This window comes from Stegodyphus dumicola, chromosome 7 (assembly GCF_044657685.1).
Source record: "Stegodyphus dumicola isolate Sdum_Otavi_A_Nest chromosome 7, ASM4465768v1".
NCBI classification, from domain to species: Eukaryota; Metazoa; Arthropoda; class Arachnida; order Araneae; family Eresidae; genus Stegodyphus; species Stegodyphus dumicola.
The window spans coordinates 160,578,415-160,650,503 of NC_140774.1; the positions used below are offsets into that span (position 1 = coordinate 160,578,415).

A 72,089-nucleotide genomic window follows, 5' to 3' on the forward strand; every position below is an offset into this window, starting at 1 on the left:
TTATTCACGACACTCTGAGGAACTTTGAAATCTCAGGGCTAAACCCCTAACGGTCGGAGGATTAAAGAATAGTTTATGCCCGTTAATATTCTTGTTCCATTACTGAGGAGAGAAAAAAAAAAAAAAAAAACCTTTGTCTTGCCGGGGAAAAAAAACTGTAATTGAAGATAAAGTGTAAACCAGAAGATGTTAGATATACCCAGGGTAATTAAAGGTTACAATAATGCAATGAAAGTTATTTATATACTTTTTTAAAATAAAATACTGGCTTTCAAAGAAAAATTTACTATAGTGGGAAATGCAAGAAAGACTGACTATGCTGCCTTACTGAAATGCTAAATAAAGTCAGAAATTTTTACCTTTACCTATCGGTTAAATCCTTGAAAACCCGCTGCTTCAGAAATATGAAAAAATTGCTAGGTTCATAAGCAAACAGGAGGGGAAAAATGATATCTACGATTTTTACGACCTTTTTGAAGGAATTTGATAAAACGATGGCAAAAAGGAACAGAAATGCCCTACGGTTCATGCAGTGATTCATTTATGTAATCTTCCATCGTTGACACATGTATATGTTAAAAGGAAGACGGTGAGAATTTATAGTAACTTAAGACTGTGTAGTTACACACGTAGGATACTACGTGTGTAGTTACACACGTAGGATATTTAATTCAATAGATAATACGGACAATGCAAATATGAAATAAGCTTGAAATTAACGTTCACTAAATGTTTTTCTTCTGCTAGTGTAATGTTCGAAACGTTGCAGCAAGTCTTCCAGACGATTTGGGAATATGTATTGAAATGCAACCGTCATTTTGCTTGCTGTTGCACTGTTCTGTTGGAAACAAACTGTAGCCATCTTCTGGCCTGCCGACATTTCTAGACATTTTCATTACTTTTCCCTCAGTATCTTCTGAGCGTTTGTCCATGACCGCTATTCGCAACTGCACCGGTCAGAGGTTGGCTTTGCCTGACTCTTCACAGATGTGTGCCATAGATAAGTACGGTGCTTTCTGCTAGAGTTGCTAGTTCAAACTCGTAGGTGCAATATGCGCCATCCTGTAGATATATAATGAAATATGTTAATTCAAATTTTTAAGTGGTAAGAAGTATTTCTTGCTATGGAGATACATGATCTTAAAAAAAAAAAAAAAATTGGAATTTTCAATTAATTGAAATATATTTACTTATTGTTGATTAAAAAATGTCATATTCTGTGAAGAAGAGACATCTCAATATTTCTGTCAAACATTTCTTAATAACATTAATTTGTAGCGAGGGAAGAAATTAAAATTTGTGAGGCGAGTACAGTCATCTTCATTTATTCTTATGAATGAGACAATACGAGAGCTATTTGAAAGTTAAGTTCTTTCGTGAATATCGTTTAAAATTTCGCCGTGTTTGTAAGAATCAGTATATGTATAGGTTCCAAGCTTCTTTGCGTACAATCTGATACCATTGCATTCATGGCTTCCGTCTGTATGCTTCGTAATGTGCGGTTGCAATGTTTAAGAAAATCGTGTGTCCCGCTAACTGTGAAATTCAATCGATCAACCGATTCTTAACAGCAGAAAACATACTGAGTATATTCATTGACAGGTATTTGAAATGTGCGATGATAGGGCTTTGAGTGACAGAATAACGCAAAAATGAGTGAGATAGTTGAAGAAAAGAGCCCCCCCCCCAAAAAAAAAAATGTCCACGACGAATCGCTCTTTTGTCGGCCATACGTAAGAACTGATGATTTGGTGGAGTCATTTAATACCTAAATTCACCCAAATAAAAGATTTGAACAAATGGCACGCAGAAATGATGAAAAGAAGTTACAAAAACTGTGAATTCCTAGCTATCATCACCAGCGGTAGAGTTCTGTAGGAAATGTATGCAAAGTCTCGTTGTTCGTTATAACAAATGTTTATATAGACAAGAAGTAAGGTAAGAAAATAAATATTTTTTGCGAAAATTTTATTTGTTTCGTTTTTACTGTAAAACAGAATATTATTTAAAACATAGTCCTCGTATAATATATGAAATTAAAATGTAGAAAAACTAAATTAATTTCTTTACTCGTAATTTTCCTTTGCTAAACTACAATTTCATTTACCGTTTTTTTGTCTAAAAAGACCTTGAAATTACTTAAACATTAGTTTCCCTTCATTCGTAAAGGCTAACTTTCTTCTTTACTAGAAAACCGTATTCAATATCTTCGTTGGGGAAAATGAAAGCAAATAATATTATACTTCCATTCGGAGGAAATTAATTTTTCCTTTTTATTTAAAATTAAAGTTTTTATTTCTCAGTTATTTAATTCTCTAGACTACTAATTAAATAATTTTAAAAATAATACATTGTCGTTTATCGCAACTGAATTTTTTCTTCTTTTTTTAAAGGTAAATTTCTGACTTCTCAGTTATAAATTCTCGAGAATATTAGTTACATGAATAAAAAAAAAAAAAAAAAAAAAAAAAAAAAAGTTCGCCATTTGGCGCTTTTAAAACATACAGAATTAAAAGCGTATGTGTTTAAAGTGTACTTTTTTTTTTAAATCAAAGTTTATTTTATGTTAAGTATATATCTCTTTTAACAATAGTCTAACCTAGAAGACAAGATATACCATCTTATTTTCCTTGTTCTATTTACCTTGAAAACATGAATCAGTATTCTGTTTCATGATCGGACCCACTTTCCCTCACGGCGTGACCTTAATATCGTTGATGCAAACGACTTCAAATGTTCTTTTCGCTCCTTTGTCCACCCCTGGACTAAATAAAAGCATACAGTAACTGACAGTGTTGTTTTTGAATTTATTATAGGACAAAAGTTTTTTGAGAAAGATCTCAAACGAAGCAGTTTTAGATTTAGTTAGGTAACATAATTTTCTGTAGCCAATATCATTTAACTTTTAGTTTTTTTGATGCGATATGCTCTTTCCATCGCTATTATTATAGTGTAGCCAAGTCAACGATTCTTTAACATACTGTTAGGTGCAAGGGCGTATATTCTGAATTTTCATAAAAAGCAGGCTGCAGAACACCAAATTTTAGACAAAATTATGTTAATGAATGAAAATTAGAATTACATATACTGTGTTATATTGAATTTCTGTGCGAGTCTGAAATTTCATTCCTTTTGGTATGAAAGAGATGATTTTTCTTTATTAACAGCCTTTGAATAATACGTTACCATGTTTAGTTAACAACCTGCATTAATGTAAATGTATATATATATCTTTTTTTTTTAAAGTTTCGTGTATGAGTGCCAGCTTGAAATACAGGGAAACAAAACTATTACAAATATCTATATTTATTAAAGAATATATAAAACATAAAGCTTGCACATATTTAAAAACACTCTATATTGCTATGTACAACTAGAAATCGAAAATATAAAACATAATGTGAACAATAGCAACAAGGTATCGAAAATAAAAATATTATCTAATTCTTGGTTAAAATTTTTGTTGCTGCATATAAAAAATTTATTGCATTGAAAAATTAATATAGCATAGAATATCATTCATAAAAAATTAGCATATCGTTCTAGTTGGGAAATGAATGAGAATGTAAGGTTAGAGAGAGTTTTAAAAAATCACAAATGAGGTATTTTTTTCCCTTCCCTTTTTTTATTTTAAGAATTGAGGTAGTCTAAGTAAAGCATTTTGCGATAATGTCATTTCCAAAATATAAAAATTAATTACATATTTAATTTGAATAATACACTTTTAATAATATGTTTCACAGTACCCGAAAATACTATAAAAGTAATATATAATAAACATAACCAGAAATGAGAATTTTTTAATTAATAAAATGTTCTGTATAAATGAAGAAACTCTGTTTAATTTTTATGAATTCTATTCTAATTCTATTTGTTCGATTACTTTAATTTTAGTTTTCAGCTAGTGTACAATTTCTTATTTCGATCATGATTTTCTGTTACATTCGTATTAGAAAAAAAACGGATTATGTCCGTGTTATTTGTTTCAATTGAGATTTATTTCGATAAGGATAGACTTTGTTTTCAATTGAATATTTAAAAATTTGTAAAATTGAAATATCACTTGTTTTGCTTTAAATTAAAAATTTCGATAAAAATTTGGTACGGAGGCGATTATTTTCACCAAATCGAAATAAATCTTAAAAGGCTTGTTTTCTTTTAAAAATTAAAGAAGTTTACAAAAAGTTATGATTTTCCGTTTTGTTCTAATAAGGCAGAGAAGGTCACAGAAGCATATATTCTAACAAATAAATTGAAAAACAATGCGCCAAAGGCAAACTATACATAAAATTCCCATTGTAGGATCTATCTTATTTTATGCAATGTATATATTGCCAGCATTTTTCTCACGAGGTTTAAATAAAAGTTGCACAACTAATATCTCTTGAACTTTGAGCAACATTTTCAGTTTAAAAAAATCAAGTAGGACTGGAACCTTCATCATGTGCTGGCATCTGCAAAAGATATATGCGACAAATCGTTTATGTGAGCCTTCTGCAGAAGCAGTTCCAATTAGTAATTCTTGCTTTTTATTAAAGATCATTGAAAAAAACATTCCCAGCAAAACCGAGCATGAAATGTTTTTACCCAAACTATTTGGCTTAAATTAAATGACAAAAACGAGAAATATAGATTTAAAGATCAAGAACTCGTATAAAAATTGACTCTCAGTGAATACAAAATATTAAATTTTTTGACATTTACACAAATGTAAATGTAAATCACTATTTCTAAAACTATATTTCTCTAAAGAAAAGAAATATTTTAGAAAATTCTCTTTTGAAACTTTATTGTTAGTAGTTACCATTAGAACTATTGGTTCATTTACACTGAATCAAAGGGTTTATCAGCCATTCAAAGCAATCGTGTCTATAAATGGCCTTATACAGCTCAGAAATTCGCAATAGCTAGTCAAAGATATATACTTTCGATTACAAATGCATTTCAAATGGCATAAATATTCATATTTTGGCATTTCGAAGTTTAAAATAATTCATTTTGTAAAAATTACGAAATCTGACTTTTTTATGAACCTGGTCCTTATCGCTACGTTTACTAATTTATACATGTTCTAAAAAATAATACAGACCGCTTGTCTCCCGTAAGACAACATTTGACCGAGATATTTAATTTTAGGTTTTCTGCTCATACTTTGGGAAAGCTAAAATGCCACACACGAATTGAAGAGCGAAATATATAAATACATATGTAGCTAAAAATGAAATATCAGATTAGTAAACAGTTTCTGATATTAATAAATTAAGTGGCAAACATTAATACATAGACTGCCCTGAAATGTTTTGATCAAAACATTTATACATATAAAGAGATCACAGACTCTTATAAAATTTGAATTTTGGAACCTAGTAGCAAGCCTCAAGCCAACTCGTAACATTTTTACGACTATTAGATTAATAATACTTAAGTAATAAAATTACATGTGAATATTATTACCGCATTTTTAGCACTTAAAACATTGTGTGACAAGTCTTTTTGGCGCAGAAAATGTAAAAAAAAAATATGTATATATAAGTGAAAGAATATTATGCCCTAGCAAATTCTAAAGATATAACATTGAATGACATTATATAAAAAAAGTATAAACCTGGGTTCATAGTAATTACCCTTTAACCCATCCTTCAAGGAAAGCGATAAGTTTGTCTTTGTGGCTTGGAAAAAAATCTATTAACATCAGCAACGTTTTCCTAAACAAATATTTCACGTTTAGTTAAACGCAGATTTATATTATTTCTTTCTCCAATTTGTTACGCCCCATCAGTTTTCAAAAAGCATGATCTCAAGTTTTCAAGTTAGATACTTCGGTCAAATTTTGTCTTATCACAAACTTATCTAAACCTCTTTTATTTTTAAGAATGAATATAAAATCTTACTAAATATAACCAGTGTCCAGTGAGCCGTCTGAAAGGGCATATCTCGTAATTTTTGCAAATTAGATTACTTTAAATATAAGAATTCCGAAACAGGAACATTTACGTCATTTAAGGTAATTTTATAATTTGAAATATATGTTTACAACAAAATGTTGTCCAAAAAAGACGCGAAAAAACTTTACAGGCACAATATGTATTTATCTACACAGTGAGCTTGAAACATCGTATATATTCTCTTTAGACAAGGAAACGCCATTAAAACTCGATTTAGAGAAGGAAATCAATGAAGCACTTAAAACATTTCATAAATGTTGCCAAGAAATTTTGTAAAATATGCCATCACCGTCAAGATTTTGTACATTTCCTTACAAGCCAAACATTTTAACAAATTTTATTCTTTCTGCACTAGTAAGACCCCAGCTGCCATTTGGATATATAGTGGAACCTCAGATTACGAACTTCTAACCTTATATATATATATATAAACCGCCTCGGATGGCGAGCGTTGTTCAGAGCTCTTAACACTCTAATCAGTAACCTACTGATTTTCAAAGAGTTTCGATTTTACCATTTTAATAATTTACATTGCTTACCTACCATTAACAAAGCCTGGCAACAAGGGACGTACAGGACCACGAATTCTGCCTGGACGAATTTATAACAAAATTGGGTTGATTCTGAGAAACTTTGATATTTAATACTATTTTTTACGGATGATATTATGTGTCAAGCACAACCGTACTGTAAGAATTTAACAATAAAGACGTGATGAAACTACTATAAGATCATAACAGTAAGCGGAACACGAAAGAGCTACAAAAACTTCAGAAGCAGCAATAAAAGGCGATTTTGGGAGAAAGAAAGAAAGAAAAATGACGCCATTTCTCTGATCCACGAAGTTTTTGAAAAATGGGAAGATGAAAAGCTTGCACATAAAAATTTCATCCTTAATAAAGCAGTAGCAAGCTACATCGTAATCAGTTTCAATGAAAATGCTATGTTTCACTTTAAAACCTAATCAACAGCATATCCTATTTAGCAAATTTTGAAAGAAACAGAGGCCCAGTGAATCTTAAGCAAAGTAGAGTGGCACTAAGGGGAAAGGAAAAGGTAAAAGAAGATGCTCTCTAAAGATTGTTACGGAAAGATGTTGTGATATTGCTATGGAATATCTGTGATATTGCTATGGAAGAAATTTCACATCGATACAATATTTTACTCGTCATTTTCCATTTATGCCTTCCACACTCATTTTCACAGATACAGTAAAATTAAATTAAGTTTTCGCCTATTTTATCTGTCTAATATTATGATTATCATTTTTAATATGTACTTTTTTATCTTTTTTCATTTTATATTTGACTTCTATCGCTTTTGGGTTACGAACTTGTACACCAGTACTTAGTTTGTTAACACAAGTACTTAGTTAGTTTACAAGTGTGAAGTTTAAGTAAACAGTCATCTGTGGTCCAGGAATAAATTAATTCATTTTACATTAATTCCTAAGAAGAAACTTCTTACAAACATTTCGGTTGATGAACGCCCTTCAGGAATGAATTAAATTCGTGAACCGAGGTTTCGGCTGCTTAAAAATTTAATGCTTCATTTATAAAGCAATTTAATGCTCACTTTTTAATTTAATGCTTTAATTTATAAAGCAGATAAACTGAAGTGTCATAAACATGTCCCATAAACTAAGAACTGAATTTAAACTGTTCGGCTGAATGCGTTTACTAAACATAATTTTTTATTTTATAAAATTCTTTGTGTTTGCCTCGAAATGCATTGAAAAAACCTAAAAATTTGATTAATTGCATAAATTGTTTACATACTTTCAATATGTATCCAAAGATGTCCTTACAACAACAATAAAGATTCCTTTTAAATTCCATAATTTTCTATCGACTTTTAATTAATTTAGATATTCAGATTTCTGAGTTTGACATAAGCATTTTAGTTTTTTGGCTTACCAAAAATATATGAATAATAATATCTTTGATTTAAATAATCCCCCTATTACTTAAATTGCGAAGCGAAGCTACAGCTATAAAATAAATGTAATACTAATATATAACCATAACAGAACCCAAATCGACCATGTAAAAACATGTTTCAGTTCTCTCATATGCGAGAATTATTTTGACAAGATCGAAAGTATTTTTGGATCAAAGCAAACTCATGTCTGAATAAAACTGAACACCTTTCTTGAGGAAACTAGTTATGAATAAAACTTTTATGGCACTTTGAATTAATTGCATACAAGTTTACAAGTTACAGTAAAGGATTTATTTTACGGTTGGAAAAAATTAACTAAATAATCAGTACGTTGGCCTTTAATTATTTTATGAATTCTTTAGAAGCAACGTTAGTTTTTAACAATTTGGACTTTACTATGCGCATTGGCATTAAAATTACAAACATGCTTTGATATAAATAAGGAATAAACTTTTCAGCCAGAATTTCCTGCAAAACTGGTATGAAGATTATCATTTAAGATTATTGTGCAGCAAAATGATTTCATGTGCATTCATAAAACTTAAATATTTCGTTTTAAGAAAACAGGCATGTTTTTTAAAAATGGTGTTCTCAGATCTGTATAAAATCAATAAATAAATATGGTTAAGAAATTAATAATTCAATAACGAAATTTTTCATCTTGAGTGTAAATTCTTATTTAAAATTTAATTTTAGGGAGTAAATTTTTTTTTCTCATCATTGGAAAACACATTGTAGAGTTTTTAAATTCTTCAACATGCACTGTCTGCCCAAAAATTTCCAAAACTGAATTAATGAGAACTTAAGATGAACATTTTAATACTTCAGTATTCTATATAATCTCCCTCCGCCATTTAAGTACAATTTACAGAATGTTCATACAATCATATGAAACTGCCAGGAAAGTCCTTGTTTGAAATGCTATACAACCTGCGTATCACTGTGGCTTGATTATCGGTGACGTCATAATAGCGGGGATCTTCATATGAAGTTTCATTTTCGGGTATAAAAGAAAAAGTTACTGGGCGACAAATCCGGTGACTATGGAGGATGGTTAAGAACTGGCGCATGTTTTTTCGCTAAAATCTGCACTATAATACCAGCCGTGTGAGTGGGCACATTGTCGTGCATCAAGAAGAAATCTCTCTCCTTCCATCATTCCGGACGAAATCCTCTTGCACAATCAATCCTCTTACACCTAAATCCTTTTGCACAACTGATATATGACATCCGGAAATCGCATTCCCTGATTTATTCCAGTTAAAATTTCTAGTTGTGATTATAGGCCAGGAAGAAAATCTGGCTCGGGACTTTTTGAACGGACGGTGTATATGCATAAACAATGTTGAAGAAAACAAACCGTGAACAACGTTTGGTCAAATAATATCAATTGATCCTTTCTTACATTCAGTTCAGTAATAATTCTACAATATTTTTTACACAAATTTTTATCAAATAAATTCAATTGACTCTACAAAAAGTTCTTATTAAAAACATAATGAGAGTTCCTTTGCAAAAGTAACTTAACAACAAAAATTTTAACTTTGCCATTTAAACTTCTACTTTATAAGTAAATTTTGCAAAGTAATAGGTTAAAGAAACGATAGTTTCTTTCCGTATTTTCAGATGGCTTAGATATCGCCGCTTTGAAGTAATTGTCTTCCAACTAAATTTTGAAACTAAAACTTCTCAAGACATTTCTACTACATAACTAAAACAAGAAAATAGCATACATAAAAAAAAATTCCACAAGAAGTTTCAATATATGACATTTATAAATGAATGTCTTTCTATATATAAATATCTTTTTCTTGAAATATATTATACAAGATACCAGATCAATCATTCAACTTCTGCTGAACGTACTGAGAAGTGTTCTTTGAATATATAACACAACAGAAGATCTTTTATCCAAGAATCTAAATTGACAAACATTTACACAATTCGATTGATAAATTTTAGCTCTCTCTTTTTAAAAATTATTTTAATCCAATTATAAAACTCATCACTTGATGACACAATTATTGTAATGTACTACATGCACTCCAGAGGAACTGTCATTGAGTTACATACATCTTTTTCACATGAAGAGTTCCTTGGTAACTCTAAAGTAGGCTGGTAATACGGTGCTAAGCCACAGCCAAAGAGAATCATCCTGTTGCAAACGGTTATGGCAAAGAATGTGATCAGTATATATTTACATGTGATGCATCAAATTAACTTTTAAATCTACAAGCTTTTGACCCACATAAAGGTCCGTTTACACTAGCAGAACTTTGGGCTTATGAAACTTGACGGCTTCTCTAAAAAGTAAAAATGCACTCACGGATTTCAGAGAGTAGATATGCATTTTGTTGCATAAAACAAATAAACAACCTAGTCTAATGATGTCATTCGAAATTTCAAAAGTGAATTATTCCCTTTATGAAACTAATTCATTCAGAACTTCATCAAGTGGAGCCGTCCAGTTCGTTCTCGTTCCTTAGGCTCAGAGTTGAAATAGTGTAAATGAGCAACTTTACAGGTGCTCCGTGTGAGACCCTTTTGTCACGCAACATACATCCAGTCCAAGTATGTTGAAGCATATCGAAATCAATCGATCCTCTTACAACTGTGACAGATATGATGACGTAGATAACGTGGATTTAGAATTCAGCAAGGTCGAATGGCAAGAGCGGCAGAAAAACAGTATCTATAATACAACTTTCCCCAAAAAATTATCGCAAAGATTTATGCCCGGCAAATTAGGAGACCGGAATGTCGTTTACTGCTTTGGACTACTGACTTTATATGTATTCCTTGAAAAAATAAATTATATGAAATATCTGAAATATGTAGCAAGAAACTTCGTTAGTTAAAGTTAATTCTGACGTATTACAGATAACTAAGCATCAATTACATTATTTACTAAAAACGTATTTGCACCAGGATGATTCTTTTTGACTTATTCTTGTTCAGCTTTTTGTTTTGTTCAAATGCTCGTATAATAAGAATGAGGTTTCTAGTAAGAAGGAGGTTTTCTTTCTTACTCGTAGTTACTTGATTAAAATGCATGTAAGTACTCTTATTTCTTTATCATTTTCCAAGTTTTATTTACTTATTTATTTCTTTACTCGAAGTTTATAAAATTTCTTTAATCCTAAATATGTAGATGCTTTGGACAAATGATCTTCTATTGTCACAGCAGTTCCAAGAATAAAGTGGCACATATATTAACAGTGAATATTAGAGTTGTTGGTAATACGCATCATGTTGGTTAAAACATAGATTCAGTAATTTAGTATCACAGTGGAAGTTCCGTTCTCACACTATTCACTCAGAGATCTTCAATAGGAATGGTAGTCATGGTGCTCTTTTTTATTTTCTATAGTAATCCCTATCGTCACTTTTTTATTGTTTAGTGGATTGAGGGCAGATAAAGGTATTAATTTTTTCACCACTTCTAAAGGATTGAAATTGAGAGGAATGTTTAGTCCATGATGACCGGGAGACTTAGCCTTGAAACGTATCGTAATTCCTGGTTTACCAGGCGGAGGATGATGATGAGAAGAAGAACCATAGCTTACAGAACCAGATCTTGAAGGTACTTTGGAGGAACTAGAGTAAGTAGAAGATGGTGGATAATAGCTTGGCTTGTGAACGTGGTAGTCTGATGAACTGGATGAAATACTGCTTGAAGGGCTGTAGCCTGATTTCGAAGGGACTTCGGGCTTGTGATAAGTGGCATATCGATGGCTTGGTTTATCAGGTTGGGAGTTATATGAAGGTCTTGATTGGTGAGGTTCAGAATTCGATGGAGTACTGCTGTATGGAAGTGGCGGTGGATGAGGTGGGTATGGTCCCTCTCCTTGCCAACTCTCTTGCTTTTTTGGTTTAGTGTCATCCCAGTCTGTGTGGGCTGAAGGACTGTGCCTCCAAGGTTCACTTGGACTTCTTTTTGGTGAATAAGAAGACGTACTTGAAGGCGCTGGTGGTGGAGGAGGAGGAGGATACTGATTGTAATTGGAAGGTTGGTGATGATATGTTGAATATGCTCTAGGGGTAGAATCCTGAACAGCCTTGTAACTTTTGGCATCATATGAACCTTGGGGTGGAGGATGTGAATTAGCAGGAGGTGCACTGTAATATCCTCTATGTGGAGTAGAAGTTTCAGGCGGATAGTATTCGTTTGGCCTATACTCCCTTTCAATTGGTCTGTTAGAAGAATATGATGGATATTTAGATGATTCATAACGTTCTGCATGCTTTTTCGGAGGCTGGGAGTGTGAAGAGGGATATCCAGGGTACGGCTGGTGCGATCTAGGATCCTCTGCATACGTTGCCGGTGGCACTGAATCAGATTCGAGCATTGTTGAGTTTGTAGTGCTACGTCTGGAATAGCCAGAAAGTCTTTCTAAATCCTCTTGACTGAATCCGAGTTTGGAAAGCATGGGACTTTTGGCATCCACCACAGATACTTGATAGGGTCCCACAATTGCTTGACTAATAGTGGATTCAGAATCATTCGCTTTAGTCGATGTTTCAGTGGGAGATTTATAGTGAGATCCTGGAGTCACTAACTTCTCCTTCGGAACAGAATAGTATCTGCCAGAGGGGTATTGAGTATCTCCTGAGTTATAGTAGTAGTAATGCTTGTTACGATACGTCCGCGTGACACTAGATCCTTTTGAAGAACTTGGGGGAGACTGAGAATGGATATGGTCTTTCTCGTTTGTAGGACCGATTTCGAAATCGAAAAATGTACTCAGGTCTTCTAAGTCAGGATAATCGCTTCGAGATTGAATGGTGAATTCTTCGTCAAAGATATCTTTCGTCTGAAAATAAATAAATAAATAAAAATCTACAGTATTACATATGACAAAATACAGTAATGTAAAAGACTAAAACATATCGCCTTTTTTTACACGCGAAGAATTAAAAATATTCAGAATGTTAACACATTAAAACTGATACCGAAATCATTGTACTGATAATAATACCGTGTGTATTACCGTACCGATCTTATCAGAATTCTGTATAAAAATTAACTTATAAGGTATTTCTCCCGCCTTCTTGGCATGCCTTCGTAGTGTAGTGGTCTGCACGCTGGACGCGTATTCCAGAGGTCCGCGGTTCGATTCCCAGCGAAGGCGTTGCAAGTTTTTCATTTCTACCGCTTCCAAAAAAATCCTAATGTCTCTACAAGGTAACGAAAATAGTTAAAAGGGAGTTCTTTCAAAAACACAAATTTCTATCCTTCGAAATGATAAACGTTGAAAATATCAATACGATTGAATTAAGAAAGATTTGGTTATAAAATCTTACACCATAAAAAGTCACCAAAACACAAAAAAGTCACCAAATTTAACCGAGAAAATTTATTTGAAATTTATAAGCAAGTCATTTTTCATCTGACCTGCTTTCAAAAAATACCTAATGTCTGTACAGTGGCGCCCGAACTAAAAGGGTGTTGGATGATGATTCTCCGCACCCAGGTCTGTGGTGGTCTGCGCGCTGGGCGCGTATCCAGAGATCCGCGGTTCGATTTTTGTTCTAAAAAGGAGAATTTGTACTTGATTGCAGATGTCTAAATCACATTGTCTAATAGCTTTGCAATCCTGTCTGATTCCCCCCTCCTTTTAGGGGAAAAAAAATATGCTATATCGAAAGAATATTCTACATGCATTCTACTGAATATCATTGGATATCATATATGTTATCATGTTTTTATAATAAGAGACTAATTGCTTATAACTCCGTTTTCTTAGACTAAAATAATGAGCCTATATGCAACTTAGACGGACTTCTATGAGAGGTTATCTTTTATAATTTGGCGTAATCCTTATTAAGAAGCTTCACTGTAAAATACGTATAATGAAGAAAATGTTTAAATATTTGTTTTAAAGATGTTTAGGCAACAAAATTTTTAAAATGTATTCTTATTACCTACTTATTTTCCCATGCCTCGTTATAATCCCAATGGACCAAAGACACCCCGCTAGATCTTATCGCTGACCAGCAGTTTAACCTATAATACGTATCATTTCTGTGATCAAATTTTTCGTAAATAATACTGAAGTTGTATATATCGTGTTCGTTAAAATCTTTATACGGTCTTTATTTTTGAAAAGTTGGTCTTAGTACTTGGTTGGTCAGTTCGGCATATATACTTCTGACGGAATCATTCATGTTCACTTCTAAATTTAAGGAATTTATTTTGGAAGATTCGGAAATGTAATTTCCATATAGTCTCAGAGTTTTTGTAGTTATCTTTAGCAAAATTTTATACTCATTCTATACGGAAAAAAATTCACTCAAAAAATCAAAAGTTATCTTCATAAATTAAAAATGGTAAATATTTCTAGTTTAATGATTTATTTGTATAATTATTAGCTAATGACTCCAAACTACTCCACAAGAGTATTAGTAATGTATTTTTAGGCTTTAAAAAACTTATAAATTACTTGTGGGAAAATTCTTTCAGCACACCAGTTGTAACAAAGTTACACATTAAAAATGTCTTACATTAGTAATAAGAAAAGAATACCATAGAATGATAATTAAAGAAAAAAATCAACCCTGATTTATTCTAATGAATTTTTTAACTGATCCTCGAGGACATCAATTGTATCAACTTGTACACAATTTTCATAATTAGTACAAATTGTTGCGAAATATAACTATACGACAAGTGGGGGATTAAAAACGTTAGATATTTAAATTTTTATTAAATTGACTTTATTAAATTAAAAAATGACATAACATAAATACTCCTGCCGTTTAATTGTAAGTAGTAAATATCTACGGTTAGTGGTTACAGAAATGAAGACCATCTTAGGATTTCTGTGGAAATGGTGTATAGAAGGGCACTCTATAGTAACACATTTGCCAATATCCCTCGGCTTATGCACAAAAATACTCAGAATGCTTCCATAATTGCTTTCAAAAATTGCTTTTCTGAAGCAGGGCACAATCAGAACAATGTGCACTAAAGTGCCGTTAAGACTGCTCAGAATATAAACAAAGAATAAGGCGACTGAGCAGAATAGATATGCACTAATTAAACAACTCTCTTTACCCTGCAGCTGTTTCTTTTTTTTGCCCTTTTGGTTTGAAAATCTCAAAGGAAAATAAACGAGATATGATGATTTGGACTCTCTAATCTCAATTCGTATCAGGAATAGCTTCTCTTCTTGTTTCTAGCGCCATAATGGTGTCATTCGTGCTCAAAACTGATCCATCGATTGCAGAATTTCTGCATGCATTCGTTCTCTTAAGATATGTTTAATAGCGGGAAATGAAATGTGGAACACATTATCACTCTTCATTTAGTTCTTCTTTTAAAAGTTACTGAACGAAAGTTTTTGTGGTAATGGCGGAAGACAACTGATTAAAAATAGCCACATTTAACGTGATAGTTTGAACTTTAGAATGGCATAATTTATTGTATTTTTGCTCGGTACTAAAAACCTGAATTATAGCTACATTCTATTTTGCTCAAAGAGCAATAATTTTGCTATTTCTTTTGTGCATAAAAGCCGTTTTTATCTTTGCTTATATTGCTTATAGGAGGAGAAAATCGGATTCCATTGCTGAACTTGAAATATGAGCTCTCTTTTCTATGTAAAATGTAGTTAGATAAGGAAACTATAATTAATAATTTAGAAGATAATAATGATGTGGATGAGAATTTAGTAGAAAAAGGTGTTTTGTGAGGAACACGAAAAATAAAATTAAAACATATCCAGTGCTTTTTTGATTAATTATTGCTTGTAATTAGGGCAAGAATTTTATCACTGGAGAAGAAGGAAATATATTCTGAGCGATCGCAGAGTAAGCAATAAAAATTCTAGAAAATTTCTTTGCCTGAATTTAGAATAACAATTTCAGGAAAATTTCGCGTTGGAACATTTGAGTAGGATGTCTACCAGAAACGAAGCAATAACATAAAGTATTAATACAAAACTAAACTAATATCATACTTTACATTTTTAACAGAAATTAACATTTATAAATTGATAACTTTCTGGAACCGTATTTCAACAGATTAAGATAACCATCCAACTGAAAGTGTTTTTTGTTTATATACATATTACATCACGTTTTATACGCATATTTTCCTTGCACAGTTGCTCGCTTTTGAAAAATATCATGCGGTGTTGAAATTGTTTGTCGGCAAAAGATGGTCAACGAAGTGCTATTTTATATGACGGTACCTCTTTCTGCAGATCTTAAAGTATTTCAAACTTCTATTTTCAATTTTGGAAACGAGCTATTCTGCAATGCATTTTTTAAGAAACTTTAACAAAAATAGTATAAAAATGATATAAATATTAAAGTAGTACAATAATTAGAAAGAGAAATTAAAAATTAAATCTTCGAAATTCATGGGGGAATTTGATATCTGTGAAATATCAGAAATTCCGTAAATTAATTATTCAGTTTTTTTCCATAAATTAATAGCTGGAACTCAAGTTGAAATCAAGTTACTGACCTATTTATATTACAAAGTGAATCACAATCTTTTAGAAGGCGGGAAAGAAAGAAAGCATTTGAAGCGAGCAATTTTATGACTATTTAAAATTTTCTATATTTGCTTTAATGTATATAAATGTGTTTATTTGTTTGCATTTTATTCTACTTTGGCTTTTGCATATTTTTATTTATTGAATATTTGTTTTTATATATTTATTTAAAATATCCAATCAATTTTATTGTTATTTGTTATGTATTATATATAATAATAAATTTGTGGTAATTTACTGTATCAATATGTGTTTAATTCCTTTAATCTTTTGTTGTAATTCTAAATAAACTGACCTTGTTAGTATTACAAAAGCAGCTTGAAACAAACCGTTGACATCTCTCTATAAGGCTAAACTGCCAATATTTGGCGATTTTTTTATCAACTTGGCAATATTTTGGTAGTTTCCTCAACACATTTCCGAGACTGATTTTTTTAGAAGATTCCAGTAGTATCATGACCCCCTGTAGTTAAAAACTACGTCATAAATACAAGCTATGAGGTGTTGGTAGCTAACATTATCTATCTATTGAGTTATGTTTAGCTGAACTGTCTTCACTTGTAAAAACTTTGATGGTCTCAAGAAAAAACAGAAGTTTAAGCTTGAGAACATGCTAGTCGGTAATTTAAGTTGTGATACACTATTTCCTTTCACGGAGGATTTTCAAAAAGTTTCTTATTTTACTATTACTTTCTAGTTGCTAAAAAACAAGAAAAGGCTTGCTTTGAATAAACTTTCATCCATGAAAAAGCTAAGAGAAAACTAATATTACAATAATTTTAAGTGAATGGATCAAATTTAGAGCAGAATATGCGAAACAGAGCGACAGCAATCAGAAAAGTATACGCCCAGATAATAAAATAGAAACAAAAAAGTTCGTGATATAAAATATTAGCCAAAAGCTGTACGGAAAAGCCGTATAAAGCTGTAGGGGATAATAAAAATGAGTAGCAAGGAATATCAGATATAAAAAAGAAATTACCGGAAATGAAACATAGAGGAATTTTTAGAACCAACAATTCGAGTGCAATAATGAAAAATCTGCATATTTTTTATTATGTTATCACATGATACAGAGTAACATTCGATTTATTATGTTAGATGTTTTTCTTTAGGGAAGACCTTGCTAAAGACTGTTGCATTCTACGGCAAATCTACATGGATTTGGAGTAATTGATTGATAACACTTGATGAAGAATTAAAACACAATTTATTCGCCAGTAAGCATTGTTACACACGGCAGTTCGAAAGCCACGTCAAAACTCGTCGTTACACTCGCCGAAAAACTGCGACAAGCACGCTGAAACACTCAGCAACACTGCCTTCGGGCTATAATAGTGAAGGCAGCTTCACGGCAAAGCACTAAATACATTTTCCCACTCGGTCGATAGCTCTCAAGCTAATCTCTGAACTGAAGATACTCTATTCTCTGTACAGATAGAGAATATATAGCTTTAACTTACCCAAGAAAAACCGCTCAGAATGCGTTGTGGAATGTTCTCGCTTCGTCTATGACATATTGCCATTTTGTCAACAAATATAGACAAATTGGAGATTTCGCGCCAAACCTGGCAACCCTGCTATTACCTGCCACTTTCTGGTAACCGTAAGGTAGCCGTTTAGCTATCTCACTGCATTTCGCAACAATATTTATTGTGTAAAATGCTATTAAGGATTGTAAATTGACGCGCATCAAAACTGTAGATCAGATATTTATTGAATAATACGTGAGAGATACTTTAATAGTTATTGAAAAGTGGATCCGAAATATTCAATATTTATCGAACAGCAGTTCAGAAAAATTTATTCGAGAATTTTTAAAAAACTTTTCAAATGTTAGTTGGAGAGACTCAATGTTCTCGTTGTTCTACTTTCATTTCGATATTTTTATATAAACATAATAGTAAATTGTCATCGTACTGACAGATGAATGTACTAAAGGGGTCAAAAGGAAAGATTTTGCCTTTTCCCTTCAAATAAATACATTCGACTCCCTCTCCTGCTGATGGTTTCTTCTTGGATCAAGGCTTTATTAATTACTAGAGAGTGTCCAATTAAGTAGGAAAACATTGGTCTTCTACTTCGAGGTTACTGGGACTCAGAGTTATCCGTTAAGGGAAAGTGTCCGCTAAAGCGGAGTTGTCCATTAATGGAGATTTGTTTCCATTGTTACTAATGTCGTAGACTAAAAGCATGTCTTAAAATGCAAATCTGCTCTCTAATTTTTCCAATTTCATTTCCCATTTAAAAGAGACTTTTTTAATTACTTTTGACAGTGAATCTTAATATTTTATTTCCTTTTATTATTTTTTACATTCTGCTGTATAAAGGTTTGCGCTGATATGTACAATTTTCATTGGTGCCACTTTCACTTTTAACATTATACTTAAAGTTGAATTACCTCAGGTCCATAAGCTCAGTGAGCCAATCAGTAATTTCAGTCTCAATTGCAAAACTTTATCAAGCAGAATATTGTCGCCATCCATCTTAAACAAGGCAACGAAATTTCTTTTTAGTCCAAAGGGGCAATTTGCCCTGAAGGACTATTAATTTTGTTTTGGCATTTTGCGTCGAAAACTTTAAAAGGGTGTATCACTTTTCAAATCGTTGCCACCATATATTATCGCCCTGTCTTGTATTTAAAGAAATTAAATAATGAAGATTCTGCGTAAATGTATGTATGTTTCTCGCACTGTGATAAAACAACGGTACAGAGCCATCAAAATTTGAAAAACGTAATCTTCCATAGAATACGGGCATGTGGAAGCCCTAATTTGAATTTGAAATTTGTTTTATTATCGATTTCAGATTTTGTAACACTTCAACGAATTTTTGATTAAAAAACTAAACGATTTCAAAGCGAGCAATGGCAACACCGTACGAAAAGAAAACAATATTTTTATCTCCAGCGCGCGAGACTGTGTATCGGAAATTCTAAAGATATGCTCATTTTAAAATTAATTTGTGTTATTGCTGTTGAATTGAATTTTATAGTTTGAGTACGTGGAACATGATATTTAACAAATCAAGGTAACACACAAAACGTTAAAAAAAGTCCCTTTGAACGCAATTTAAAATCTGAAATATTTCAGCTATTTTATTTATTTATTTATTTATTTTGGTTTATTTTAATGTCAAACCACGCTACGGCTGTTTGCTTAAGAGGAGAGATGCCTTCTTGGAGGACTCTCCAAGGAAAACTGGCTCGTAACCATGTTGTGGATGAAGATAATAATGAAAATGCTCATGCAGCCAGTTTGTTTATCTAGAGTTGAACCCAGAGCAAACTACCAGTATTCAGGGGCTTCTCGGTCGCTGGTGGGCGGTGAAATTTCTGGAGGTGATAGCAAAAGCTTCGAAATGCTGTCAATTAACCCTTGGTAAATTAGTAAAACTGTCGTGACTCAGATTACATTTCATCGGCAAGAAATCAAAGAGGATATGTCTGTGCGGCGGTGAAATAATTCTCTAAAGCTAAAAAATAAAGCCTGCTCTCTAAAACTGAATGTCATTTAAAGGCAAAAGAACCCCTGGAATACCAACTAAACCATTCCATACGACTATACCATTCCAAATGTCAGATTGGTTAGTTGATTACGACAAAGCACACTAGAGCTTTGTCGTAATCAGAGCAGAAGGAATACTAAGAAAAAAACGGACTACTGCCAACTAGTCCCATTATATGTACGGATAAACCACGAGAAACCCCCCACGCTACTAACCTGTTCCCGAGATTTGAATCGGTATCATCTATCAGTATTCAATGATTTTACCTCTCGTTCACTGGGTGGCCTTTTAAATGGGAAATGTAAACAAATTATGAACTCAGACGTTATTCTAATTCTAAAATCTTATGTGTTTGTTTTTTATTTCGTTTTCAAAACAATATGAACCTAAAAATTTCAAAACATTATTTAAAAGTGCATATTGTTCCGAACTGTTTACATTATTACACTAATAAGTAATATGATTTTCTAATTTCAAAGATAATTGGGTAACATCATGGTGCGTAAATTGTCAAAAATTTCATCTTTCATTTGCTCTGGGCTATTTTAACAAACTAAAAATAGTAATATCTGAAAAAAGCATTTAGGTGTAGTATAAGAATGGTTACCATCTCCAAATCTATAACATTTAAATCTAATGAAGAATTCTAAATTAAAATGATTCAATGATAATTGATTTCATTAGCTATATCATTGAAATTACATATACTATTATAACCAAGGAAAAAATTCAACAAAATATTACAAAAATTCTTATCCAGAATCTAATATTTAGCATTCTAATCTACATTTAAAATAAAAAATAAAAATAAAAATAAAAATAAAAAAAAAAAAAAAAAGAATGTTCTTTCCCTGTTACAGAAGTTTACTTAAGTCGAACTCGCTTTTGTCATTTGCTGCATTGTCACTCAGTGTGTGAAAAATGTCTAATTATATCGGAACATGTGTTAAAATAAACAACCGTTCTCTGCTTTTATGATTTAACTTTAAAAGAACTACTTAACTAATTTTAATTACAACAAAACGAAACTGCTTTTATATGCAGTAACACTCTAGCTTATAATTTAAGAAAGACTCTTTGAAATGTTGACAAGATGCCAAACACAGAATAAACAAAGAACAGGAAGAGTTCATAAAGATATACGGAAGAAATATAGAGTAAAAGGATATATTTCTGTAAATAATGCCACGTCGTGAAGTGACTTTATTTCATTCTGTTTAAAAGAATAAACTGATAGTCTTAACTACTGTTTAGTTTAAATTTTTAGCATGTTCTGTGTTTGATGTTTGAGTTATTATGTTAATATATTTCCGTATATTCCGGCTGTCTTTAAGTGAACCCATACAGAAATTCTCTTAAAAATAAAAATCAACTTCAAAGCCCATCAGAGTTCATTGCTTGTAACCATTCTGTCCATCAAAGCTAGGTTCGTAATCTTTCTTGCGCATTTAGGAATGGTGTCAAAATAAATGAGTGCTCCTTTAATAAATTGCGACAGCTTCAGCTTTCCTTCATTACAGGTAAGTGCTAAGTCTGTTACAATTCCAATTTGACAGCAACAAAAAAGCATTATATGAAATGATGGTGAAAAAGCCATTTGGTGAGAAAGGAGAAATGGAAATTAGAACGATTTTCTAGTTTGGTTTTATCTTTCATGAATTTTATTTACTCCTGTTTCCCAATATTTTCCTTATTAACTTAAAAAACGTTTTTACTAAAGGCACCAACGCCATTAAATACATTATGTGAAGAAACTGTACCCAGATTTTCATTGTTCATAGCTACTTTTACCCGCATTTAGATCTGTTTTTCGTATTTTAGGCAAATTTAGTCGTTTAAGAATGAGACAAATTTTAATTTTTTTTAAAATTAAACCTGATTCATGTAAAAATAAAACTTACAGTAATTAGTTCGTAGGGACATTAGGTATTTTTCGGAAGCAGGAGAGATGAAAAATGAGCAACGCCCTCGTCGGGACTTGAACCACGTACCTCTCGAATACGTGCCGAGTGTGCTGCCCGCTATACTACGAAAACATGCTAAGAAGGCGGGAGAAATACCTAAGTTCTTTAATATACGCATATTTAAATTGTCTCAGCAATTTCTTTTTAACTTGCTTCAAGACCATTTGCTTTCACTCCATACATGCTTCTTCCTTTACTTTGGAAACTTTGGTCAAAAAGCAAAAGTTTGAGTTTTTAAACTTCTTATATTTCATTCGTGTGCTGATAGAAAGATCTACACAAGAAATGTTGTGTACAAAGAGATTTTTAACATGTGAATTAACATTTCATTATTTAATTCACCTTTTATTGATTGAGCTAGCGGTGGGCTCTTAAGAAATGTACAACCAGTGGTTTCCTTCATTGTACTCTACTTTAAGCAATTAAGCAAGTAGAAGGGGAAAACCCACTGGGGCAGTAAGCAAAGGGGTGTCCTCGCCGCCTGCCCTGAGTAATTCAGTTTAAATTAGCAGACACCTTTGCACAAATCATTTTAATTACATATCTAGAACAGCGGTCATTTCGTATGACCACCGGGCTTTCTAGTTGGATATATATGTACCGATTCTATTTTTAATATCGCACAAATAATGTTTTAATTTCACATGTTCCACTACTTTTTACCTAAAACGTAGCAACAAATTTTATACCAGAAGTCTGAAGAAATATTTTAGACCAAGTTTTCCACAACATAGCATTCCTGCTGTCTGCTATGTCTATGATAAAATCAAAATCTCTACAGAATGGTGTAAATTTTTTTTTGCCACATGTGATTATTCATATGGTTTTATTACAGATCGTGAAATCTCAGCGTTATTTCTTGTGGACATTATGATATATGTATAAAGCCCACATATATAGGCACATTTCAAAATCCTCTCGCTTTAAATCGCACATGAACAAAGAAGTTTTATGGTTCTGTATCCAAATGTTGGGAAGTTTTAAGGTTATAAATTTCAAGTAAGAGTTCTTTCCTATTCAATCTGTTTTAGCATTCTTTGAGAACACAATTTTATAATAACAAATGGCCTCATGTGTAAACTTTAACTTGCCTGTTTAGTATAGCAATGCAAGAGAAAAAACTAGCCAGACACCGAGACTGCGAATTTAGTACATGCCTCATCTGTTAGGAACTCAGTGTTAGTAGATTTAATTGTACGAGTATTTATTCTTTTGTTTGCTTTTTAATTTGATTATTTGTTTATTTATTTGACGCATAAGGACAAAATGGCGGCATATGTACACTATCCTGCTGGAACTCATCTGAACAATATCTTCGATGCACTCCGTCAAGAAACTATATTTCTACCAGAAAGAAATAATATGAAAAAAAATTTAAAGTCAATTCCTACTTTAAATTATAATAATAGAATTTATAGGTGAACAAAAGAAAATTTAAAAAATACAAAAAAAATAAATAAATATTAAAACTTTTTTTTAATTAAAATATTAAAAACTTAAAAAAATTATAAGTGAAAAAATTTCATTGTGACATCAAGTGTCATCCACTACAAGTTTAAGAAATGTATATGAACTTGAGTGGATGAATAAAAAGTACTTTGTTAACGATTGAAAATTTAAGCAAGATATAGGGAGATTGTGAGATAATTGTAGGAATTTAATAAAGAAGTGTCAGGAACCATGTTCCGACGCAAACTATGGCTGAAATCAAGCATTCATGTTTTAAATCATTTTTAATGAAAGTCGCTTATAAACTTAGATTTAAAGGCAAAATGTGCTGCTTGCTTTTCAGCGTAAGATTAAAATTAGCATTAATATACACAGCCTAGAATATCTGATGTTATATGAAATGATAACTTAATGCCTTATACTTTCTTTGTAATATCGTGGGTAGATGCGGAAGATATTCAGTTAAAATGAAACAGCAATGAATATTATTTACTTTGTTAACTTATCGATCAAGTAACCTTACAAACCGTTGTACATGGTATTTATACAGATCCGGAAACTGTAATTCTTGAAAAAACATTTCAGCAAACTTAAATTTAAAAAATTCTGCTTCAAAATAAGTTACGTTTTGTAAGAATATCAAACTAAAAAAAATATATATTTTAAAATGTTCAGCAGTGACAAAGTAGATAATTTTTTAAAACAAAATGGAATGAATGTAAAATAAAGTTTCAACAAAGACCGCTAAATATTGGTAGTTCGATTCGGATTAAAATCCCTTTGAATAGGCGAACTGCATAGTCGTTTTTGTGATTTTACCCATGTGTAACATGAATATGAACAGTTCCCCTCAGAAAGTCCTCCATGAAGCCATCGTTTCGTTTAAATAGATAACCTTAGTGTGCTTTGTCACCGTCTAATATATCCAAATCCTAATATTTTTAGTTAGGGCTTCTGTTCCGCCCTATATTTTAAAGAAAAAAATTGGCTTAAGAGAAATTTTGTACAAAAAATATTAAATTATTATAAATTAGGATTCTTTTTTTAGTTTCGAATACGCTGAATGGTGAATGGTGCCCGACATTTTCCCCAAACATTATTTAGACATTCAATGAAAAATATTTTGTTATATGATTTACGATAATAATTGTTAGTTCTTTTAATTCACCTTCAAACTTACGTGTAAGTAAATTTAATGATTTGCATCAACCAAGATCTGATTTAAAAAATTAGAGGTTCGAGACAAAGCTGTTAAGGGGCCATCTTCTGTTATTATTCCTTGCAATAGATATCATTGATGCAAATTGGACAATTGAAATATTTCGAGGGGGAAGGAAAAAAACGGAAAATGAGAAAGGATAAAAAGAAGAAAACAGAAGAAATAATAAAAAGAAAATTTTATATTACTCTCAAAAGGGCGTTTTTTTAACGCTTTGTTTGTTACCTTAATTATATCATGTTATTCGCACTTAAACCCAAATGGACACCAAACCCAAGGGACCAAAGGGACTTTCTTTTAACGTTTTATATGCTACCTTTTTTTTTTATTAAACATAACGATTTCGCACTAAAATTCAATTAAACAGCAGTATCACAAAATAGTTAAAAACAGCATATCTTTGGAATTTCTGACACACAGTCTCACGCGCTGGACATAAATATCTTTTTTTTCTCCTTGCAATTGCTCGCTTTGAAATCGTTGAGTTAGTTAATCGAAAATTCGTTAAAGTTTTACAAAATTTGAAATAGGTAATAAAACAAATTCGAAATTGTAAATTCGGGCTTCCAAGTGCCCATGTTCAGTTGGAGGACTACGTTATTCAAAATTGGATGCCTCTAGGTACCGTTGCTTTATCACAATGCGAAAAACATTCATGCATGCATGCAAATTCTTCATTATTTAGTTTCTTTAAATATAATTCATGGCGATAATATTTGGTGGCAACAGTTTGAAAAGTGAACCAACGCAGAGAGTGAAATGACGCAAAATGCCATTTTGAGACTCTGGGTCTAACGCTTCTTTGCCCTAAAAAATGTTACTTTTGGATGAGTTTCGTTTTCGTGCTTCTTCTCTCTTTTTTTTAAGAGAAACTTAGAAAAAAAAGAAAATTCAAAAGAAAACTTACTGATTTTTCTTGCAAACCTTATTTAATTAACGTAAGTAAAATAATATAATGGTATTAGACTTTTACTAATTTAATAATGAAGCATATGGACTCCCCAACGTGGTCAAAAGAATTATTGAACTTCAAATATGGTGCTCATAGAATATCAGGGACAATCTATGCAACTCAGTGTTAATTCACAAACTGAGGCTTTGTTAAACGATATTAGTTGTCATTCAGAGAGCAAGAGAATTTTCTAATGTCTGATTTTTGAAGAAAAACATTCCAAAATTTAAATAAGAAGTTTAAATTTTTTTTTTGTTTCTTCTTGTTTAAAATTGTACAAGATTTAAATATTACAGAAGGGTTTGGATGCCATCTGAAAATGAATGCCAGTCTGAAGCACTTTCCAGTTTACCGTTGTATGAATAAGACCCGGGTATTGAAACGACTGTCGGGTCGAAATTCCTTAAATATGAATTTAAAGACCCATGACATTAGAGCTTTCTCTTCCAGAATTCAATCATCGCAATAAAGTAAAAAGAAAACAAGTTTCGTGATACTGTTTCGTCTATTTCTGTCAGCAACCATTTATGTCAGCTAACAAACGCCTATAATTTTAAACGAATAAATCTACCTATACCTCTGACAGTGAAAATTTCCTTATCGAATACGGAAATGAAAACGACCTTGTAGCCCTGCTTTTGAGCTACAGAAATAAATAAATAAATATAGGGACGAAACACAAAAAAGCATTCTCCCACTGAAGAAGCCTCCAGCTGGCCACAGACATACTTCCGAGAGAACTGATTCGATGCTGTCCATCTTTTTCGAGAGGTTATTAACCGAAACAGCAACTAAAAACTATGTTTTCTAAATACTTTCAAAACTCCCTTGGTGGTGTTATTGTCTTTTTTTATTCGCTGTATTCTGTTCCGTTAACCGGACGATGGAGTCTTCTGATAAAAGCCGAAATCGGCAATTCAGTTATTTTTAGACGAGTGATACGTCGATTTCATTAAAAGCAAAAGCCGAAGGGAAAAAGAAAATGGCAAAACTGGAGCAAAATATTGAGCGTCTTTATTAGGTTAAACAAGTGAAAGAACTTTCATGACTTTCTCAGCTGATGGATCGTTAAAGTAGTACATGAAAGTGGAGAAGTTTATGGGTTTTAAGTGGAATTTTAACTTTCGCGTCGAAAAAGAACTCATATTTTTTTCCCTTTCACCTCCTTGTTTCCCCTTATACAATACAATTATTTGATTTAGTTTAAATCTTATAGTATTTTTAGAATGTTGGTGCCACGTTTTTTTAGACGAGGAAGGATGAAAACGAATTCTTAACTGTGCCATGTCATAAAGGTACCAACATTTTTGTGCAAATCGGTCACTGTTCGAAAAGTCAGAAAACTTCATCAGGTTGCGTTGCCCCAGTGTAAAAGTGCCTCCATCGTTGGGATGCTAATTTTTAAACTGTAAATACAATCTTCATCAAGGTGAGGGCATCATTATCTCAGAGTGCAGCTAAACAAGAGCAATTTCCATTTGCTTTTTTGCAGCGTTTATAAACGTTGCTTCTCCTTTAATGTTTGAAACTGACCTTCATGAGATCGAAGGCACCTTTATGCAGGTACTGTCCTTTGGAACAGTAGCCAACTTGAATAAAGGTGCAGGCACTTTTTACGACAGAGTACCTTTATAAAGAGGGTCTCGGGAATGTTTCAATTGGATTAGAGATATTTATCCTGTCAATCAAAATCATTTGCATATTTGCAAACCTGACAGAAAATATTGACACTATTTGAATAAGCTTAAACCCTTGCATTTTCTGTCTCAGTTTCAGCAGAGCAATATATATACAAAGAGCTAGCAATCATTGGAAAATCTGCTATAAATATTGGTCAAAGCAGTTTTTTTTAATTCAGAATATGTTACTTGTTTACTCACAAAAAAATTCCAAGCTTTTCTCAATCAATCCCAGATTTTCAAACAAAAAATACATTAAAGTCTCAGAAACATTAGAAACGGGCTGCGAAATTAGGCACCACAAATTTATATAATGATGGTCTAATGCAAATAGTTATGTATTTATATATTTAATATTTATGTAAACATTTATATATTTATATATTTATACACAGTTCAACCTCACTAAACGAGCTCTTCCCATAACGAGTGATTCGCTTTGCGAGCAAAACAGTATGTAAAAAATGGTTTAACGAGTGATGTTTCTCAGAACCAGTGACGTGAAGACATTATGAAGTCGCATGCAGGATACTGCCTGCATCTTGGCTATCAGCCTGTGTTTAACGTTCTTTTAGCCGGAATCTTACTGCCGAGCGCAAGCTTCATTTAGACGCATTATTGTGTATTCCTTTTTAGAGTTAAAGTGTAAGTTAAAGTGTGCCTACACATTTGTTACAAAAGAAAATATCACTAGATGACAGGGGTAAGAGAAGGAAAATCACCATGGAAATTAAATGCCAAATCATTGATGAAGAAGAATGAGATATGAACGTGGCTAATATAATCAGTCTACATCAACGATTTGCCCTATTCTCATAAACAAGAATAAGATTAAGGAGATGATGCATCAAAGGGTGTCACAAGAATTTCTTCATAAGTTCAAATATTCTTGATGATGTTGCTGAGAGGGCGACACTAATTTTTGCGGACCTCATTAAGAAGATGTCAGGATCATCAGCAGACAAAGAAGAAGCTTTCAAGGCAAGCCGTGGGTGTTTCGAAATATTTAAGAGAAGCTTCATTATCCACAGCGTTGTGAGGCACAAAGAAGCTGCAAGCTTAGACATAAAGCTCGTGATTACTGAGAGTTATCGGTCATACCAGGGTTTTATTTATAATGAAACGAGTCTCTTCTGGAAAAAAAGATGCCGAAGAGAACTTACATTATAGCAGAGGAGGAGGCATTACTGGGCCACAGGCCATTGAAAGACCGTCCTCACGCTGTTGTTCACTGGGTGCGAAAGTGGAGATTTGAAAATTGAAGCATTGCTGATTTAGCATTCATATAACCAACGAGCCTTTTAAAAGTCCAGAAGAGCAGGATAAATGTTGTGTGGAGGTCCAACAACAAGACTTGGGTGAATGGGACCTTTTGACAGATTGGATCAATGACAAGTTTAATCGATCTGTAAAAAATATCTGCTAGAGATAAATTTGTCTTTCCGTGGATTGCTTGGTATGAAGAATACTCCTGTACACCCTGCAGGCCTAAAAGATGACCTCGAAGACTTCATCACGATCCAATTCTGCCTCCCAATACCACCCTTACTGCAGTATACGGTTTAGAAAGTAATTTCAAATTTTAAAACACTCTACGTTAAGGCACTCTAGGATCTCACAGGGGTTTGGAAAGACCACTTTTATGCCTTTGCTTTTCTCAAGAATATCAACAAGGCAGAGCGGGCAGCAGAAGAATCTTTATTCGTACACGGAAGAAGTGTTGTCAAACGCAATTTCCAAGAGGTTTCAGGAAGTGCTTGTGGAGTCTGTAATCGACGAAATTATGCCTCTGGCCAATAGTTTGGAGCCAGAGGAAGATAAAAATGATATCGATGAACTAGTGGAAAAGCAAGCCACAACTTGACCTTGGAAGTGCTTATGGAGCTGCATTCTTTGGACCAGCAAGAAGTTTTGGAGGGATTTCGTCAGGAAAGAGAAATAACAACCTCAGTAAAGCAAAACCCTCCAATGAATCTTTGCATCGTAAATTGAGAATCAACACCCTAGTAAGTGAATAGCTATGCGTGCTACAAATTTATTTGGTAAGATTTGGGAATCGGGAGTAAATCGTGTTCGTTATGCAAGGTCACACTATATATATATGTGTGTGTGTTTGTGTTTAGGGTTTTTGTGCCGGGCGGAGTACAGAGGATGCATTATGTTATGTTATTAATTTTATAAGAGATAATAAAAAGATACATCATGTGGTGGCCGTCTCTTTTGATGTTACTGGAGCATTCGACTCTATTCGTTGGGCGTCACTCTTTGTCAAGTTACTTGAATTGAAGATACCAATGAATATTTTAAACATTAACAGATTATTTTAATAAAAGTAAGATTGTATATGAGAATGAAGATGGTCAATCTATAATTATTGATTCCAGCAAGGGTTGCCCTAAGGGGTCTTATAGCGCTCCTCTGTACTGGAACCTCATTGCAAATGATTTATTGAAAATACATTTTCCTGAATATATACGTTTGGTAGCCTATGTTGATGACCTTCTGGTGCTTCTAAAAGGTAAATCTTTGGAAATAATCGAAGAATATTTTAATGAATTAGTTCTGGAATCAGAGGATTGGGGAGAAAAAGAAGGATTAAAGTTCGATATTCAAAAGACAAATGCTGTGTTCTTTCCCCGTGCAGGAAAGCAGACACGAGAACCAAGGTTGAAATACAAGAATCAGAGAATAAAGTTTAGAAAAGAAATTAAATATCTTAACGTAATTGTGGATGATAAATTAAATTTTATTTCACATTTTAATATGGTTCATAAAAAATCAGAATATATATTAAGTTATTGATGGAAGAACTTCCCCAGTGAAATTCTGTCTATGAAAAATGCCATAATAAGGTCAATCTACGAGACTGTTGTGATTCCTCGAATTATGTATGGCATAGGCGCATGAGTTTGCCGGGCGGAGGAGCTGGTTAGACTTCGTATGAAACTGGAAACAATGCAGAGAGCTTGGTTACTAATGCTTACGAGATGTTTCAGAACGACCTCTACTGAGGTTGTTTGTATCCTGGCCGGTGTGCCCACTCTCTCCAAACTATTTGTTTTTTATTATGATAAATTTCGTTTAAGAGCAGGAAATATAGATTTTAAATTATATGGAAATTCTATTGTAACACGGTGTGCTTTGCAAAAATTTGATTTAAATTTGATTCACCCTGCTGAAAGAATTTTTATTCCGTATTATTTGGATGCTCCAAAAATAGGAGAAATTGATATTTATACAGACGGGTCAGGTCTGGGAGACGCCATTGCTTTCGCATATGTTATATATTATTATGGAACAGAAACTCAGAATAATAAATTTAAACTCAATATTTATAACTCAGTTTATCAAGCGGAAGCTATGGCTACTTTTTATTCGCTGAAATGGATTAAGAAGACTCTTAAAGGGAAATATGATATACATATTTATTCTGACAATCTGACAGTTCTTCAAGCTCTCTCGCTACCTGATCAAGACAACCCTTTAATGGTAAATATTAAAGAATTATATAAAGACTTGAGAGAAGATCAAAATATTGTGTTTAATTGAGTAAAGGCAGACGTTGGACATTTTGGAAATGAGAGAGCGGACGCACTGGCCAAGGAGGCAGTTACCAATGTTAATGCTCATGATATTGACGTACAGGGATCAACAAGGAAAGCTGTGACTATTATGAAAAATTATATTTATGATAACTGGAGGGAGGAGTGGGAAAGGTCTGATCGAAATAAAAATTATATGAAATTTGTTAAATTTAAAAAAGGTTTATGTTATTCAGACATTGACGTTAACCAAATCATTACAGGTCATGGCCGTTTTCCTTTCTATTTTAAAAGGTATAAATTACAAGAGCCTGACGTCTGTGATATCTGTAAAGAACCGGGAACTGCAGAGCATTATGTGGAAACAGGTAAATATTTTACCGATATCAGGAACGAGTTTAAGAAAAATGATGTTTTTAATATATATGATATTTAAAATGATTTTAAAAGACAAAAAAATTGCCAGGAAAATGATGGAGAAGATTAATCATGATAAGTAAGTAAGCTGTGCATTTTTTGTTTTAAAAATGCTTAAATTATGTTGTTTTTATCTTTCTGTTAAGGTTTTTTACGCCTTTAGTTAATCTGCATGCGATAGTTTTAGAATTATCAACAATTTAAAAGTTGTTTAAGTGCGGCTAAGTCTAATTTATATTACCATAGCAAACATACTTTTTAACATATGAAACTTCGCAGAAACGTTTAGTTTTGCGCACTGCAAAATCTGTCTTTTTTGCCTGCTGGCCGAATTACTTGTTTTTGCTCAGAAACTCTAATTTTAATTGTAAAAAATTGTTTTTTTATTTGTTTTAACTGTATTTGGCGTTTTATGTTTTTCTTATCTTCCGGTTAAGGTTTCTATGCCTTTAGTTAATCTGCATACAGTACTTGTGGAATTATCAACAATTTAAAAGTTGTTTAAGTGCGACAAAGCCTATTTTTTTTTTTTACCATAGCAGCCATATTTGTTTACATTTAAAACTTAGCAGAATAGTGAATTAATTTTTCCTGTACCTTCAGTGTCTTTTTGCCCAGTGAGACCAAAAGGAAACTTTTAGTTTTGTGCACCGAAAAATCTGCCTTTTTGCCTGCTTGCCGAATTACTTGTTTTGCGTAGAAACTGTAATTTTAATTGTAAAAATTGTTTTTACTTCCTTGTACGATGTAAAAAGGAAGTATTATAAACGCGAAATATTTCGGGTATCATATTTCAACGAAAATATCCATTTTGACCTCCGAAGTTAACGATGTTTTTGCTTGACAACTGTACGTAAGGACAGAATAAAGGACTCCTGTTCCCCAAACGAATTATAAAATTGATTTAAAATAGATTCAAAAGAGATTTTTTTCGTGGCGTCAGTACGTACGTACGTATGTATGTCTCTCGCCTAACTTAAAAACGAGTAGCCTCAGAGTAGCCTGCTATAACATGTAAATGTTCAATTCCTGTTTTGGCTGCAATCGGCAGCACCAAAAGTATTTACGTGTATATATATATATATATATATCCGCTCTGTTACACGGCTCAGTGAGCTCAGTTTCTTTATTCTTATATGTTTCTAAACTGTGCATTTTTTTTTTTTTTTTTTTTTTTGGCTTTAAAAATGATTGAATTATGCTGTTCTTATCTTCCGGTTAAGGTTTGTATGCCTTTAGTTAATCTGCATATTGTAGTTGTAGAATTATCAACAAATTAAAAGTTTTTTAAGTGCGACTAAGCCTAAATTTTTTACAGTAGCAGGCATATTTGTTTACATTTGAAATTTAGCAGTTGGCCCCAAATCCACTATCCTGAATCTAAATAAAACTAAGCTTCGCAACAACAACTGTTTCTTTCTTATTTCTCTAACTTTTATATATCGTTTTAGATTTATTATATAGTATTTGAATAGAATATGTGGCAACGATTAGATATTGATATAATTTTTGCGCATTTTGAGTTATAAAATGAATGAGATATGACGCTGTCAAGTGAACCTAGCGCCAGAGTGTCGCTATGGTAAATAAATATAGTGAATTTTAAAAGAGTGCATTTATTCCATTATGATTTAAGCGCTATCGATGAAGTAGATTTAATTCAATTCAATAAGTTTAAATGAAATGCAGGAAATTATATAATATTTAGTTTCCGTGCAAGGAAGTCATGTGGTGTACGCATCACATTTTTTAATTTGGGTGTTTCGTCTTTATTCTAAAAAAATAATAACATTTCTCGTCTGCCTCATTTCTAGATAAACCTATGTTCCATAGCTTACGTAATGCTAATGCCACAGCTGATTGGGAATTTGAACTCAAAATTTTGAGAACTGAAACATTTCTACCTAAAACAAAACCTTCTTCTTCTGAGCAGCTGCCAAATTGGATAAATGCGCACTTCGCTTCTTTCTCTGTTGCTGCTGGGAAGCAATTTCGCTGTGTTAGTAGTATTAAGAAATGTCGTAATAATATTATAAAAAATCTCAATAGTATTAAAAGATCGCAATAAATAAAAAATCGCATTAGTATTCAAAAATGTAAATGTTCTAGAAATAGGCATGATTGGAGTGCCAAGTGAATTGTGGCCAAATGGAATAAAAATGAATAATTACCATTACTCGACTGCCATGTTTCTTAGTCATTACGAATTTTACATTTTAAGTTTCTACACAGTCAAAATTCTTCCTTTTCCATATACTGTCTACGTGCTCAGCCATCAGTATTTTCTGCGTTTCTACGTCTTGGTGTTCCTGCAACAATACTTCTCTAAATTTGTTTTTATTATATATACTCACTCTGTTACCCAGCTCGGTGAGCTCAGTGTTTTTATTCTTGTATGTTGCCAAATTGTTAATTTTTTTCTTTAAAAATGATTGAATTATGTTGTTTATATGTTTCGGTTAAGGTTTTTATATCTTTAGTTAAATCTATATGTAATATTTTAGAATTGTCAATAATTTAAAAGTGTCACTGGACCTAAACAAGGCCGCCATTTGTTTACATTTGAAACTCATAGTAGAATAATGAATTTAGTTGGTGCTCTAGCTTCAGTGTCTTTTTGCCCAGTGGGAAAAAAAGTTAACTTTCAGTTTTGTGCACCAGGAATTTTATTTTCCTTACCGCTGACCGAATTACTATTAGTAGAAATAGCTTTAATTGTAAAGACTGCTTCTTAACTGCATTTGGTGTTTTATGTTTTCCTGTAATTTACAATTTTTAATGAAGATGCTTTGAGTTTTCATGTGTTTTTGCTTTTGCAGTGAAGTGAGAACTGAATTAATTGAATGAAAAATCTATCTCTAACGAAGTTCGAGGAAATAAATTAAGTGAAATGCAGCAAAAAATGTGTATAATTTAATAGGTAATACAAGGAAGTCATGTGATGTGCACGTCAGATTTTCATTTTTTTAGTAATCTCATAAAAGACCTTGGGTGAGGCGGGTAAATACACTCATGTCCATAAATTAAGGATAATGCAAAATCAGGCAAACGAAGAGTTAGAAGCAAAACAAACCTGACTTATTTGTAAAGCTTATTTATTAAATAAGCCCACCAGCGGCCGAGCGGTAAAGTCGCTGAACACTGGTAGTTCGGTCCGAGGTTCGAATCCCGCGAACGGGCTGGCTGCATGGGTGTTTTCGTGGTTTTCCCCATGTGTAACGTGTATACGAGCCAGTTTCCCTTAGAAAGTCCTCCACGAAAGGCATCCCTCCTCTTAGGCAGATAGCCCTAGTGTGCTTTGCCGTAATTAAATACACACACACACATACACACACACATATTTATTAAATAAAAGGTAAAGAGCAAAAAAAGATGCTATATGCTTGATACTATTAAAAAAATTAGCGATTTTTTCTCCCTGGAGCAAAATACAAAAAAAAAAAAAAAAAAAAAAAAAAAAAAAAAAAAAAAAAATGGTTAATTGTTATGAAAATTGGTATCATTGTTAATACATTGTATGTCTCCCAGACGATGCCATACAGTCCATACAACACCTAGGCATGCTGAGTATCAAATTATCGATCTAATCTTGGGGGATATTAAACCACTCAAAAAGCAATGCTCTCCGAAGTTCCGGTAGACATGTAGGAGGAGGTTGACGGGCTGCAACTCGTCGGCCAAGCATATCCCACACGTGCTCTACAGAATTCAAGTCCGGTGAGAATGCTGGCCAGTCCATACGGGTGATATCCTCCGATTGAAGGCATTCGCTTACGATGTTTGCACGGTGAGGACGGGCGTTGTCATTCATAAACACAAATTGTGCGCCCATGGCGCCCCGAAACAAACGTACATGTTGTTCCAGAATGACGTCCCGATAGATTTGGCTTGTCATGGTTCCAATTTGAACATGCAGGTCAGTTCTGGAACCCAGAATAATTCCACTCCAAACGAGCACTCATGCACCACCGTAACGGTGTCGTTCAATGATGTTTTCTTAGTGGTAACGGGTACCTGGAGCTCTCCATATGAAAGTCCGGCGAGAATCAGACTGCAAGCTAAACCTAGACTCGTCGGAAAACATCACACAAGCCCACTGTTGCGGTGTCCACAATGCATGCTCTCTACTCCAGGCTAACCGCAGGCGATAGTCAGTTGCAGTAAGTGGAACGCATCTGACAGGTCTACGAGCATATAGACCAATCTGCCCTAAGCGTCTGTACACGGTCTGCCTTGAAATTGTCGTACCAGTGGCTGAAGAGACCTGACGAGACAGGTCTAAGGTTGTGCTCCGCCTGTTTCTTTTGGCAGTAAATGCCAAATACCGGTCCTCATTCGACGTTGTAACTCTGGGGCGAACTGTGTTGTAACGTCTACTCACATTACCATCATCTTGGAATCGTTGCCAAAGCCCGGAAATGACACTCTGGGCAATTCCAAGTTCTTTTGATACTTCCAGTTGGGTACGCCCACATTCCAGACGGCCGATGATTCTACCACGTAAAACATCATCCAAATGCGTCCTTTGTGTCATAACTATTCGGTTATTGCACTGAAATGCTTATAAAGCGCCTGCGAACAATTTTACTTTTTTGCCTGTATTCCTTATATATCACTCCCTTACACTGTCGTCATTGTGACATACCATCGGTGTCATCTGGTTACTTCCTGAAATTTGCATATGATTCTTGAAGATGTGTGCAGTGTTTTTACAGGTGATATATTTATTTTAGAGTTCGATTTCCGCGTGACTTCGAATTATCCTTAATTTATGGACATGAGTGTATTTTTCGCTGAAAATTGTAAATTTCTCTAAGTATTAGTTTATTTATTTGAAGATTCACTAATCGTCCGAAATATTCTTTTGGTTTACTGACGTGCGAACCGTGCTTGATTTTAAGATGCTTTTACAATTTTAATGTTTTCATAGTCTCCATAGCCAATACGTTATTGCAAATTAAACAAGGAAGTTGTTCATTGCCATCACAGTTGTTGAAAGCAAATTCAAACTGGAGGAATGTCTCATAAAATTGTCTCTTTCACATATGAGATACCCCTCTGTGATTACAAGATCCTGCTTGAAAAGACTTCCAGCTTGGCGTCATTACTTTTGTTATTTAAGTTCAACCATTTATCTGATGAGTGATATAAGGTAAAAATATATTTTATCCTAAAATATAAATGAAATAACATTTCATATAATAATCGTTCTATTCAATACCAACTGTAGTGGAATAAAACAGTAAAATAATATAATATATTGTTATTTCGAGGTAAACAATTGTTGAGATGAAAGAGAATGAAAAGTCTGTATCGGAAAAGCATTATCACCATACTAGTCGTATTACGATTTTATAGTTTGCACGGCACACGAAATGGTAAGTATTAAATTAAAGATAATGCATGAAGGAACTAAGATTATTATTTTTTTTAAATTTAGGAATACGAATTGAATTTTCGCGACCTTAACATTCGCTTTGCAATTCCATTTGGAGTCGCAACCCACACTTTAAGAAACTCTGGTTTAGATAGAGGGCAACTCGCAAAAAGCTGCTTATCCCTGAAACGTCCACCTTCTACCAGTCCGCGACCTGATAAGTGATTTTTGATTTTATATTTGTTAGTTCACAGTGATAGAAGCCACGATAACTGGAGCCCGACATTTTAACGTATCTTTTCAGTTTCTAATTTTATGAAATTTAAGGATTAAAAAACTACATGAAATTTTATCTATGTAAAATATTTATTATGTTCGATAATGATTTGTACTCGTGCTGTTGTTCCAGTGTAAGCAACAGCTGAAAACGATATGGCGATGTGTGTCTCACATAATGGTGTGAGTTCAATATTCTACAGTAAAATGGCTCTCATACCCGTATAAACCCACTACGAAAGCAGTAGTGACTCATAACGTTAAGAACAAAACAGAAGATAGTGGACAACTGCGTACACCATGCAGTGGATATTGATGAACATGATTTCTTGGGAAAGACAAACAGCAGCAAACGTTCGTTTGCAATTAGAAGCTGTTTTGGTGAGCAAAATTATGTTCGAAGTTCCGTATTTAACTGGATTGGGAATTTCACCACAAGAAATGAAAGTGTAGTTAAACGGATAAGCATTAGTAAATGAATAATGAGGGGTATAATCAAGTGTCTAACTTTTTACTGACAAATCGAAGCATTACCATCGATAAAATACAGCTTGGAGCAGGCACTGGGAGAGGAAGTGTACACAGCAATAATGCACGAAAAAATTCGAAACTGCATAAAATTCGTGCTTAATAAGTCCCCTACAAGCTCACGCATCTGTAAAAAGACCAACATGTTATAACGGCTAATTCAGAAGTCAAACAAGTTTGTTTGACTTCTGAATTAGTATTTATTCGGAGTGTTATTGTGTCTTAATGTTATAACGGGTCAGGTATTGTTGTATTGGTTATGTAATTTTCAGTAAAATGAATGGATGTTTCTCCAGCTACTGAAGTTCAATAAGCTGCCCATAAGTAAATTCGCTGCACTCTTAGAGTATGGTCTGCTGATGTCATCCGAAAACTTCATGGAAAAGCCTACCAGATGGTATATTGGTTAAGGGAGCCTGAACTCGATACCGAATGGCCCGGGTTCGAATCTTGGAGAAGGCATGGATGTAAAATTGTCTGTTCCTTCATAGGAGGAAATAAGAAAAAAATAAAAAAAAAAAAAACTTTCTCGTAAAAAAAGAAGGTTGCGTCCATTTGGATAGGGTTTTACCTATAATATTCATGGATGCATTCGGCAATTAAAGTATATTCTTTTATGTCTTAGTTCAAATCATTATTCAACAACCCAAGTATTGTAGGAGGATTTTGAGGCTCTTGTGAAAAGTGGAAGTCCGGGATAAATGCCCTGTCTTTCTTTACGAAAATCAGGCTCTGAGGTGTGCGTCAGTTTTCTTATGAAATTCGAGAATGACTCCAAAATCTGTGCAGTAAAAATAACTTGAAAGCCAATGCAAATAATCTGTAACTGAATAGTTGATAGAATTTCAGCTTTCTTCTAGAATTTTAGGCCAATAACATGACGTATAAGATGGTAAAAAAGGTCGAAATCAAAAGCAACATTTTTATTAGCATTTAGAAAGAGAGATAGAGCAGGGGTTTTTTTTCTTAGTGAAGATCCGGTGGCATTCACCTTGCGCGCGCGTTGCAGGTCGACCCGCTGACCTCGATCCAAAGAACGACCACCTTTCCCGCCTTAGACACTTGGAAAACCCCACGCTACGAAAACAAAAAGGAAAAGGAGAAAAGATTATTTGAAAGATTTGAAGCGCTTGGCACACTTCTAGCGAGAATGTCACTTTTTCCCTCTTCGGTAATTGTTCATTTATTACCATTTTGTTTTCTTTTATATTATTATTAATTTTAAGGAATTCTCTATTATTTCATGAACTGTGCAATACTAAAAGTAGATTTCTGAATGAATACTAAGAATTACATATGAAAACGAATTCTTGTCTTTGCTTTCGAAGAAATTAGCCATTCGGGGTAAATACTACATGATCGAACTGCAAATCTTTTTTAATGAGTTTTGTGAAACATACTCGTATTTATATCTACAAGCTGTAGTTTTAATAAATTCTTTGAGTTAAACTTTGCTTCTTGTCTGCTTGCTCTGAATCCTAAATTTCTAACTAATAATTCTAACTAAATTTCCAACTAGATGTGATTTATAACTAATAATAATTTTCCTTCTGTGTTTTGAAAAGGACGAAAACAGTTATCAACTTAATTCAATGTTCGGTTGTGATTTAACTTTGTTCGGTTGTGATTTCAGAATCAATTTACATCAAAACACCATTAAAAATGCAAATTAAGCTAATTTAAAAAACAAGAATTTAAGCTTAAATAGATAGTACTGGTAGCTTCAACTAGAACTTCTGTATTAAGGTTTGGTTTATTTGATTATGGTAAAGCACTCGAGGGCTATTTGCCTAACACCATTTATGCCTTTCTAAGGCAAACAGATAGGTAACTAAGGTAAACAACACGTCGCCTAGTCCGTATAGTGGTCAGGGAAGCTGACTGCGATGCCGTAGGGCCTGGGTTCGAATCCCGGAGAAGGCTTATGGTTGTAAACTGTCCGTCCCTTCATAGAAAAGGCAATGGTGGCCCACCTTTCGAGTGCCTTCATAATAAAATCCCGCGAACGGGCTGGCTGCATGAGCGTTTTCGTGGTTTTCCCCATGTGTAACGTGTATACGAGCCAGTTTCCCTTAGAAAGTCCTCCACGAAGGCATCCCTCCCCTTAGGCAGATAGCCCTCGAGGCTTTGCCATAATCACACACACACTCACGCCTTCATAATAAAGAGACCACCACATCTGGCATTGTATAGATTAATGGACTAGGTTACATTTGTAATTATTCAAAGTCTGCCACTAAGGAAAAAAAAAAGGTAAAAAACACGTTACAAATGGGGAAAATCACAAAAGCGCCCATGCAGCTAGCCCGTTCGCTTGGAATCGAACCCAGGTCGAACTACCAGGTTTCAGTAATTTCACCGCTGGACCCCTGGTAGGCATTTATATCATTAAGATTTTTATCTGCTATAAGGCTATATAGGTAATTTTCAATTTTGACTTTACTTGTACAATCAGCTTCAGATTCATTAGGGTAACACTACAGACGGTGCTCACGGGTAGCTAGTATTGCGGTTAAAATAAGACACAGCAAAAAAGTAGTTAAAAATACGAAACGGAATGATTCATATCATAATTAACAGAAAAATACGATCGTTATTAGTCGAAAATAACAGCCCCTTCAAATATAAGACCTTCCTTAGATTTTAGAATAAACTTTAAGAAATAAATCTGTAGATGAATAATTGACGACGGCACGGTTTTGCTTAGAATTCATTGACTTTTTGTTTAGAAACAGACGAATATAAGATCTCTTTTAGAAGATTTTAGGATAAATTTAGAGAAATAAAACTATAGTCGAATATTCGATGACAGCGTAATTCTGATTTAAATTCATTTGTTTCTGATTAGCGTGAAAGATAAACTATCTAAATACAATATTTTCGACTGTTAATAGAAAGAACAATTAGGGAAAATTAATGATACATCATTTTACTTGTTTGTTTACAAATGTATCAGTAAAGTGTATGCACACTTGAACTAAAATCGGACAACTAGATGTGATTTATAATTACTGTAATTATGTAATTTATATCTACGGTAATTACCTGTGTGATTTATTTAATATTTAAATAGCGCAATTATTCTTTACATTATGATAATTAAACTTCTTTCTGTTCTTCAGCAAATTCATTTAAGAAATTATCCGTTTATGAGATTCTACCAAATTTTAAAACTAAAATCTAGGGGAAAAAAAGAAATTATTATCAATTTATCTATATTTTAAAGCAGTTTAATCTGGAGACTGCATTCATTTGGTAGCGTAGATTAAATCAGCATTATAAACAAAAAGAACTTACTGTAAATAACACAAAAACAAAGAACTTAAATTATGAGTGGCGTCGTTAGAATGAAGAAAGTAAATTACAAACGATACTAAAGGATAATATTTTCAAGAGAATATTAAATTTCACTGAATTAATTTATTCTAAACAAAAAGCACACACTATATACTATAACACAAAAATAAAGAACTTAAATTATAAGTGGCGTCGTTAGAATGAAGAAACTAAATTACAAACGATACGAAAGGATAATATTTTCAAGGAGAATTACAAATTTCACTAAATTAATTCATTCTAAACAAAAAGCACATACTATATATAACACAAAAATAAAGAACTTAAATTATAAGTGGCGTTAGAATGAAGAATCTAAATTACAAACGATACTAAAGGATAATATTTTCAAAAGAATTTCAAATTTCACTGAATTTCATTGAATTAACTCGCGTAAAAATGTCAAATAGAATGTTTGTTTTCTCCTTCGTTTCCTTTTTGTGTTGTATGCATTGATCATATATATATATATATATATAATATTTCGATATTAGTATAATGTAACTATACGTTACATTATACTGTGTATTATTATTCCTTTCATTAAATTACTTTTCGCTGTGTACAGAAACAACTCTCAAAAACGATCATGTAAAGAATGTTACGAATTTGCTGCATTATGTATATATTTTTAGAGAAATTATATGCAAATTTTAGTACCTCTAGTATATTATCACACTTCAAATGCCTCATGAAAGCCAAGCTTCGCGGGAAAAATAAGCTTACGGGGTAAAGTCCTTTAACATTAAGGTTTACCCATTTGGCAAGACATTTTTGAGCTGGCGAAGTTTTGACGATTAATTTTTGTCACCAAATTTGGCGAAAAATCAATCATTTGATGGCATTTTAGTCCGATCTCTGTGTAATTGTAACTCGTCCGATCCTTATATAACTGTAACTGTATCCGTTCTTATGCAACTTCCAGTAATTTGGAGAAATCATAGTCAATGGAAATTTCTCTGGGTTCGAGAACTATATAAGATCGTAGACAGTATAAATTTAGTTTAGTTAAGAACTAAAAGTGCTGAGAGATCACTGTGTAAGCCAACACATTTGAGGCTCTTTTTGCATTACCTTGTGGTCAACGTCCTAAGTACACTCATGTCCATAAATTAAGGATAATGCAAAATCAGGCAAAGAAAGAGTTAGAAGCAAAACAAATTTGACTTATATGTAAAGCTTCTTTATTAAACAAAAGGTAAAGTGCAAAAAAAGATGCTATATGTTTGATATCATTAAAAAAATTAGCGATTTTTTCTCCCTGGAGCAAATTATAAAAACCCTATTTATAAAAAACCAATATTACATGGTTAATATGACTGTTAATACATTGTATGTCTCCCAGACGATACAATACAGTCCGTACAACGCCTAGGCATGTAAGTATCAAATTATCGATCTGATCTTGGGGGATATTACACCACTCAAAAAGCAATGCTCTCCGAAGTTCCGGTAGACATGTAGAAGGAAGTTGACAGGCTGCAACTCGTCGGCCAAGCATATCCCACACGTGCTCTACTGGATTCAAGTCCGGTGAGAATGCTAGCTAGTCCATACGGGTGATATCCTTCGATTGAAGGCATTCGCTTACGATGTTTGCACGGTGAGGACGGGCGTTGTCATCCATAAACACAAATTGTGCGCCCATGGCGCCCCGAAACAAACGTACATGTTGTTCCAGAATGACGTCCCGATAGATTTGTCTTGTCATGGTTCCAATTTGAACATGAAGGTCAGTTCTGGAACCCAGAATAATTCCACCTCAAACGAGCACTCCTCCACCACCGTAACGGTGTCGTTCAATGATGTTTTCTTGGTGGTAACGGGTACCTGGAACTCTCCATATGAAAGTCTGACGAGAATCAGACTGCAAGCTAAACCTGGAATCGTCGGAAAACATCACACAAGCCCACTGTTGCGGTGTCCACAATGCATGCTCTCTGCTCCAGGCTAACCGCAGGCGACAGTGAGTTGCAGTAAGTGGAACGCATCTGACAAGTCTACGAGCATATAGACCAATCTGCCCTAAGCGTCTGTACTACACAGTCTGCCTTGAAATTGTCGTACCAGTGGCTGAAGAGAGCTGACGAGATAAGTCTGAGGCTGTGCTCCGCCTGTTTCTTTTGGCAGTAACTGCCAAATACCGGTCCTCATTCGGCGTTGTATCTCTGTGGCGACCTATGCTGTAACGTCTACTCACGTTACCATCATCTTGGAATCGTTGCCAAAGCCTGGAGATGACACTCTGGGCAGTTCCAAGTTCGTCTGGTACTTCCAGTTGGGTACGCCCACAATCCAGACGGCCGATAATTCTACTCGTAAAAATCATCCAAATGCGTCCTTTGTGTCATAACTATTCGGTTATTGCACTGAAATGCTTATAAAGCGCCTGCGAACAATTTTACTACTTTGCCTGTATTCCTTATATATCACTCTCTTACACTCTCGTCATTGTGACGTACCATCGGTGTCATCTGGTTACTTCCTGAAATTTGCATATGATTCTTGAAGATGTGTGTAGTGATTTTACAGGTGATATATTTATTTTAGAGTTCGATTTCCGCGTGAATCCGAATTATCCTTAATTTATGGACATGAGTGTAGTTTGAAGTAGTAACTACTGATTGCACTTACTGAGGAGTTTTTGAAAACATAAGTTTCATCAAGCTGGCTTTGGTTTTGTGTGCATTCAAACCATTATGAGCCAGTACGCACTAGCAGTATCATTTGCTGTTGCAATGCTTCTTTTATTTTACTTTTCCCTTTTTTACTTTGCTTAGACATTTCAGTTTTACGCTGATTTTTCTGATAGCAATTTTTCTGTTGTTGTGAAGTAAACGGACTTCACAACGGACTTGTTTAGAATGCTTAATTATAATATTCCTTTTTCCGACAGGGCCCATCTAATTCATAACACAGTTAACCCTCTGGCATTTAATAGTTGTTACCTGTAGTTACATTGACGCAGGGACAAGGTTTTTTTAGTCTCTTATTTGATATTTGTTTTGTAAGTATTTGATTGCTATTGCACTATTAGCTCGAAAGAACGGAATTTTAAGTTTACGTTAAAAACCTTATATTTGTAATTTCGAATCGACATTTTAATTGGCTTTACAATTGTTGTTGTCGCATTGTATTATTTGGTTCTGAGTTAGAAACGGGATTATAATTCATTCGCCAAGCTATGGCCTGTTAACTAGTGTTGAGATGAAATATAATTAGGATTTAAACTTATAAAAATAATATATATAGAGAGAGAAAGTTGAAAAGAGGTAAAATAGCTAATAAGCGGTACTCTTGTACTATCATTCCGTGAATTATTACCCCACTATATGGATTATCCCTTTCTATTTTGGATGCAGTCATATACGATGATAACAAGCAAGCGGCATCATGAAGCTGTTTTGGAAAGTATAAGTTCTCATTGTCTGTTGTCCATCGTTACGTACGTTAGCGAACAAATTCTTTTCACGTTTACATCAGACAATGGATTCATTAAAACGAACAGATAAGCTATAGGTACTACAGAATCGTTTGATGTCTATCGCCGCAAATCACACTGACTTCTGTTTAATGATTTATTTTGAGAGTAATGAAAAAAATGGGACCCCGCCGATGTCCATGCTCGGCATTCATTACTAAAAATGGCAGCAGGAGACGTATGATAAATAAAAGCACATTTCGAGTTTCTTTTATCCAAGTATGCTTCCTCAATTGGAGCTTGTTTAATTAGTTGTAATATTTGTCCTTTGTTTAATGCTCGTTTCAAACAAAAACAATTATACAAAAATCTTTTATATTACGCCCAAAGGGATGTTATTTTAACATTTTGTGTATTACTATTATTTATTAAATATCATGTTCTTCGCACTTATAACCATAAAATTCAGTTCAACAGCAATATCACAAAACAATTTAAAAAGAGCACATCTTTAGATTTTCCGATGCACACAGTCTCGAGGGCTGGAGATAAAAATGTTTTTTTTTTTTTTTTTTTCCTTTTTTTCAATCAAAAACTTATAACTGCTTTACAAAATATGAAACAGGTAATAAAACAGAATTCCAAATTCCAAATTTGGGCTTCCAGATATCCATATTCGGGTGGAGACATACGTTATTCAAAATTTGATGGCTCTAAGTACCGTTGTTTTATCACAATGAGAGAAACATACATACAGTTATGCAGATTCTTCATTATTTAATTTCTTTAAATATAACACAAAGCGATAATATTTGGTGGCAACAATGTGAAAAATGAAACCCCGTTTATAGTGAACCGCCACAAAATGTCAAAACGAAATTAATAGCCTATCTGGGCTAACGCCCTTTAGGCTAAAAAAAGCTAAATGCATTTGGGGAAATCGATGTTGCTTTTATAAATTTATAGTGATTATATTTTGCGATTGGACCAGAAACATAATTTCAAATTACAGCCAAATAAGAGTCGAATTACTGATTATTAAGACTGAAATTGTTCTAAATTTTTAAACGTATTACTGAACAGAAAACATGAAGAATCAACGATGTTTTCACCGGATTCGAAAACCGGACTTCTCGATTGCTAGCTAGATGTGCTTCCAATTACACTCCGAAGACACACGGTGAGAAGGAAGAAATTTCCTTACATGGTTGGTTATTCGGATACAGCGAAGCACACAAGAGCTATCTGCTAAGGAAATTGATATTTCATTGAAAATTTCTAAGGGATTTCGTATTTATTTTACACGTAAGAAAAGTCGCTAAAAATCATCCATATACCAACCTCATTCGCCTGGGTTCGAATCCGAGATGAACCATCAGTATTCAGTGATTTTAAACGCTCAGGGTAAGGTGGGGTTTTTGAAACTGAAGTAGACTTGCACATCTCTTACATATTAAGAAGCAATTGTTTCTGCAAAATTTTCTTCAGTTATTACAAAGGAAGCTATTCTTAGAAAAATAATTTAAATTTTGCCCACTTTATTAATTCTGTGCATTGAATTAATAAATTCTTTCACTAAATTCTCACTAAATTCTTTCACTAAAGTCTAGTATATAAGCAGTACAATCTTGTCCCATTATCCACTGTTTCGATACATGAGATTTAGCAGAAACAAAGGAAAAAAGGAGAAAATATAAATAAGAAGCTTTAGTTAGAAATATCCAAATATCACTTTTAAAAATAAGTTCACGGAGTTTCAAATTGAATTGCTGTGTATTGCACTGAAAATTTGTTTTATTTTGTTTTACGGGTCCTCGTATTATTGTAACGTGTTTGTACTGTTATTAAGTTTAAAATTAGCCTAATAAATTTTGCGATTTTAATTTCTATTTAATTTTGCGAGTGATCAAATTTTTTTAATAGTAAACGTTTTGATAAATTTTCATTAGCAAAGACTAAGGCATTGATTTCAAACCAAATTTTACAATATTATTGCTATCTATATTTTATATTTTAGTTGGAAATATTTTAAAAAATATTCAAGAATTTAATCTTTCGATTAATAAGATTATTCAAGAATAAGATAATTCAAGAATTTAATTATTAAAGACAACAGAACCAAATAAATTCTACAGAATTATATATGCCTCATCGTTGCCTAGTTTAATGTTGTTAATTGCGGTTAAACTTTTTGTTTTTACTTAATTTAACTGTTTTTTTTTCTTTCAAAGAAATTATGATCAGTGAAACGTTTTTGAAAGATAGAATTTCATTTCTTTCTCTGTCTATTGAGATAACTAACCTAATAGATATAGTATTTCTTATGCCTGGAAAGATTTTGCCATAGTTGAAATGAATTGGTAACGAATGCGTGATTTCTTTTTACCGTTAACAGATCACTTTTAGTTTTTTATATTGTCCTGTAACGAAAATGCTGCTATAACGGATCGGTTTTTTAACTCCACAAAGAAAAGATTATTACTTACCTTAACATTTACACTGTTTACATCCGGCGTATCCGATGCGATGGCCCATACTGACATTCCTGAAAACAAATGAGACAAATTCCATTTTAAAAACACGAAGTTTTGCAGAAATTCAAATCAACAAATGCATTTCTAAAATTTGTTTCATTTTGTAAATGTAGAAAATGAAAAGCTATATATTAAATATTACTATCCGCTTACGCAGCTAAGCCTAAAATAGTTATCCTAAAAGCGAAAAACATACCTAATAAGTTCGGCTAGTGAAATTTCAGGCTTCTGCCAGTAATCAATAATAATACAAAAGAAGAACTGCTTTTTTTTTTTTTTTTTTTTTTTTTTTTTTTTGTAAATCGCATAATTTGTTGATTAATAATTGACAGATTAAATCTAAAAGTTAAATATCTTACGTTTCACGTGGAAGATAAGAATATTTTATAGCCAAGTTTTTTGATTGAATTTGAAATTTAAATGTCTGAAACTTTGCCGAATGGCAAGACATCTCTATTAAATCGTTTAATACGACGAAGATAAAAAAAAATTATTTCGAGCAGTGTCACACGTCTTTTAAATCGCTGAGTTTATTAATAAAAACTTCATGAAATTCAAACAAAATTTGAAAAAATAAAAAAAATTCAAAATTCAAAATTCGGACTACAAGGTGCGCATGCTCGGGTGAAGAATAATTTCTGTTCCAAATTAGATTTGTGTAAGTGCCGACTTCTTTTTTCGTAATGCGAGAAATATACAGATTCTTCATTATTTATACATATAGATTTTTCGCTATTTATACATACAGATTCTTCATTATTTATACGTACAGATTCCTCATTATTTAGTACTAGAGATAAAGATGACATGTTTAACTTTACTGTAAAATTCTAAATTAATTGGATGATATCATGACACAGAGAAGTTGTGTAATCTCAAATATCAATAACCTTCTAAATGGCAAGCATTTTAGTGCTATTATACTATTATACTCTTTTCTAAAAATGACTTTTAAGAATAATTTGGAAGTGAATCAGGTTTTTGAAGTGAAATTTTCTCAACACTAACATTAAATAAATGTTTAGTTTATAGAAGGTACTGAAAAAAGCTATTGTGTGTTTTATTTCCTTAAATATTGATCCTACTCACGTATTACCAGCTACAACGGTTTGAGTAGATTATTTCCCTCGAAACTTCAAACTTTTGCTTTCATTCTCAAATCTAGCCCAGCCAGCTCATCATCTTAATCTAATTTACCTGCGATAAGCATTTAAGGAGCATTTTAGTTTATTTAAAATTCTGATTTATGTAAAATGACTTACATAAATCTGGAATACATATATTTATTTTTTAATACTTTAATAAATTTTAAATTTTTTGGAAGCATTTCATGATTGCCATATTCCGAGACCAGAACTATAAATTCTTAAATACGACAGACAAATAAATGAAAACGAAAAAGCTTATTGCAAGCCTTGAGTTGCATTCCGAAAATCCAAATATTAATCAATACACTGCAGTTTAGTACGTTAGACTAGGAAAGAAGAAAAATAAACTATGCACCACTAACACCATGCAAGCCCGCACGGGAAAATGCTATAATCGACTTTGTTAATATATCTCTGTAAAGACCATTAGATATATTGGGTTGTAAAACATGAAAAATTATTTGTATTCTTGCTGAAACTCGAACTACAGACCTTCCATTTGCTAGCTGGATTTACTAACCACTTACGCCGCAGTACGCAAGGGGAAATGCGATAATTCCTTGACCCTCTAATAGTTCAGTCTCTAAGATGCTCCAATACCAATTTTATTAAGGATAGCTGGGAGTTATTTAAAGTCAAAATGCTTATCTTACGTCTATTCTACATAAAAAGCTAAAGTGAATCAGTTTTAATACATACAGCAAGATGCCTAAGATACATACATATTTTACCATTTTGCAAACTTTAAAAAATTTGTCAACTTCCTGGAATTTTCGGAAGGCGTACAGTATATGGGTTTGAAGGAAAGCGAAGCAAAAAGTGATGATTCGAACAATGGACAATAAGATCCGTTTTTTTTCCCTGCTGTTCGATTTTCGTCTATGATTGGGTTTCAGGGAACAATTAAATGCGGAGGAAGTAAGCAATATGCCTGCAACCCCGCAGTGGGGGCAGAACAATAACTAAACGGAAGCGGATCCTGCAAACTTGACTTCCACCCTAGTGATATTTTCCTCTTAGAAGCACGTCTTTCCTGGGCATCGTCATGTTATCTACATCTGACCTCTATTAAAAGAGGAAGATTCAAAATCCGACCCCAAAAAAATTATTCTATTCTGTGTTTTTAAACATCTGGAACATTACAAAACTAGAACTTATGCTGTGGAACTAGTGGAAACCTTTTGTTGAATGTGAGTTATGAGCACGGAGCACAAATTTTTTCAATAAATATTGTCTTCTTATAGTTTAGAAATGACAATAAGCTAATATTTTTACGGAAATTGTTTTTTAGACTGTGTTTTAGAATTAAATTTGAAATTTTTAAAAATGTTTGGAGTTCATTTCTTTTCTTTATAGGACAACACGCACCAAACAATTTTCTCTAGGAAAATGTGTACATGAATTTGATATTTCTAATGACTTTAGTTTATTTTAATCGTGATAAAGTTTTATAAACATAATAAATATACTTTTTAAATAAATTAGTTTAATACAGAAAGGACGCAGTAGAATCACACTCTTTAAAAACTTTTTATTGATAATACTTGCTTTCGAAGCAAGAACATTGATACTAGAGATAAAAATACATTTAATTTAATAGTGGCCAATAAGTAACGTTAGCCCATATATCTTTCTATAGAAAATTCACTGGCGCGTTTTGTTCTCTAAGAAAATGATCTCACAATTCTGCATTTCTATCGCAGTTAAAGAAAGGTAAATTTTTCATATAGTAACAACAAAAGTAAGTATTATATAGTTTCATATATATAGTTTCATATAGTAATCTTCTTTTCCTTTTACACCTCGGTTTTTATCTAATCTATCTGATGATCAAAGGAAATATATGCATGCCTAAGAACTTCGGCTGGAAACCCGTATAAACATGGATTTTGTAACCGTTGTGCTTATATCAAGTTGAGTAATGGATGAAAATATCACACTTGATAGTTTTGATTAAAACTGAATGAATCTGTATAAACATCGTACTGCCGTTACCACTATCCAGGGTCCAGCAATGAATGCACACTTTTCCACTACTCTGACTGATTCATAGACCAGCAGTAGTATAGAAATAATAAATAAGTAATAGTTCTTCCCCGTCAGGGTGAAAACAAATCAACTATTTTTACGGCAATACTGCAAAGAGGCTACGAAATACAGTAGTGTGTTAAGTTTAAGGCTATAAAACACAGTACAGCCTATGAAATACAGTAATGCACTAGCAATGCAAGCAGTATATAAAATACAAGGCTAATAAAATTATTCCTGATGATAAACAGACATGTGTTCTTGCTTTCTTCAGTAACCATATTTAATTATGATTTTCTTTCGAGCAGTGTACTTAATTTATTTTTTTATTTATAATTATCTCTTTTACTAGTGTATTTTGATTATTATCGTTTTATTTATAATTCTGAAATTTGCATTTATTATAACATACAATTCCTTTAACTGCTGTATTTTCGTAGTATGTACTGCATCCTTGATTTTCAAAGACGAATTATTTAGTTCAGCTTTTATCGAATGGATTTCACTTGCTTTGTTAACTTCGTAATGATTATTATGTTCAATAATTCGTATGCCTTTAATGTAATGATATTGTTCAATGTTAGTTTTCTGTCTTAAGTTCGTGACATATGTAGACAAACCTTAGTTAGAAAAATTTCTTTTGTTTGTTGTATATAACACATGCAATATTTTTCTTGCCATAATTTTGAAACATATTACATACCTGTATCCAGTGAAGATTCTTCCGTTTATGCAAAAATTATTGTAGCTCAAGCGTAATATTTATTCCTGTTATTATTTTGTAACAGAAGCAGTATAACGGTAACCACTAGATGCTTTCTATTGGATTATTTAGTTGCAATAAAGCACTCGAGGGCTTCTGACTAAAGGGAGTGTTGTCTTCTTGGAGGACGTTCTAATAGAAACTCGCTCGTATACACGTTACACATGGGAAAAACCACGAAAACGCTCCTGCAGCAAGTCCACTCGCCTGAATTCGAACCCAGGTCCGAACTACCAGTGTTCAATGATTTTTACCGCTGGGCCGCTGTTGGGCTTTATAGGCAACAGAATTCCTTTTGCTTGAGAAGAAATATCGTACATTCATTTCATGTAATAGGTTTTTCAATAATACTTCAGTTGGTGTTCGTCAGAGGAGCTGATATATTAATTAAAAGAAGAGATGCACAAAGTTTTCCGTTCAGAATTAATATAGGAATCTTATGGTTATATTCTTTTAAAATGGACTTTTAGTGCTTTTTAGGTAAGCAAGCAAAATTTCATTCAAATTCAGATGCAATGCATTTTTTATAATATTTCCGTAGTGCTTTAAATAGTGTATTTAGAGTATTCGCTTTATGAATTAATACATGCATATAATAATTTGAAACTTATACTCGTGATCTTACCTCATTATCATACTTACTTACCTCATTATCATTTATATTTCACATGTTATCTATTCATAGATTGAAAGAACACTATAAACCGTTATAAACGCTTAATCCAAATACCTCAGCTATGTGACAAGTTACTTGGCAATGATACTCAGCTAATAAAGAGCGAATACCTGCTATTCTTAAATACGTAAGACTTTGTTAACAAAAGTCAGTAATAATTATTTGGTAGGTCAGTCACCGATTTGTCAAGTATTTATCTAGATAAAACCTTCTATCTCATATATATCTTGCTCATCCTGACCTCACTGTTCACTCAACTGTTCCAAAAGCCTCTTCACTTCTAAAACTTCGGTTTTAATTGCGAAGGTTTGTTTGTAGATCTATTTTGGTATTGTTCTTCAAACAAAGAAAAACATCGGTCTTTGAAAGTTCTCTTGGTCAATGAAAGTTTCATTTATAAAAGTCTTTTGTGATTGGAAAGGCGAAAGGAATAAATTCACACAAAAGACTTCGAGAAAGTTCACAGCACTCTCTCATCACTTTTTTTTTTCGAAGCGAGAAAGCACTTTAAGTTCTTCTTTCCAAGATTGATGTTTATTTTTCTATCTCATGCTTCACTTCTTACTTTTATGAAATGGCAACAAGACTCATACTTTATACCCTTCCACATGTTGCATGTTATAAAAACAGATCTGAATGAAATATATATTGAGCAAAATAAAACTTTAGAAATATGTATACCGCTTCTTGGTTTGTAAGGAATAGCACACTTCATATCGATCTAAAAGTCGAAAATTTTATTTCCGGATCTGCTCACAGTTTTTGCTACAATATTAAATATCATCAAATCTCTATAAATTTCAACTCAGAATCAGGAATCACGATCATGAAAAATATACGTACTCAACACTATTTGCACTATTAGTATCATATAAAGTGGGCACTTAAAGGGTCTATTACAAGGGATAAATTAGTCAGGAAAATAAGTCATTATTTCTTTACGGTTATCCCACTGTTAGTGATTATGCTTGATTGTCGCTACTGTGCAAAGGAAAAGATGGAGCTACTTCCTGATTTTTAAAATATCATATGTTTATGTATAGACTAACATTGAGTTTTCTTACTGATGCCGCCCAGACGAGAAAGTGGTTAGTGAATCTGACTGCCCTACCGAAGCCTCGGGTTCAAATCCCGGAAAAGGCAGGGATATAAATTGGCTGTCCCTTTATAGGAGGTTACGGTTACCATAATATAGTGATCACAAATTCTGGCCTTAGTGGTGGCGAAAACCTGAAATGGCTAGTGCCATCCGTAAAATTTCTTTAAGATTTTTCATAACTTTTTATTATTGTAAAATGGTAACAAAATCCTAGGATGAAAAATCAACGCAAACAAAATAGTTTAAAAAGTTATAGCCATACAGTCTCAGCCATACTGAATTGGTCTACATAAAATGTTCTTACTAGCCACCAAATTTTAATGAGTTTTCAAAAAATTATTAATTTAACATCTATAATACACCCTTCTACATACGTAGAATGTAATAATAGAACCAGTGTGCAATAAGTTAATGAAAGTTTTATTAACTGATGGCTTCATTAGTTAATAAAAATTCAGTCCTTTTGATAATTTTTTTAAGTAAAGCTTTCCGATCCAAATCTTTCACTAATTGCATCAAGCATCGATATTTTCAGAAATAATATCAATTTAAAGATTTTAAGTGCTTATGGAATGTAAATACTCCAACATTTGAAAACTGCTAATACCTCCAACATAATAATTCAGCAATACGTTTTCCAAATTATTATTAGTTGAACGTTAAATTTATTTAAATATCTTAACTACACGCGGTGGCCCGCTTTCTTAAACGTATAATATAACGTACATCTTGAGTTTATTTTGAAAAAAAAGGGCCTGTGGTTCGTTCTTTAAAAATTCGTAATATTTTTTAAAGTATGCTTAGATTGCGTGGTAAAACGTGCTCTCTGTAATGTATTTCTTACTACTCAGTACAGAGTTAAATCACCAAAATTTAATAAAAAAAGCTTAATTGTAATTCATAATCTAAAACAGAAAAATTTTTTAAGGTGTCTCATAAACCTTCCATTTTCATATGCTCAGTTGTTAGTCCAGAGTCAAAATTTAACGCAGATCTAACAACTTTGCCATCGTGTGACATGCATAGTTGCTTTCATAAATATATTTTTATTACTTACATCCATAGCTCATGAGTATGAAAAAAATTCTTCTGCTTAAATCTCGAGGATAAAAACATGTAAATTCAGTGTAAAACTTTTGTAAATGCAATAAAAAAACGAAAAATCAATTTAGTAAATAATTAAAGAACTCAGACGACATTTAAAGCTTAAAAAATCGGTTTAAAAAAATCTGAAAAATTTCAGATTTTAAATGACGTTTAAAAGGGCGTTTTTTTAACATTTTATGTGTTATCTTTATTTATTAAATACCATGTTCTTCGCACTTAAAACATAAAATTGAGATCGCAAATAATTTTAAAATGAGCATATCTTTAGAATTTTCGATACACAGTTTCGCACGCTGGAGACAAAAAGTTTTTTTTCTCTACAATGTTGCCATTGCTCGCTTTGAAATCTTTCAGTTTCTTAATAAAAAATTCGTTAAAGTTTTACAAAATATGAAATCGACAATAAAACAAATTCCAAATTTCAAATTTGGTCTTCCAGATGCCCATATTCGGGTGGAGACGTACGTTATTCAAAATTTGATGGCTCTAGGTACCGTTGTTTTATTACAATGCGAGAAACATACATACATACATTTATACAGATTCTTCGTTATTTAATTTCTTTAAATATAATACAGGCCGATAATATTTGGTGGCAACAATTTGAAAAGGGTAATATAACGCTTGTATTGAATCAACGCAAAATGACAAAACGAAATTAATAGTCCTTCTGGGCAAATTGTAAAAAAAGAAGAAGAAGAAAACGAAAACAGTTTGAAACAAAAACTACAGGAAACTATTCTGTATAATTATATTATATTATATATATATGAAATAATGGAATGGAAAATATTCTGTATATATGAAAGGTTACAGACAAAATAATTCCCGGTAATCCAAGCTTATGTGTAAACAAACATTAAAAAGACATGTGACAGTCCTCGGTTTGTGCATAACAAAATTCACCTGTTTATAAATATGTGTTGCCTTTCAATAATTTCATTCAAAATGTATAAAAAAGGATATCTTATAATATTAATTCAAATAATTCGACGGTAATGTCATAAAATCATAATGATGGTGATTTTTTATTGAGAAAATTTTAAACAGTTTTATCTTAAAAAAAGTTTTTCTCATGTATCTTTCTGGACATTTCAAAAACTTTTCAAGGTACCTTAAAAAAGGTTACGTTGTAGTATCATCATGCTATTTTAAGTAATTTGAACTAAAAATTCCGTATTTTATTGATATGTTTGTATGAGATAATTATGTATCAAACCGTAATTAAAATAATTTAAATAGGGTACTTATTTCACACACAAAAAGTTTTACATAAAAAATAAAATTTAAAGTGTATGAAATGCTTAATATTTTTTTAGCTATTTCTACTCTGGAACGTCCCTTTGCTTAAAGAAACGAAAACATTTTGGAAAACATTCTGTTACTTGTCTGCACGTAGTCTCGTATAGTTTAACCAAATATGAGCCCTCCTCCAAAAAAAACACTCATGACTGAACAATTGTATTTAGTACTGTTTATTACATTTATAAGTACTCAAAAATATATAATTAAAAGAGAGATTCTTAGTAAATAAACAAAAATATTGAATCTGTTTAGCAAAAATTTAAAATATTGTGTAGGACTTTTGGGGTTTAATGAAATTTATGTGCAATGATTCTTATGTTTTTAATATCTTCTAAACTATGTAGAATATTTTTACTATCTTTTATTTCTAGAAGAATGTAGAAATGTTCCAACTGAAACATAATTCTTTTTTTTTTTTTTTTTTTTTTTTTTGAAAAAACAGTTTTTTTAAGATTTCTTAAACTTTTCTTTCTTTAATGTCTTAAACTAACTTGATTTTTATTCATAAACATAATGTTTTAAATCGGGAAGAAAAGTTTAAAATAATATTCTTTGCCTCATTTAAGAATTGTATACTCCCTTAAAAAATAAACGAGACAAAGCAATCATCATCACTAATCAGCTGTGAAAGTGAGGTAAGACTAAATTTTATAAAACTTATGAAATATTCAATAATCCCTGATCATACTTATTCTTGAAAATGGAAAAAATTAAAACTTCAAGTTTAAGAAAAATATTCATATATACTCACCCAGAGTGACCAATAATAGTGACACCAGAATCGCCGTCGTCGTCTCCATACTTCTGCTGCTGAGGGTGGTCGTTCCAGAAGTGGTGGTTTCGATAGGAGTGAACTTCTTTCGTGACCGGCTCGTAATAGGGCCTGCTCGTCTTTTAATCCAGAAACATCCCTCGGCAGGTGCAACGACTCCTCGTAGAGCCTTCGGGGCCTGTTCCACATCCGAAGACATAATCTGTGTCAAGTTTGGCGCCTGTAAAACACACGGGAGACGTTGCAGAGAAAAGTGGTGCAAATGGACCAAAAAATTGCTTCCTGTTGGTCACTAACGGTTCTCTTCAGTGGCACAGGATCTGAGGAAACTTGTATTTTCTAACAATGACGTGTAATTTTTCACTAATCTTTTTTAATTGGTATTTTTTTTTTCATACGTAAACGGTCATATGATTTGTAACCAAAAAGAACACTCCGAATAACTAAATGTGAAGACAACTAATAATAAATTATATGGTATTTTCTCCCTATTTTTTTGGCATATATTCGTCGTCTAATTGGAAGCATACTCGACACGTATTCGAGAGGTCCAATGTTGGAGTCCCGGCGGCGATGTTTTTCACGTCTTCTGCTTCAAAGAAAAACAAAACAAACCCTAATGATTTTACAAAGTTACATTAAAAACTTCGTCTGGCTTTTAAATGTACCGAGAAAATGCCTACATTTAAAAACTGCACAAGCATTACATTTAAAAACTGCACAAAATTTTAATCTGCAGATCTTTAGGGTAGCAATTAATACTTCCGAAGATAAGTATGAGACAATTTCTAAGTGAATTGCTCTTGTAGCAAGGCATACAAATACTGCAACATACATTTTTTGAAAATATCCCTTTCTTTGATTTTTTGATTTTATAAGAAACGTGCCACAAAAATCGAGTCCACACTTGTTAAAAGTTGACTCAACTGACACTCGGTCAGCAGGCAGATCACCCATTATCTGATCTATTGGTACAGGTCTGTGCTTGAAACACTACGCATTCATGTACTATTTTTCTAGCAAGATTCCTGCCGCTGATGGGCTAAAATGTTTAACAACTTTATCCAAAAAAAAAAAAAAAAAAAAAAAAAAAAAGACAAATTTCAATAAAAATGTATTACATATAAAATAATTACAATGAAATACGCAATATCCCTTAATACAAATATTAATTACTCTAATAAACAAATTAACCAAATTCCCGTTGTCTTCTCTCGACAAACATCCAGTATCCAAAAGAAACATTAAGTTTAAAAACTGCACAGAATTATCGCCCTCATTTTTCCAAGTGGCAACAGTGCTGATTTTGAACAGTCAGCAGTTCAGTATACAATTGAATGAAAAACTGGTGCCAAAACTCCATTTTTAAAAGAATGAAACTATTTAAAATGATGAGATTTCATCAAGATAAAAAGAGAAAATAAAAAAATGATTCGAATTTTGAAAAAATCACTTCGATGTGCACTGGCTCTTGTCTAGATGCACTTATGTACTAAATTTCGTAGCCCTGGGATTGCCTAGTCGGCTAGGACCGTTTTATTGTTTTCTAGTGTTCCAAAATAACGCCCTTCAGAATGAGGTTTGAATCTTGGTAGTAGGATATAAGGATATAAGGCTCCCGCCTTCTTAGCGTGCCTTCGTAGTGTTGTGGTCTGCACGTTGTTAAACAGCTGATAATTAGGTGTTTTATAATTTTTAAAACTTTATAACCCTTAATTAAATCGCTGAGTGGCGGACAAACTAACTAAAAATCAAAATAAATCAGATTCATCATATATCATAAGGACAATCGTATAGTGGTAATGGGTTAGTACAATAGGGCGTGTTGTGAAGCCCACTAGGGAAAAACAATAATCCAAATTCAATAAAAGCTCTTTGTTTCTTAAAAAGCCTCTCGGCTCAAACAAATGGAGTAACATGACAACCCCCCCTCCAAAAAAAATAAATACACAAGATAAATAAATGCACTAAAATTATAAGACAAACATATTTATTAATTTCTAGAATAATATTACATTCCTAAACCACATATTTAACTATGAAAGGTAACATATAATGTCACACTGAACTCAGCTTACAATAATTAAGAAACCTCAAGATGAAAAATAACACTCATTCTCATTCCAAAATTAACATATTCATAATAATTTGTAAGTTACTAATTTTGACATTCAATAGCTCACTAAATTAAGCTGGTAAACAAATCTTTAAACCTTCATTTACAAACTTTAAATAACTGGTACAGTCAAAAGTCGTTAATCCGGACACCCATAATCCGGAATGATCTATAATCCGGACCTCAGAGCTACAAACTTTCTGCGCATGCGTCAAATGCATTGACGCATACGTACGTAATACGTTTACGCATGCGCGTTTAATGTATAACGGACGGTATAAGCTAAGCTAAAATTATCTAATTATCTATTTCAGTTAATGTTGCAGATTGCGTTGTTCCTTAATCTTCGAATTGGATCCGGCTTATTATTTTTTGCAGACTGTTAGAGCAATTTTATAAAAGTAAGTTGGAACTTTCGATTATGTCAAATAGAATTTCCGATGCTGGAGCTGCAAAAGGATCTACAAAGGGAAAGCATGTTTCGATGTCCATCAAACAAAAAGTGAAATTGCTGCAAAAAATGGATAAAGGCTCCTTTGTTTCTCTAACCATTCCGAAATCTGTTTATCAATTTCACGCTGCTCTGCGCGGGGGGGGGGAACGTCGCAGAGCGCAATGAACTAGAAGTTGATCTGTCAGCATTATCCTTATCTTCAGGGCAGATGTTTTTATTACATTCGGCTTATAATTCCTTACTAAATGCAGTATTTCATCTCGATGTACTCTGTCTTTGATATGATTAAAATCAAATTTTCCGTTATTATAAATATCACGAATGCAAATCAAATAGTTTTCTGGTCGTAATTTTCTAATTTCGACTATGCGTAATGTATGCTTTACGCATGCGCGCGTTGAAAGAAATGTTTAATAAAGTAAACAAATAAATATTAAGTTTTTTTTGGTAAATTTTGATACCCTTTAGATGATAATTGCTCTTTATTTCATAAATTAAGGTTTCATATTTTTAATTTTATAATTTCTGCATGCCATCTTACCAGATTTAAACTGATGATCTATAATCTGGAAAAATCGATAATCCGGAATCGCCGACGTCCAGACGAGTCCGGATTAAAGACTTTTGACTGTAATTGACTCAAACTTCTCGAATCACCTCTCAGTTTTCAATACATTACAAATGATTACTACTTAATTTCCCGTATATTTACAATACATAATTTAACTTTACTTAATTTGGGAATATTTGCAAATAGAAAAGTCAAGATATAAAAAAAATCATCACTCACAGGGTGAAGTTCTTACATCAAACTCCTATTTTCTCGGAGTGACATCATCGACAGATAAAAACGGAATTTTAACAGTTCAACAGATCGTCCAGCTCATTTCGTTGACCCCTCGAAGAAATCGGAAATGCCATCATCGACTGATTAATACGGAGTTAACAACAGATAGTCCAGCTTATTTCGTTGACCTTCGAAGAAATCCACAAAACCAAATTGTGCTGCTTGCCGGATGGGGGAGGTCAATGATACACACTGCTATCAGGAAGGCTTCAAGCAAGTCAAAACACCAGGAAAAATACTGGTATCAGGCAGCTTCTTTTAAATCTGGAACATTCTTAATCAGGAACGCTAAGGCTTCAACAAAATCAAGACCCAGGGAAAACACAGGTATCCGGATGCTTCTTTTAAATCAGGAATAGTCTTTATCAGGAATGCTTCAATAAACCAGGAAAAAACGCCTTGAAAGGACCTAAATTGGAGAGGCACTAGCCAGGATAAACAAGAAACCCACTGGTATCTGCTTCACCTCGAGAATACCTATTTACAATTCTCGAAAAATTGTCATCTCGAAAAATGTCATATAAAAATGCAGTGTAAGGCGCATCGTTATAATACAGCACCCAGTTAGTCTTTATTCTTTGTCTCACACGCATGGCCGCTTTCTTTTTTTGAAGATCATGCCTTTCAAAAACATCTGAGAAAAATGTTAGTTCATCAACTCCTTGGCCGTCGAAAAAAGCAAATCGGCATACCTTTTAATTTTCCATTTGCTCATTCCTTTTTTTTTTTTTTTTTTTCTGGGAAAGGGGGTTCTTGGTGGGTGTGAAGTCTGCCGTTCCTGACTCTGGCGCGTCGTTTCTGGCTCGTATTCGAACACCCAAGTGTCGTCAGCAGTAATGACACAGTCTAGAATATGAAGATGATTTTCTTTCCCTCCAAAAAATCATAACACTTGTCTCTCTTATTGCTCTTCTGTTTTTACTAAAGGTTTTTCAAAAAATTTTTCGCACAAATTTTCCACTTCACCAATTCATTTGTCAAAATCTGATGAAGGGTAGTGTCATTCAAATTCTATTCTTCTCCTGATCATTCTAATTATCAAGCGAAGATCAAATTGCACGATTCCGGATTTTGGCAGTATTTTTTGTCAGGTCTTACAGTTGCAGACCTCCTCCCGTGAGCTTTGCCTACAATCGGTTACTTTCCTTCTGAAAATGCCTTAAACCACCTTAAACCTGGGGACCTGGCAAAATTTTATCTCCGTAGACCTACTGAAGGTTTGCAAAAGTTTCTGTGGCGCTGTGCAGGAGTCTGAAGCAAAATCTGACAGCACAACGTTGCACTGATGATGTCACTGATTTTCAAAATGCACCAGAAAAAATAGTTTAAAAAAAAAAAAAAATAGCCTACGGCAATTACGAAAATTTTTTCACCCTTTCCGTAGAATAGGTAGTTCAGTGTTGCCAGATCGAAAGTTATACTTCTAGTCTCATTACTTTATTTATACACCTCGCAATTACTCATCAAATTTTTCTCATCTCAGCAGATTAGTTCTTGTAAATGTTCTAAAAATTTCTAAGAGTGAAAGTCTTAAATACAAGTGGAAAAAAAAACCCTGAGAAAATTTACGCATGACTGGATCAATTAGTTCCGTTACACTGCAAATCGTCTGCAATGTTATGGAAAGTGTGTTATACAATTCCAAAATCTCTCGTATTATTGATTGTTCTTCGATATACAATAGATAATAAATTGATGTTCCTTAACATTTTTATCACACTTTGTATCTTGTTTGCATCTATAATTCAGTCTACAATTTTTGTTTTATTTTTTGTTTAAAAATTATATTTGTTTCATTTATTTTTAAAACTTGTGCAACATATTTTAAATAAGGTTTTCTAGTCAAATTTTCTATGCTAGTTTGAGCTCAAGGTAATCCTAGAAATTATCTTAATAAATATCGTTCTTTAATGCCATTTTTTCCACAAATTGCTTAGTTTCTTCATTTCTAATTGTGTTGCTTCTGTTCTCTCAGTTGATGTAATTTAGGTAACCAAATTAACTTCTCCAGATTAAATTGCTTGTAAACACAAGTAAAGTGTTAATAGTATTTATGTTTTAATTATAGTACACTGCAAATATAGTATTTTTCTTTCTTGTGCTTCCATAGCTTCTGCAGGGTTTTAATGTCCTAAAGATTTCAGTTAAAAACTGCATTTACTATTTTTTGAATTATTATTGCATTTATTATTTAAAATCTTGAGCACTTTTTCGTCTTCAGTAGCACTAATATTTTTGGCTTTTGCTTATTCTGGTAGTTCGACCCTACACTATAGTCTATTAATTTTAGAATATGCATTTCAAGTCTGTTTCTAGTCCCCCGTCCCCTCTGTGACTCTTAACCATAGAAAGGATTGTTACAATGGAAACGATTGTAATAAAATTTAAATCTTCTAATTTGTTAAAATTCCATAATTTCCATTTGATTTTAGATTCTAGTGAAAATAATGTTTAAGCTCCTAACATTTTCTTCCTTAATTTAATGGAAAAAAAAACTTCTAAACTAACTTCGTTTCCTTAAGCAATGGTGATCAAATTTCGCATCTTCCCCCCGGACTTTCAAGCTAATAAAAATTAAAACGCTTTATATTTTTGCTGAAATTTCGGTAACTATCTAATATTGGGTTCACTGCCAAGGGGAAGACTAAGCTCGCTCTAGTATAATTAAGTAGTAGCTAAAACCCATCTAGACTTACAAGGTCTAATATATCGTTTGGTTAGGTTTTGCAAGATTTAATATACCTTTAGATCTTGCTTTGAATTTATTTCAGATATTACATTTTAATCTGCATAATAATACTCGTATGTTAATTAAGGAGCATTCTACAGTATATTTTCATTATCGAGTTGATGGTAGTGGAAGGTTATCAGTTTGTGGTGTTGGAAGTTGAGTGATTATAGTATGTTCAAGATCTAACAATTTCAGTAAAATTTTTAGCGTTATAATATTTTTTAACCAAATATGGTGCTTTCTTCCTTCCGAGTAATAACAGTAAAAAGAGCACGAGATAATTAGAATACGAATTCATATCTTACCTTGCATGTGGTAATTGATGGTATTTAATAGCCGAATCAGTTTTCAACTGCACTATAAAGTCCTTTAAAATTGAAATACATTTCCCCTTCTTGTTCACTGCCAAACGTAATGACTTTAAGTTTAGATTACTATTTTTGTTGTACTTCGTGTTCTCATTTCATCAGAGGAAAATAAAATAAAAACAGATACAAGCGCATTATCCTGTCAACGGTGAAAGTTGACTACACCGAACCATGAAAACTGGCAAAGATCCAGCCAGAGTTGTATCAATCATTTCTACGAGTTCTGTCCCAAACTTTTATCACCAGCTTGTTACAAAATGCCCAGTTGCGGTAAGATAAAGGCGGGTGAAGGGATGCCAGAAAATGGCATGGGCAAGCAAGGTTGCAATATTTGGCGAAAAATCGCCCATTTGGCGACAAATTTGGTGATATGCTATAGACAGATGGAGAACCTTCTAGAACGAATTCTTACCGGTTTGTCCCAGAATGTTCTCGAAAGCAGCCCAGAGCTCTGCCATGAAGCTGTCGTCATCGTTATAGCCTGAAGGCTGTGTTGCTGATTGTTTCAACATGCATATCGTAGTTTTTCGACTACTGTAAACGTGATTTTGGACTATCCTGAACAATACTGGCTAATAAATTGTGTTTTCCTTCTTGATCAAGTGTTTTAGTTAATCACTCCAAATCTATGAACCTGTACAGAGCTCAACAAACTCTTACAGTGAAACGTTTGCCAGTCTGTCTGCACAAAACACTAAATAACTATTACTGCGTAAGTATTCTATCAGCTTCACTTTTGCACTTCGTAAAATGGCTTTCATAGATTTCTACTATTTTGTTAGGCTCTTCTGTTTTATCTGTAGCTGTGTTTAGAATGTTTTAAGTACAAACTTCCTGCAGGTGATTGTTATGACAGCTGTAACAGTTAATTTATATCCTTGATCATAAAAACAGAAGGTAGCTTTCCAGAATCAGTAAGGATTACATAAAACGAAAGTGCAGATGTTTTAAGTGTAGTCTGAAGTCCCGCTTATCCATAATTAGCGCCAAATTGTTCCGCTTGGGGATAGTTTCACGGTCAACGGGACAATGCGCAAGTACTCGAAAATAATCATGGAATCTTGATATGTTAGAAATAACACTTATTTGTCAGATAAATAAAGCCGACAATGTTCAGTTTTTAGAGGCAGAAAATATATATCTCGGAGTGAGAAGGGAACCCTTCTGAAATGTATTTAGACGACATCAAATTATGTATCTATGCTGAGTCTTTATCTTGTTTGAAAATTAGATTTATTGAAGATTTCAGGAGAACTAAAAAAGGCAATAATTCTTTCTTTTTTAAATATGAAAATTTTGAGCTAAAAGTACTATAGAAGAAAAAATATTTTATAATTTAATAGTATTTTTACAGTTACATTGTGGCTTCTTCATTCGTCAGTAACGCTGTAAGAAGAGAAATTACTCGGGAATTGATCTTGAATCTCCTTCGAGTAGCTGCTACATTTTAGTCTCAGTCTTAAAATGAAACGCATGTCGGCGAGCGAATTCGGGTAGATTGGTAATTTCTGCTGGAACACTTTTTATCTACTACTCAACATTTAAAAGCTTCGTTTCCGTATGTGCATTCCATTGCAAAATCTACTTATTTCGTCCGCCTACTCGCCTTTCCATTTTTGCCAGATATTTTTGAATTACGTTGTATATACGAGATAAAATTTTTACGATATATATGATAGTAGTTACAATATTTATTTCTACCTGTAAACAACAGGAATTGGCGTCCGATAACCGATACGTTTTATATCTATACCGTACGATAACCAGTTAATACCATATCTTCATTGAATCATGTGAAAATCTGATAATTATACAAAGTACAACTAAGAGTAAAGTTATACGGAGCTGTCAAGAATAATACGAGAAACCAGGGTTTTCACTAATTTTTAATTGCTTTATCCTGTTCTTGGTGTCGCAAATTTGTGGTATTTTTAAGAATAATCTGCTGGGAGAGCCGTTCCCATATCCTTCTTACTTCCTGGATGAGAAATAAAAATGACTTTTTATATTATTTTACGGTCTTCCTTCAACCTACTTGTTGCCAATTAATTAGTTTCTAAAAATGATGACTTCTGTAATTTTGCGGAATAATTTCCATTTCTCTTGTTGCACATTTTACTAGAAAGAAGGTATACTTAATCTTAAACTCATTAATAAACTCAGCCTCTTATTACTAAAAATTTTCAGGAAACAAAATAAATACAGGCTGTTTAATAGAAAAACCGCAGTTTATTGAACTCATCTTCGCCGTTTTTTAAACTCAAATTGGCATTTCCAGAATATTTTAACTCTGTCTTTCAAAGCATTTCGTAATTCAATTCCCTTAACATGTTGTGGATCGTGGTTTTATCATTCAGATATGTAACACTTCACTAAAACGCGTTTCATAGAAAATTCCCTTTCTTGGTCCCTGTATATGTCAGCCATTGTTTTCGAAGTTCTTTTCCGTACTCGGTTTCAGAGGGGTAGAAAATCCTTATCTTAAAGTTAACAAAAAATATATTAAAAAATAATTTGAAAGCTTAAAGTTTTTATATTACCCCCAAAGGAAATTTTTAACGTTTTGTATGTTACCTTTAATTATTAAATATCATGTTCTTCGCACTTAAATCACATAAAATTCAATTCAACAACCAGCATCACAAAATATTTAAAAACAGCATATCTTTAAAATTTCCAATAGACAATGTCGCGAGCTGGAGACATTTTTTTTAAACGTACAGTGTTGCCATTGCTCACTTTGAAATCCTTGAATTTATTAATAAAAAATCTTTAAAGTTTTATAATATTTGAAATAGATAATAAAACAAATTCGAGAATTCAGACTTCCAGGTGCCCATGTTCGGGTGGAAGATTACGTTATTAAAAATTAGATTGCTCTACTAAATTGCTTTTTTCCCACAATGTGAGAAACATACCTACATTCATGCACATTCTCTGCATATACAAGTCGTCTGCATATCTATCTGTACATACAAATTGTGCACAAAAGTCATTACCCGGCCTTAATTTTTGCCACCGTTAATCGTAGATATGTACTTCCGATCACAAAAGTGTTTTAAATGATGCAAGATTCATCTTTTGGCATTTTAAAACATAAAGAAATCAGTTTTATCAAACTGCAATACGCATTCCACCAGTCCCTATATTCAAATTCAGGAAAATTTTCAACTTGTTATACAAAATAAACGCAAAATGTTTGATTCCAGTGTGACAAAAATTGGCGGAGATGAGCGAAATGTTTCTATTTATACGCAACTAAAAATAAAATATCAGTTCAGAAGAAGATTTATTTTATGTTAAGAGATTAAGCGACGAGTCCTTCTATGCAGATTGTTCTGAAAAGTATTGAACAATATAAATAACTACAAAATGGAGATCTTATTGTTCAAGAATCTGTCTTGTACTAGAAAACACTGAAAGGAATCAGTATTGACACGAAGCCAGCTCGTTATATTGTTTGTATGCATTAAATAAAAAGCATCTTTAGAATAACGAATTTTTTAAAGGATTACCAAATTACGATTCTTTATAAACAAAGTATTAAAATAAAATAATAAAGAAATAAATATTTTATTTCATGATAGTGATAATAACGTATTTTTAGACATTTAATTATTTGCAGGAAAATTCTTTCGTAGTAGATTTATAAATTAAAAACGCTATTAAATAACAAAAAAATGTCATTTAAGGGGGTGTAAGGGGAAAATATTTATCTCGAATTATTTAAATTTCTTTATTTCTCGACGTCTCGTTACAAATTGAAAAAGACGTTAAAAATTCTCAAGTTTTGAAATTAAATGTATTGGTTAACATCAGTCGAACAGGAATCAAAAGTACGAGTACAAAGGCCAAGTTAAGGACTTTCGGGTATACGATATTATGTAGACGTCGAAAGAATTATTTTCATTTTGAGTTCACTTTTTGTGAAAATCAGTTTACGAGTTGCTACGCTCTGTGTACCTAAAGCTGTAAAAGAAAAAAGATACTTACATCACTACTCTCATCAATGAAAGACAAAACAAAAAAAGAATCTTATGCTACCTTTCAATATCAGCTGACTGGGAGAAAGGGAAAGAAAAATTACATTTTCTTTTTCTCCCAATAACTTGGGATGTTTTTATTTTTAGTTAGAAAGACCTATATGTTTGTTAATAGATCATCGGCATTTCAGGAAATGTCAAAATGAGAGTGACAGCTGCATTGAATCGATTTGCTTAATCTACTTTCCGACATCAAAAGCTTAGTTAATGCCTGTCTAAAATTAGGCCCCCTTCATTTTAATGTAAATTTTTTTCACGACTCGGGGAAAGTTTTTTGCCTAATTATATGCTTTGGACTTCGTGTCGGAAGGAAAGTAAAGAATATTTACATAGTCGAGCTTTTCATTCATTTTTTATCTTTCTTTCTTTCCTTTTTTAAAATAATAAAATAAAATATAAGCAAAACCTAAATGTAAAGCTTCATTTAAGCATTAGTCTTAACTAATTAGAGAGGAAAATATACCTGTTATGTATAGCTTTACTGTAATTACTTTTATTTGGAACTTAAATGTTTAAAATACCTAAAGCAAAATAATATCTGTATGTTACAAAAAACATTTTCGGCATCAGTTATAAAAACATACTTGTTATAAAAGCAAGTAATATAAGAAAAAAATTTCAATTTAAGTAATATAAGAAAAAAATTTCAAAAGTCAATTTCTACTTAGGTCAACAAAGAAAAATTTTATTTCAGTTACTTTTTATTAACATTACTAAATTTTTTTTTGTTTAGGCTACATTCATGGAACATTACATCCGCTTCATCTAACTCTACAAAACTACAGTTCTTTAATTTACATACACTTTAAAAATCTTTAGAACTCTATCTTTTGCCACTTATTTTTGTTAAATATTACAATCTTAATTCAGAAGTCAAACAACAAAAATCAGCGTTATATTTACAAAATTTTGTAAATATAACGCGGATTTTGTTGTTTGACTTCTGAATTAGTATTTATTCGGCGTGTTATTGTGTCTTAATTATTACAATCTTATTTATCACAGACATATAATATTGTTAATAAGTTCTTATAAAATTAATTTTTACAGCATTTAAGAATTCCTAATAAACGGTCATTATTTGTAAGTCTTTAATTGATTAATTTGTAACGGTCATCATTTGTAAGTCTTTAATTGACTAAGTTAATTGACTTTAATGTGTGAAAAAACTGTGTTAACATCAAGTGTCATCCACTGCAAGTTTAAAAAAAAGGAATTTGAACTTGAGTGGATCAATAAAAAGTATTTTATTAACGATTGAAAATTTTAACAAGATATAGAGAGAGTGGAAGTTCCTAATAGTAGGAATTAATAATAATGAAGAGCTCTCCGGGTAAAGATAAGACAATTACATTGGTTAAACAACAGCCAATGAAGATAAACACGCAAATTTTCAAATAGCTAGATCATCACCCTTACAATGATAGCAATTCCAATTAAATTCTACAGTCGTTTATTACGTATAATGGCTCCTCATTTAACAAAAGCTATGAAAAACGAAAAAGAATGCTTTTATAATTGTGATGCCAAAAAAAAACTGCTGCTGTTAAATGTTGCAAATTAGTCAAATGTATAAAGCCAAGAATTTTTAAGTTTGAAAACTAGCATGAACATGTTGATATAAATCAAAATTTTGGAAAATGGTTCCAAAAATAATCAAATAAGTCATGAAAATGGTTAGATAGAATTTCACCGAGAAACCTGAAATTTCTATTCATAAATTGATTGAAATTTAAAGTACTAAATTAACAGTTCATTGAATTAAGAATGATCCAGACTTAAAAAATCTTATCTGGAGACATTGCATTAAATTTGAGCTAAAAAATTTCAAAAGCAATTTATTTTGTCTGGAGGGGAACAAATTCATCGTACTTGATGTATCATATCTTACGCTTGATCATAATTATAGTGATTGGCGAGGTACCAGCGACCGAGGGATAAAGTCGTTGAAAACTAGTAGTTCGACCTGAAATCGATTCCAAACGAACGGGCTTGCTACATAAGTGTCTTCGTGGCTTTCCCTCATATGCAATGTGATAACGAGCTGGTTTCTTATAGAAAGTGCTCCATGAAGGTATTCCTTTTCTTAGGCATACAGCCCTCGCCTGTTTTACTGGGATCAAACAAACCAAATCAAATCACGTGGGAGCCGCTAAGTATTTGTTTTCACCCGTTTTAGCTACTAATAAAAATCACTGTGCTGGTCTCCATAGGGCAGTAATGAGAATAAAATCTTTCAGAACAGCGTTGTGATGAGTACCTTATACATTTAGGAGAAAAACAGAAAAGTTATCTGTATTCTCACTATCATTAAGTAAAGCAATGCATGAGTAGTTTTTCAATTTTTTTAGTTTATATCATGGAAAACTTGATACATTGTTGATCATCTGAATTAAGAATACAGTACAAAGTCCGTAATCCAGACTCGTCAGGACTTCGGCGATTCCGGATTAGGGGTTTTTCCGAATTATAGATTATCAATTAAAATCTAGTAAGATGACATGCAGAAATTATAAAATTAAAAATATGAAGCCGTAATTTATGAAATAAAGAAGGGTATCAAAATTTACAAGAAAAAAACTTAATATTTGTTTGTTTACTTTAGTAAACATTTCTATCCATGTAAGTTGTTTAAGTTGTTTCGTTTTTTGGGCTAATATTTTCTCTTTAATTCTACAAACAGACATAATTTCTTGTTCAGTTACCAAGTTTCATTGTTCAAGTCCTGTAATTACTGTGTCGAGTATACCGACTAACTTGTCAATCGAAATTTTTTCGTTTTCAATAACGTTCTCTGTTATTTTCTTCACTATCGTAAGCGCGCATGGGTAAACGCTTTACTGGCTTTATGCGCATGCGTAGCGGACGCGCGCATCAAATGCGCATGCGTAAGTTTGTGGCTTTGAGGTCCGGATTATAGTAGATCATTCCGGATAATGGACGTCCGGAAGGTTCCGTGGGTCTCCCACTCCTCTCCCCTTTCACCAATCCACACGAGAGAACTTTCGGCTGGCCTCATATTTAGAGTACCGCCATGCCGCACCGACACTATACATTTACAAATATCCATGTCTTCTCTAGGACTCGAACCCGGGCCCTGCGGTACCGTAGTAGGTTCTTCAAGTGTCTTGTATGCACATGTATATATTTATTTGTACATTGTTGTACTCTTCTTCAAGTGCCTTGTATGCATATGTATATCCCTTTTTTGCGTTTTATAAATGTCGGCGGCCTGGTAACTAGTGGTTGACTCCCGCCGAGTTGGTAACCAATTCTGCATGGATATATCTATACCTGGGTCGGAAGCCAACTCAGCGGTTTACAAGAAACCCACATATGTTCCAATCTCTTATAACTTCTTCATCAACATATTCTTATCTGGACATGGTCCTTTCCCCACGTACTACTTTGCACGAAATTTGAAGTGCGTATGTATACAAGTGCGTATGTGGGGAAAAGGGAGACCCAGAGCACTATATTTTCAAGTGCCAGCTCACAAAAGAGCTACACTGCAAAGGAAAGTCACAAATTACGCCTGAGTACAATAAATGCATGCTAACGATCCCTCAATTAAAACAAAAGGTTTCCTTGATTATGAAGAAACTTTTAGCATATAAAAGAGAAGACATATGTCAAGATGTTATCACATCTGTATAAATACTCCTTATTCCATAACTTGCAAAAATAATGCAAGATTTCAGAAATATTGCAAATGTCTGGAAACAGGCTAAATATGGTATGAATAGTTTTTACAAAATAATTACATTAAGAATTTGGACTGTATTAGGAGATGAGGGGGAAAAATCTTGTAATAATTAATTCATTAATTAAAAAATAATATACGACTGTATTAGATATATTAGTGTAAATGTAAGTATTATGTGATTTTCTAATGTATATTTTCTGTGTTTATGATACATTAATTTACAAAAATAATAATGTAAGACTTCAGTGCTGATGTAGTTGTGTTTAACAAGTTAAAAAATGAAAGGAAATGTATTAATAAGATAATCCGCCTTAGTAATTCAACTAAGTATAATAAGATGCACAAAAAAAAAAAAAAAAAAAAAAAAAAAATTCTTTCCCAATTAGTTTCTTAAAAAGATGTTTATTGTCATTTGATGTAACTAGATATACTAATGTAAATATATTGTTTGTATGAAGTACAATGTACAATGAAAGTTTGTATGTATGTTCGAAGTAATTATGTTATATTAATCTGCCATAATCCAACTTTTGTTAATAGGTCAATTTATTTGTAATAATTGTATACTGTGTCTTTGTATTTGTATTTGTATATTCAATACGTAAGTCTAGTATTAATGTAAAATTACTATGTAAATATCTTAGTAGACTCGCATCCGATGCGGGCCAACTAAAAGCCCAGCGGGGTACAGTAGTGCGGCTGAGCAACACCTGTAAAAGTCACTGACGAAGTTCTGGTGCTCCGTCCACTTTTCCCTGTCCCTGTCCCTGTCTGGGCGACTTTTATTCATATTCTTAGTCTAATTGTTATCTTTAAGGAATTTATATGAAGTTATTTGTATTATGATTGTGTAGTATTCTGTATATAATATAGTAAAATGTAAGGAGTCGGTGAAGAAAACCATTCTTTTAGAAGCGGTAAATGCAAGAAAAAGGTTGAATGTCCTTAACCTAATCTATATTTAATTAGCGAATATTTATATTTATATCTTCAGATTTTTTTCTGTCCATTGGTTTGCGGAAGCTAGGAAGCATTAGTTATGCTGTTATTTCCTCTAATAGGTGGATCTTCCATGGCATCGACATAAACTTGACGTAACTTAATAAACTGAATAAATTTGACGTAATAAACTTACCTTGAGTTGCTGATTAACAATACCTGACAAGATTTTTCACGGCCAAACAGAAGGCATTCTTGGCTCTCTCCAATGCTTTATTTGCATTATGAAACCGACTTATTAAATTTTGGATACATTTTGTGCTCGTAAAAGCTTTGGTCCAGGGTAGTCTCCTGTGCAGCCCTCCCTTTAATCCTATGGTGTTCTAGATAATCCTTGTCTGAACCACAAATCTGCTTTATTAATTGATTGGGTCACGTATAATTAACGCTATGATGTAAATGAACAATAATGTGTACTTAGTACTTTTTTATGATTTCACAGTCAACGCTTATGTTATGATATAAAGGCCTAGCACTAAGCAAAGGCCGAAAGCTTTTCATTATTACTTTAAAAATCAACATTCTATTATTTTGACTCAAAAGACCAATTTCTTTAATGGGTTATGACTAGGATAAATCGATGGTTTTATAGAGTCATTAGGTTATTTTAAAGCAGGAGACATGAAAAATGAGCAATGCCCTTGCAACGACTCGAACCTGGACCTATCGAATACCTGTCGAGTGTGCTAACTGTTACACCACGAAGACATACTTAAAAGAGGGGAAAATACCTTATATACTCCTTCTTTTAAAGAGTTACTGGTGATAAGGGTTATCCAATGGCCAAATCCTGGTGGTGAAGAATCATCAATCACCACCTTTTAGTTCGGGCACCAGGTTAGAGTCATTTAGAATTTTTCAATGTCAGGAAACTAAAGAAACGAGCAATGCCCTCGTCGAGATTCGAAGCTGGACCTCTCGATACGTTACACTACGCAGACATGCTTGAAAGAAGGAGAAAATACCTTATAGTTTAACAATTTCAGTTGTCAACACTGACTGTCTTTCGAAGGAGATTTTTAGCACTTGCATCATTTCCAGATTTTCGAATTGCATCATTTCCATTGCAATCGCCAGTTTGAATGATCACAGGTTTTTTTGTTTTTTTTTTTCTTTGGAGCTACTTGAAAGATAAAGCTACTTAAAACGTATAAATGAGCTATGAATCATAAATAGCTTGAAATCAATATTTCACGAACTGTTCCAGAAATAAAAACTGAAATTCTAACAGGAAATAAGAAGAATTTTCCCCGTAAAGCAATTCAAATCAGGACTAATAAGGCTAACATTTGTTAGTTATTAGTTTTCAAGCATAACGTAAAAAATATGCAATAAA

At 32.7% G+C, this 72,089-nt stretch overlaps 1 protein-coding gene across 1 annotated transcript; it reads right to left on the bottom strand.

Annotated features, from left to right (window-relative positions):
- Positions 1–3,290: 3,290 nt before the first annotated feature.
- On the bottom strand, positions 3,291–55,703 carry LOC118198584 (uncharacterized). The gene is made up of 3 exons (XM_035370295.2): positions 55,469–55,703; positions 46,544–46,602; positions 3,291–12,700 (listed from the first exon to the last, which is right to left on the bottom strand). Exons 1-3 carry the CDS (start codon positions 55,686–55,688, stop codon positions 11,213–11,215), a joined length of 1,767 nt encoding a protein of 588 aa, XP_035226186.2. The 5' UTR covers positions 55,689–55,703; the 3' UTR covers positions 3,291–11,212.
- Between the last annotated feature and the right edge of the window lie 16,386 nt (positions 55,704–72,089).

Excerpts from the sequence above, each read along its gene's own strand:
- LOC118198584 (XM_035370295.2), bottom strand. The coding sequence starts at position 55,688 with ATGTCTTCGGATGTGGAACAGGCCCCGAAGGCTCTACGAGGAGTCGTT. Across the intron at positions 46,603-55,468 it reads ACTATTATTGGTCACTCTGG|GAATGTCAGTATGGGCCATC; the intron begins GTGAGTATATAT and ends ATTTGTTTTCAG. Across the intron at positions 12,701-46,543 it reads TAAACAGTGTAAATGTTAAG|ACGAAAGATATCTTTGACGA; the intron begins GTAAGTAATAAT and ends ATTTATTTTCAG.